The 72089-nt window shown below is 36.9% G+C and overlaps 1 long non-coding RNA gene across 1 annotated transcript; it reads right to left on the reverse strand.

Moving 5' to 3' along the window:
* Window positions 1-22012: 22012 nt before the first annotated feature.
* On the reverse strand, window positions 22013-27876 carry LOC117197886 (uncharacterized). Its single transcript, XR_004478784.1, has 3 exons — window positions 27689-27876; window positions 22894-22984; window positions 22013-22068 (listed from the first exon to the last, which is right to left on the reverse strand). It is a non-coding gene; the product is annotated as an uncharacterized LOC117197886 (long non-coding RNA).
* Between the last annotated feature and the right edge of the window lie 44213 nt (window positions 27877-72089).

The following is a 72089-nucleotide window of genomic DNA, read 5'->3' on the forward strand; positions in this document are numbered from 1 at the left end:
TAACATCTTTTCAAATTTAGTAAATGTGCCCATTAAATGTAAAATGGGAAGGATAGATGCATATAATCAGAGGAATATTTTCATTTTTAACATAGTCTTTGACTATATTTTCTACTTAGTAACTAATGGAAATTTCAACTACCAACCAGTGTCATAAACATAGGATTTCTAGCATGTATTTTCTCACAAACATTTTTATACCTTATTACTAATCCCATGAACCTACCATAATCATAATTCTTGCAGAGTGTGGAAGAGAGTAGGGAGGGTTGAAATTGCAGCAGCTATAGTCTACCTGGACTATGCTGAAATCAAAAGCAATTGAATCTTTTCTTCCATACTGGCTGACTTCTGAACAATAGGTTGGATCCCAGCTGTGGATTCTAAATCTTTTTGATGTCTATTGTGAAAATACGTTCTACCATCATAGGATCTAATAGCTGCTCTCTCTCCTCAAAGGCATCACATTCTGGTAGCACTCAGAGCTTTTAGCTTGTTAGTGCAAATCAACTTTTATTGCCTGCATTTGAGAGAAAAGGACAGTGAAATCACACATCCATACATAATTTTGGCTATTTGTAAAAGGTTAAAAAAGAAGAATGGAGGCAAACGCTGCAGCATTTTCTGAACGCTTAAGAAATTACACTGAAGCACACATGCACATACCGGCACACACATAGCAGCAGCTACTGGTTCCTGATAGTACACCAAAGACAAACTAAATGTTAGCTAAATGATTTACTGTCAACATGGGATGACATCTTGACATGCACTGTTTTTGTGTTTTCCCATTTCCAGTATGAAATTTGTGGAACTTTTAAAGCTGTTTGACTCCAGAAGCCTGCTTAGCTGCTCTCACCACTCAAACCCTGCAGACAGTAAGTGGCAAGGGGTGGTAAACAATTACCAATAAATTGGAAGTTGAGAAGCAAGAGTGATGAGTGAGGCAAGTGTTGATATTAGAAACTTTGATTTGGGGGTTTATAAAGGTAACTGAACGAGACATTCAGTCATCTGGATTCTGAAATGGGTAAGTGCAAGGATTACAGATGATAGCTCTTAGTGAAGGGCAGAATCTTTTAAATCTTTTATGGCTGAAGTTTCAAGGCAAAGTCAAAACTAGATTAGAAGATAATCAATACTCAGGCTTACCAGGAGGTTTTGAGCATTTTTACTCAGAGTGTTGAACTTAGGGAATGGTTTTGGAAAACAGTCTCAAGTAGAACCAGTAAAAAGGACTTTTTTAAGGTGATCACAGAAAAAGATATTTTAAAAATACAGAGTAGGTGGTAGAAGCATCTTATTTATCCATATAAAACATGGTCCAAAATGGTTATTTGCATATAATTATGGCATTTCTGATATGCAAATATCCAAAACTTCTATTGAGCAAAACCTTTGATTTACTAGCTTTTTTCACACAAATCAGAGGACTGGGGCAATTAGAAGATATATAATGCTGACTGCTTTTCTTCTAACCTGGGGTCTTGATGACATCTTCTCTAGGCCATGGCTGGAGCAAATCAGCAAGTGTGGCTCTTCTATTTGAGGCTTTGAGAGATTTTTACAAAAAGTGTTTTTGGACTAAATTTGGTAATATGCAAAAATTTGTCTTGGGTTTCCGTCTGAAAATTAATTGTGAATATGCTTTTAAAACTAAAATGCCATACTTTACTTGTCAACATGTATCAATCCTCTACCAAATGTTAGGAATGCCCATATGTGTAAATGCTTTCTAACGGTTCCTACACCTTGCTAGACATTTCTCCTCTCTCAAAATCCCTGCCCCACACCTTCTCTACCTCTCAGGTTATGATTCTGCATCATTTTTAAATGACAAAATCGACATGTCCTCATTTTCCACTTTCCTGCATCTTTATCCATCTTTACCTCATTCCCTATTATTGAAGAAATCCCTCTGTCTGTTGAAGATCACACTCCCCACCTGCCCTCATAGGCTTTGCATCTCTTTATTAATCGCACTGTCAAAGTCTTTCTCTGCCTTACCTTTCCCATTGGCAATGAACCTGTTTAGTCTTTACCCTTCAAGAAGAATCCTCTTTGAGTCTTGTATTCCTGTCCAGATATCCCCTTTTATCTATTCCCTTTTTCAGAATGACTTCTCAAGAATTGTTTATACCTTCTGTCTCCACTGCCCCACATCACATTTACTCATTCCACTCCAGTTTGGGCTATATCTTCCCATCCTCGCTCCACTGAAAAACTGTTTATCCCAAGGTTACCAATGATGTCTCCACTGCTAAGAAGAAGGCTTCTTTTCTGTTCTGACTTCATCTGCCTCATCAGTATCTAGGGGTGGGGTAGAACACCCCCTTCTTAAAATACTGCCTTCCTTCGACTTTCAGGATACTACTCTCTCCTGGTTTGTCTCCGACTTTTTTGACCTCATCTTCTCAGTTTTTTATTTGTTTTTCTGATGACTCCAGAGCTTGGTCCCAGATTCTCTACACTTCTCTCAGCCTTTTTTTTTTTTTTTTTAAATCAGTGACCTCCTCCATTCCTGTGGCTTTAAGTATCAGGCTTTATCTTTATCCCAAGGCTTTTTTCTGGGCTCCACGTTCACATATCCAACTACACCTAGAAATCTCCAATTGGAAGACTCACCGTAATCTCCGCTACACAGATTGAAATGGATTTCTTGATTATCACCTACTCTCCCGCTGATTTCTTTCCCAGACCTCATCTTTTCACTATAGGGCACCACCTACCCTACTGTTCAAGCCAGAAGGCTACAGGTGCTCCTAACGCCTCCCTCTGCATCATTCTGTATATCCAACTATCAGCAAATACTGACGTTTCTTCCTCCAAAAGGTATTTGAAATCCATTTGCCTGCCTCGATCTCCACTCTCATTATTCCTAGTCCAGTCTCTCATCACGTCTTGCCCAGACCAGTGCAGTTTCCCCCACTGTATCTCCCTGCCTACACTCTTACCCTTCTATAATTCATTCTTCCAACAACAGCCAGATCAATTGTTCTAAACATAAATCACCTCCTCTTACTTCCCTGCCTATAAACTTGTCAATGGCTTTCCATTGCACTTGAATAAAATCCAGACCCTTTACATGGCTGAAGCTGTTTTCTCTGCTTGCAACACTCTTTGTCCCCAATTTTCATTCTTTAGACCTGGACAATTGACTTCCTCAGAGAAGACATCCTTCACTACCCATGCAGATTTCTAGGTATCAGGCCTTTATTTCTTTCATGGAACCCACTACAACAATTTGGTCATTTTTTCTTTGTTAGTTGATACCAAACTCCCGAGAGCAGGGTTGTTTTATTAATACATTATCCAGTACCTACTTTTTCTCTTAAATATTTAGTAGTTCAATCATTATATTTCAATCAATGAAAGAAAGAAGAAAATAATATGATTTCCAGCAAATTTACCAGGACTTGACCCACATAATTCAGTTTCAAAATTCAGAATATCTGGCAGCAGCAAGTTTTTGCTCTGAGGCACATTTCACTGAAGGAAGAGCTGTGTGTAGTTCATGTCCCCTGTCTTTCAGTCACTGTTCCTTCAGTAATAACACAGGGTCATCCCATATACCTATTACATTTTAAATCTATTTAATCAGTTTATCAAAATGGTCGTTCAATTTCCTCTCCTATAAGAAACCTGAATTTTACTTGCAATTTTAGTTTCAAGCAAAGTATAAGAACTGTATTATACTTATTTTTAATTTTTTTTATTTTTTTGCAGTACACGGGCCTCTCACTGTTGTGGCCTTTCCTGTTGCGAAGCACAGGCTCCGGACTCGCAGGATCAGTGGCCATGGCTCACGGACCCAGCCGCTCTGCAGCATGTGGGATCTTCCCGGACCGGGGCACAAACCCGTGTCCCCTGCATCAGCAGGTGGACTCTCAACCACAGCACCACCAGGGAAACCCTGTACTTATTTTTTAAAATAGCCTTCATTAAGCAATGAATCTTCTGTGCTTTGTATTCAGTTTTAAGAGCTCATCAAATGTTAAACATGATAATGAAAGTTTTGCAAATTCCACCATTTTCACAGATTCTATCTTTTCTTAACTGTTGAATTATTTATACGATATACTTACTGACAATATAAATTCTAAGGATGACTAAGCTGAATCACAAGTTTTCAGAGAAGTTAACAATCAGCCCCTTTGGGCAACTGAATATTATCAAATATTATTAGACGTTAGAGGCATTTCATATTAAATGAAACTAGATGAAAATTCTCAGATGAGGTTTAGACTTGAGTGTGTGATATGTATCCATCTGGAATTGGATGAACTGGTACAAAGGCCTGAGCCAAAAGCAAACCAACACTGGCCTAATAAAGGTCAGGGAGGGACCTCATGAAAATTTTAATATGCTTCCACTTCTTTGTCCTTTTCATTTGGTTTTTAAGGAGATCTATAGCTATTGGATGACCAAGAGGCTGTATTGATATGTGACTGTTGAATCAGTCATTTTTTTCCATTAAATTAGAGCTTTTTCCTCCTGTGATCCAGATGGTCAATATCTGCACAATCAATTGAATTGGACATTCAGTCAATGTGGCCTGGTAATGGAGAAGTCACTATTCATCTGATCCACATTTCTAAACCCTATATTTGTATCATGAAGTCTGGCTTAAACTGGTTTTCTTTTGGCAAATTTATGCCTTCACTCAGTATGAGAAAAACAGAAACATTTACCAACAGAGCACATATTTGCAATGTTTACTAGGGAACAAGGTGAAGAACCTTAACAGATGCTAATACAGAACTCTGCTTGTTGCATGCCCTGTAGCACTTCTGTGTCATAACTTTCAGCTTTCCATCTAGACTATAAGTTCCCTTAGGCAGTGTTGTAAATCATATTATTGTCAAAAATATCCCCTGCCCCTCATTTCCAGGACCTCTTGACAGAAGGATTATTCTTTCCACCTCATTGACAATTGGCTTGTAGATGTGACCTAACTTGGCCAATGAAATGTGAGTTAATGTAACATGCGTCACTTCCAAGCAGAAATTTTAAAAGCCACCGCATGATTCTGCCATTGCTACTTCCCCACTACAATGAGATGGGCATGAGTGGAGAGGGGTTGCTCCTTCAGCCTAAATTGCAAAATGAAGATTGACATGGAGCAGAGTCAAAGCCAACCTTTAAAAATACATAAGCAACAAATAAGCCTTTGCAATTAAAGGCATCTAAGATTTTTGGTGATTCATTGTTATTGGAGTGAAACCTACCTTAAGCTAACTAAGGTAAGCTATATAACCTCAAATCCTGGCAGAATGTATGGTGCAAAGATGATGATAACTTGTTGAATAAGCAAATGAACCAGAAAAAGAGACATTTTTTAGAATGCATTTCTGTTCATCACAATATTTTATTCCTTCACAAACCACCTCTGGTACAGAGATATAATGTATTCTAGTCATTAAGAATCCAGTTCCAAGGTGGAGATCTATTTAAGAGTAAGGTGTAACTACCACTTGTACTCTAAGAAAACTAGCAGCAATTTTTATACTTGGAGATTTCAAGATTTTAAGCATAGTAAAATATTCAAGTACATAAACTGTAAGTACTGCTGAATAGAGATCTCAGTTCTTGCAGATTAAATGGTAATCCCTATCTCTTAATTTTTCCTGCCTGGGGAGCTTTGATAAGAATAAGTGATGTTGTGTTGCCTATGCTTATCAGACATGACCACATGTTTCCTAAGGAGAACATCCATCAGGCACCCCTACTGCCTGCGGGGGTTATATTCACGTAAGAGGAAATTATATCAATAACAGTCAAGCTAGCCTTAATTAGTCCTGCACTTAATTTTGGTAAGCTCTTTGAGTAATTATTTCTTCTCCCCAATTTAAAAATGTCAAACTATTAGTATTTCACAACACATCACAAGCAGTATCCTGAGGAATATTTGTGCTCCATGAGCTTTGCAGCCTCCTCAGTTATCTCCATATGAATAATTATTGGTCTCAGAGTCTTGCCTATTTCACCTAGGAGTCCTATGTGGAACAATCATGTACTTTAATCAAATATGATACAAAAGTTTAAGTCTAGACTTAAATAACAAGGATAAGTAAGAAATCTGGTAATCATGTATGAATTTCATCTATATGTACAAATATTATTTGGATCTAAGTTGAGATGCCTACATGATTGGTCACTGCAGTTTTCACTCATGGTCATAGACTGGCCATCTTAAAGACTCCTGCATGATCACAGACAGCCATCAATAGAGGGTGATTTCTGCTGCCCTCAAAGAGGCATCTGGATCTATGACCAAGCATGGTACTAGGGAGCATAAATCTATCTTTTGATTCTCTCTGACAGGTCGGAGCAGAGTCAACCACAAGGAACATTTTCCCCACCTTTTATCTTCAACAACAGTTGGCTGGAACAAAAGCAGGGCTGAGGCAAGACACAAATGAAGATACCTCTTAGGTCATAAAGTAATATGAGTTACTGTCCTAGATAGGAGAGTATGCCTCAGGCTCTTAGTTTTAAAAAAATATATAAGAAAAGGAAAGAAACCAGTCTGGTTTCAGATAACACCAAGGATCTAGTCACCAATTAATCATTTGAATTCAAAATGTAACATGGATGCTCAATGCTCCCGTTTTTGTGTCCTAATAAAACACAATGAAGACCTTCTTTGGTACTTTTCCTATCACTGTATTCCACTCATGATTGAAAGCAAATAATTTATAATGAATGATGCCTGCAAGGTAGAGTGAGATTGCTACCTGCTTTTATAGGTGGTAATGGGAAAACTGCAGACATGGTGGGTAATAACTTACCTTATTAATTTTCCCAGACATGTTTTAAGCAAAAAACACCTGATTTGAAATGTTGGGGTGCACAGAAACACCTTGGCCTTCAGTGGAACATATCTGCTCCCATAATACCCCAACTTTTGTCAATTTTATCCAATTTTTTTCTAGTGAATTAGGACATTCTGAGTATGGCTTTACTTTTTTATGGGCTAATATATATATGCCACTTTGCCTTTCTCGCATCATGGAATTACATTTAATGAGAAAAATGCATCTATGTGGTTTGTGAATGGAGCACAAAGGTAATTTCAGAACATTTGTCTGTAATTGGAGGGCCCCTGCCTACAAAGTTACAAAGATGGAGTGACCCTGCAGACTCTTGTTTTGAGAAAGTAACTAAAGTGCTTATATTCAGGCACTATCAATATGTGAAAGTTTGCTCTGATGGGTGATTCAGAGAATAGCAATAATGATGATAATGACAATGATGATCATAATGAAAGTGGGAGTAGTTTTGGAAAACAATGTCCTGCCTCATTCAAAGTCAACAAAACAGGGACACCAGGGGAGCCTGTTGGGCATTAGAAACTGCCTACAATGAGTTACAGTCCCTGCTCCCCTTTTCAGCCGACCTCACTACTGTGGCTGAGCTCCTTCAACCAGCTTTCCACTATCTGCAGTGCCCCAAATACTTATTTTTATCAAAAACAAAGCAAAACCAAGCAACCAAGACCTTCCTACTATTCGCACTATCTTGACTGAAGAGAAAATCCATTATGAGGGCTACCCCCACCCAGTCACCTTCTAAGTTGGTTTCTGTACTAGGAGAGCAGTAACTTCAGAAGATTCTTTTTCTGGATTCCCAAGTGTGCCACAATCTCTCTTACATCCTCAGGGCTGTAACTCTGGTGGGTCTACCTGTTGCTGAGAAGGCAATTCTATATTCACAGCAGGTAATAGGAGGTATTCACACTCAATAAGGGAGCTCAAGTTGACTAGAGAAGCAAAGAAATCATTTGAACATTCTCAATTTAGGTAGGAAAGTGGTTTTATGCCTTACACAAAGAACCCCAAATTGTCAAGTTAGTTTTTTTGAGCCTTCTACATCCCTTCTTTCTCCTTACTTTTTGCAAAGTAATACTCTTCACATGGTCCTCTTAGGAGGACCATGCTCTCATTCAGCTTTCAGTATAAGAAAATAAAATCAAGAACAGTGGTATGATTAATATAGCTATGTTGACAGGTGTTTCAGCTAGGAGCCTGGATAGTACCTCCAGCAAAGCCCTAGAACATGTTCATGATGTCAGAGGCAGTAGTCCTCTCCTTTTGCTTTCTTTTTCCTTATTCTAAAAACAACAACAACAAAACAGAACAAAACCAAAAACTACACCCCAAAAAAAAAAGTCTAAGACCTCTGATTATCCCCCAGATGACCTGGCAAGTTTATTTCTGCTCTATCAGTCATTTACTCCTACAACAGTCACTCCGCACGAGCTATCAAATTGTCACTAGGTACTATGAAAGTGGGATGCCCATGTTTCTGTGCTCCTGAGATTTATAATATAGTCGAGGAGGCAGGAGGTAACAGCATGTACAGTTGCATGATAGAGCAAGCCACCAGCAAAAGACATGCACGTGATTCTGATTAAGTGTAAGATGGGTTGGATATCGTGGTTTCAGGAGATCAAAGAAGGATTATATGAGACTAGAGAATCACATGCTCTAGTCAGAATTATTTCTGACCACAATGGCATGAAACTAGAAATCAACCACAGAAAGAGAAATAAGATGATTTCAATGATGAAATCAAAGTGGAAATTAAAAAATACATTGAGACAAATGACAATGAACAGACATGATTAAGATAGAGCAGGTAGTTCTGGAAAGAGTAAACAGAGGGTTAGGTACTGTTATGGAAAAAACAATATAAGCAAGGTGGAGAAACAGGAAGATTGTCCTGTAGTGATGAGATAGTGCACTCAAAGGCTTGCGTAGAAAAGTAGTAGCATTTAAAAAGAAGAAAAAATAGAAGTGAGGAGGGGAAAGTTATACAGTTATTAGTTATACTTAAAAAGAGATCAATATGAAAATGTTTATTCCCCCTGGCAGACAATAAGAGAGTATGCAAAAAAAAAAAAAAAAGAAAAAAAGAAAAGTAGTAGCATTAAGTTGGAAAGATATATTTGGACTAGATTGTTTAAGGACAAATTGCAAGTCATGAATCATCTTAAATTTTCACTTTCAGTGCAACTGACAAAAAGGAAGGAAGGAAGGAAGGAAGGAAGGAAAAGTAGAATATACATTATCTACCCACAGTTAGATAGATACAGATGTATACACATACACACATATGTATGCTCCTCTGCCCTTTGTTTTAATAAAAGCTTAGTTATTACATTATGATACAAGCACAAAAGTGGTACAATACAATCTAAACAAAATTATCTATCTTCCAATTTATGACTTAAGATTTCTCTGACCTTATGTTATTTATATGTTTATGTAAATTTAACTTAATATCGTATATAAAAACTGCATACATTTTCGAACTTTATTTATTTGAATGCTTAAAAGGTTTAAGAAGCATAAACATGGATGAAACCTTTGTAAGATTGCTGAGAAAACATGTAATTGAATGGATCTAGTTAATGCAAATAATCATCAAGCTACAATATATATGGAAGAATAAACTGGAAATATGTGTTTTAGTTGAGGCACTGCCATATACATTCTATGGAGGGTTGCATCATTGAACTTTTTGCCTTATCCGAAAAGAAAGTGTTTGTTTTATAATGAAAAATGCATATATATAAATGAATTAATATTTTATTGATAATGATTAAGATCGGCTAGAATAGTATATGTTATATAAGCTATAACTGTTTAATTTTTTAGGAAGCTGTAGTATAGATAGTTGTCAATAAACTTTTTATGTCATGGGATTTAAATTTGGTTGGTCATCAGTTTTTAATGTGTCCAGTGATTTGGTGGAGCTCTCCTGCAACACGAGAGCCTATAAGCAATGGGGAAGCACAGGGAATTTCAAACAAAAAGCGACGTGGAGAAAACCGGACTTTAGGAAGATTAGCCTGACAACAGAATGTTGTATAAATTGGAAATAGGAGTGACTAGATCCTCCCTGGATTGAAACCACCCTCATTAGCCAACCCTTAGCATTTTCTTATCATTCCTATCAGCATTCCAGGGACATTCCAATTCTATTGTTTCATTCTCCCTAAATTTGTATTTGCCTCTGTCCTACTGGGGAGCAGCAATTTGCATAGCTTGGTTTAAAGAACTTCACAGAGAAACTGTCCTGATTTTTTTTTTCACTCCTACCCCTGACTTTTTCAGAAGATATATGAATGTGAGGTTTAAAGCTGCTCTCCAGCTCTCCCCGGTAGTAACCGCACTCCCTATTATTGACACTATCTCAGTATCAGTGGAGAATATACGAGGCTGCCAGCTCTTTTTTCTCTTCTGTCTTTGATCATTGCTCGTCTAAATAATATAAGAGATTTTCAGGATTGGGCTTTAGTGTCAATTTATCACAAAGGAAGCACTGTTGCTTGTTATTTGTTCAAGCCTCATTCCTATGGAGGCCTATTTTTGTATAAAAATTATTACCAACCTGGTAAATGATGAGGCTTCAGTGTATTCAAATGATGTCACATCATCAGGAAAAAATCCACCCGAAGAATACATTTAGGTATCAAGCCTTTGAAAGTTCTCTAGACTAAGCAATCTCCAATTTGCCACCTCCAAACTGAATGAGAGAAGATTCTTTTAATTTAAACTTTAAAGTTTCTATTCAGTTCCTTAAGCAAAAGGAGGAAAGAAAAATGGAAGCTTTCAGGGAGATCTGTATCTCTTTTGCATATGATGAACCAACCAGTAGTATTAGTTTAAACTGCAGTAGCTTTACAAGCTAGTCAATTTGAGGTATTTCAGCCTAAACTCAGATGACACTAAACTCTCTGAGTTCCCTGAAACTTTTAAATAACAGCCATTAACATGAAAATGAAACTGACTAAATAATGGAGACTTCCTTTGTTAATGACACAGGTAACAATCCTTTTCTACCTAGAATATGCAGAGGAGCAAAATACATTAGGATTTTTGTTATTCTTTTAATGATCCCCTCCCTCCCTTCATCCCCTCTCCCTTTCTCCCTTGTACTCTCATCCTTCCTATCTATTTATCTTCCTTCCTTCCTAACTTCTGTTAAAAGATAAACTGAGGCAGATTAAAAATTTTAAGAGTTTATTTGAGTAAATATCAATTCTAATTGGGCAGTGCCAAACCAGAAGTGGTTAGGAGGTCACCACCTATACAGGTTCAGGGAGAGACTTTCCATAAAGAAAAGGTAGAAGCAAAGTAAGGAAATTATTGATTGAGTGTAGCTTAAAGCCAAGTTGGCTGTTTGTGATTGGTTGTCCTTATGGGTTTCAATTTCTTAACCCTGAGCCATTTACAAGTGTCGACTGAAACAAAATGCACAACATGAGAGTTGTGAGTTAAGTTTTATTTGGGGAAAAATGAGGACTATAGCCCAGGAGACAACATTTCAGATAGCTCTGAGAAACTGCTCCAAAGAGGCTGGGGGTAAGATCAGTGTTATATATGATTTTAGTGGAGGGGGTACATGCAGTCAAGTACACATATTGGCAGAGGCTTGCTGTTAGTCACGAGAAGCAGATGTCCCTGTTAATGATTTTAGTGCTTTTCTAGATATGAGGAGATGAAAGCATTGGGCTCATAAAATCTCCTGAAAATATCTAACTATCTAAAGGCCTGTACTACCAGTTTTTCTCAGAGCACAGAGTGCCTCATTCCTGATCTCTACCCTGAACTCCTTTCAGGGTATGTTGAAGGTCAGCGGTTGCAGCAGCTCATTATTTAATCCTTGTAGAGGTAGATGGAAAATGCTAATTTTTCATTAGAACAAGTTTAGATTTTGGGCTTCTTACAAGGCTGCCAATGCATTAGAGCCACGTCAATCAAATGGTTTCCTAGTTTAATTAATTTAATCCTCCCTTCCTTCCTTCCTTCCTTGCTTCCTTGCTTCCTTCCCTTACTTTCTTTCTTTCCATTAAGCATTGAAGATTTCCTAAGAAGGATTCTCCCTCCAGGAGTGGAGGCACAAGTCAGGATATAGATTTGGTGATGTATCCTCACAAACACAAGAAACAATTGCTCATTCAAACTAACATCCATCTTGTCTAAACAACATCTCAGCTGGTGTTGCTTTCTGTCTAATGAGAAAGAATTTCAAGATATATATGGTTATGGATTTTCCCATATTTTTGCCAGCTAATTAAAAGCTGAAATTTTTCTACAATTCAATGAGAGGAAGAGCTAAAGAGGTTACTCACTACTGTTTTGTATTCTTCGTATTTTTAAAATACTTTCAAACTGCTTAAAATGCTTTAAAAATTTGTATTTATAAAATGCTTAGAAATCTTTTAAGTTCTCATAATCCAGGTACCATTAGTAATAATCACATTGTCTAGAAAACACATCTTAGACTAGGGGAGTCACCAAGTGCACATTATTTAAACCATCTAATGGTATATTGTTTGCAAATGATCAAGGTTTATTAAAGCACTATTTTTTCATTCATCATAGAGTTTGAAAGCCATGAATCCATTATTCTGAAATATTCTTCTCAGCAAAAAAGAATGAAAAAAATGGCCTTGTTTAAAAAAAGGGCTTTGGTGTTCGGTGGAGTTTAAAACATAGCTTGAATTCGATTTGTGACCTCAAGAAATAGAAAAAAAATCTAGTGTTGGCTTCTAATCGGAAAATAATTCACATTTCAGACACCTTCTTAGCTGATCTCTAGTAGACTGGACATCTTTGAACAAAGATTCCTAAGGTCTCATTAGAGCTTTATCTTCCTAAAAGTGAAATCATTTCCCAGCTATGAGAGAAGGCACAGAAGGAACATTGGAGAATATGTGGTTGCCAAGCAAGTTGCCCAATTGATCAAAGACTTTAAATGGAGTTGATTGGTATATGGAAAAATGCATTACATTAATAAATAAACCTGAAACATTAGATGTAATGGAGGACAATACCTGTGACAGAATATACTAGTATAGTATTTTTCCATATATTCTCAGGTAACACTATTAAGACACCTAGTAGGAAAAAAATAGATTTTTTTTTATTGTCTTTGACTATATGTCAATCAATGACAAGGTAACAAAGTCAATTTGAAATTTTGAAGAAGAAAGCAAATTTTACCTTATATCCTCTTAAACTTAGTGACATGAGATTTATGTCTATAATGGTACAATGGAAATATATCACATCATCTAGAGAGATTGGTTCAAGATGGCAGAGTAGAAGGACATGAACTCACTCCCTCTTGAGAGAGCACCAGAATCACAACTAACTGCTGAACAGTCATAAACAGGAAGACACTGGAACTCACCAAAAAAGATACCCCACATCCAAAAACAAAGGAGAAGCTGCAATGAGATGGTAGGAGAGGCGCAATCACAATAAAATCAAATCCCATAACCGCTGAGTGGTGACCCACAAACTGGAGAAGAATTATACCACAGAAGTCCACCCACTGGAGTGAAGGTTCTGAGCCCCATGTCAGGCTTCCCAACCTGGGGGTCCAAAAATGGGAGGAGGATTTCCCAGAGAATCAGACTTTGAAGGCTAGCAGGATTGGATTGCAGGACTTTGACAGGACTCGGGGAAACAGAGTCTCCACTCTTGGAGGGCACACACAAAGTAGTGTGTTCATTAGAATCCAGGGGGAAGGAGCAGTGACCCCATAGGAGACTGAGCCAGACCTACCTGCTGGTGTTAGAGGGTCTCCTGCAGAGGCACCGGGGGCTGTGGCTCACCATGGGGACAAGGACACTGGCAGCAGAAGTTCTGGGAAGTACTCCTTGGCATGAGCCCTCCCAGAGTCAACCATCAGCCCCATCAAAGAGCCTGTAGGCTCCACTGCTGGGTGACCTCAGCCCAAACAACTAACAGGGAGGGAACTCAGCCCCACCCATCAGCAGACAAGTGGATAAAAGTTTTACTTAACTCTGTCCACCAGAGCAACACCCAGCTCTACCTACCACCAGTCCCTCTCATCAGGAAGTTTGCACAAGCCTCTTAGATAGCCTCATCCACCAAAAGGCAGACAGCAGAAGCAAGAAGAACTACAATCCTGCAGCCTGTGGAAAGAAAACCACATTCACAGAAAGACAGACAAAAAGAAAAGGCAGAGGACTAAGTACCAGATGAAGGAACAAGATAAAACCCCAGAAAAACAAATAAATGAAGTGGAGATAGGCAATCTTCCAGAAAAAGAATTCAGAATAATGATAGTGAAGATGATCCAGGACCTCAGAAAAAGATAGGAGGCAAAGATCAAGAAGATGCAAGAAATGTTTAACAAACCCTAGAAGAATTAAAGAACAAACACCTAGAAGAATTAAAGAACAAACAAACAGAGATGAACAATACAATAACTGAAATAAAAATACATTAGAAGGAATCAATAGCAGAATAACCGAGGCAGAAGAACGGATAAGTGACCTGAAAGACAGAATGGTGAAATTAACTGCTGTGGAACAGAATTAAAAAAGAGAATGAGAAGAAATGAAGACAGACTAAGAGACCTCTGGGAAAACATTAAACACACCAACATTCACATTACAGAGGTACAAGAAGGAGAAGAGAGAGAGAGAAAGGACCCGAGAAAATATTTGAAGAGGTTATAGTCAAAAACTTCCCTAACATGGGAAAGGAAATAGCCACCCAGGTCCAAGAAGCACAGAGAGTCCCAGGCAGAATAAACCCAAGGAGAAAAACACCGAGACACATAGTAATCAAATTGACAAAAATTAAAGACAAAGAAAAATTATTAAAAGCAAAAAGAGAAAAACAACAAATAACATACAAGGGAACTTCCATAAGGTTAACAGCTGATTTCTCAGCAGAAACACTATAAGCCAGAAGGGAGTGGCACCATAAATTTGAAGTGATTAAAGGGAAGAACATACAACCAAGATTACTCTACCCAGCAAAGATCTCATTCAGATTCAACAGAGAAATCAAAAGCTTTACAGACAAGCAAAAGCTAAGAGAATTCAGCACCACCAAACCAGCTGTACAACAGATGCTAAAGGAACTTCTCTAAGTGGGAAACATAAGAAAAGAAAAGGACCTACAAAAACAAATCCAAAACAATTCATAAAATGGTAATAGGAACATACATATCGATAGTTACCTTAAATGTGAATGGATTAAATGCTCCAACCAAATGACACAGACTGGCTGAATGGATACAAAAACAAGACCAATATATATGTTGTCTACAAGAGACCCACTTCAGATCTAGGGACACATACAGACTGAAAGTGAGGGGATGTAAAAAGGTATTCCATGCAAATGGAAATCAAAAGAAAGCTGGAGTAGCAATACTAAAATCAGACAAGATAGACTTTAAAATAAAGACTGTTATAAGAGACAAAGAAGGACACTACATAATGATCAAGGGATCAACCCAAGAAGATATAACAACTGTAAATATATATGCACATTACATAGGAGCACCCCAATATATAAGGCAAATACTAGCACCCATAAAAAGAGAAATCAATAGTAACACAATAATAGTGGGGTCTTTAACACCCCCTTTCATCAAGGGACAGATCATCCAGAGAGAAGATCAATAAGGGAACACAGGTCTTAAATGAAACTTTAGACTAGAGAGAATTAATTGGTAATTATAGAGCATTCCATCCAAAAGCAGCAGAACACATATTCTTCTCAAGCACACATGGAACATTCTCCAGGATTGAAAATATGCTGGCCACAAAGTGAGCCTTGTTAAATTTAAGGAAATTGAAATCATATCAAGCATCTTTTCCAACCACAACTCTATGAGATTAGAAATCAACAAGGAAAAAATACTGTAAAAACTATGAACAGTCAAGTGGAGGCTAAACAATATGCTACTAAACAATCAATGGATCACTGAAGGAATCAAAGAGGAAGTCAAAAAATACCTAGAGACAAATTAAAATGAAAGAATGATGATCCTAAATCTATGGGATGTGGCAAAAGCAGTTCTGAGAGAGAAGTTTATAGCAATACAATCTTACCTCAGGAAACAAAATCACAAATAAACAACCTAAACTTATACCTAAAGCAACTGGTGAAAGAAGAACAATCAAAACCCAAAGTTTGTAGAAGGAAAGAAATCATAAAGATCAAAGCAGAAATAAATGAAATAGAAACAAAGAAAACAGTACCAAAGATGAAAAAAATTAAAAGCTGGTTCTTTGAAAAGATAAACAATATTGATAAACCTTTAGCCAGACTAATCAAGAAAAAAAAAAGGGAGAGGGCTCAAATCAATAAAATTAGACATGAAAAAGGAAAAGTTAGAATGGACACCACAGAAATACAAAGGATCATAAGAGACTACCACAAGGAACCATATGCCAATAAAATGGACAACCTGGAAGAAATGGACAAATTCTTAGAAAGGTATAACCTTCCAAGACTGAACCAGGAAGAAATAGAAAATATGATCAGACCAATCACAAGTAATGAAATTGAAACTGTGATTAAAGAACTGCCAACAAACAAGAGTCCAGGACCAGATGGCTTCGCGAGCAAATTCCATCAAACATTTAGAGAAGAGTTAACACCTATCCTTCTGAACCTATTTCAAAAAACTGCAGTGGAAGGAATACTCCCAAACTCATTCTACCCTCATTCTACCACCATCACCCTGATACCAAAACCTGACAGATACCACAAAAAAAGGAAATTACAGACGAATATCCCTGATGAACATAGACACAAAAATCCTCAACAAAATACAAGCAAACAGAATCCAACAACACATTAAAAGGATCATACACCATAATCAAGTGGGATTTTTCCCAGGGATGCAAGGATTTTTCAATATCTGCAAATCAATCAGTGTGATACACCACATCAACAACTTGAAGAATAAAAACATATTATCTCAATAGAAGCAGAAAGAGCTTTTGACAAAATTCAACACCGATTTATGATAAAAACTGTCCAGAAAGTGGGCATAGAGGGAAAATACCCCAACATAATAAAGGCCATATACAACAAACCCACAGCAAACATCATTCTTAATGGTGAAAAACTGAAAGCATTTCCTCTAAGATCAGGAACAAGACAAGGATGTCCACTCTCAACACTCTTATTCAACACAGTTTTGGAAGTCCTAGCCACGGCAATCAGAGAAGAAAAATAAATAAGAGGAATACAAATTGGAAAAGAAGAAGTAAAACTGTCACTGTTTGCAGATGACATGATACTATACACAGAGAATCCTAAAGATATCACCAGAAAACTACTAGAGTTAATCAATGAATTTGGTAAAGTTGCAGGATACAAAATTAATCCACAGAAATCTCTTGCATTCCTATACACTAACAACGAAAGATCAGAAAGAGAAATTAAGGAAACAATCCCATTCACCATTGCAACAAAAAATAAAATACCTAGGAATAAACCTACTTAAGAAGGTAAAACACCTGTACTCAGAAAACTATAAGACATTGATGAAAGAAATCAAAGATGACACAAACAGATGGAGAGGTATACCATGTTCTTGGATTGGAACAATCAATATTGTGAAAATGATTATACTACCCAAAGCAATCTACAGATTCAGTGAAATCCCTATCAAATTACCAATGGCATTTTTTACAGAACTACAACAAAAAAATCTTAAAATTAGTATGGAGACACAAAAGACCTCGAATAGTCAAAGCACTCTTGAGGGAAAAAAATGGAGAAATCAGACTCCCTGACTTCAGACTATACTACAAAGCTACAGTCATGAAAACAGTATGGTACTGGCACAAAAACAGAGATATAGATCAATGGAACAGGATAGAAAGCCCAGAAATAAACCCATGCACCTATGGTCAACTGATCTATGACAAAGGAGGCAGGACTATACAATGGAGGAAAGACAGTCTCTTCAATAAATGGTGTGGGGAAAACTGTACAGCTACATGTAAAAAGACGAAATTAGAACACTCTTTAACACCATACACAAAAATATACTCAAAACGGATTAAAGACTTAATGTAAGACCAGACACTATAAAATTCTTAGAGGAAAATATAGGAAGAACACTCTTTGACATAAATCACAGAAAGATCTTTTTTGACCCACCTCCTAGGGTAACAGAAATAAAAACAAAAATAAACAAATGGAACTTCATGAAACTTAAATGCTTTTGCACAGCAAAGGAAACTATAAACAAGATGGAAAGACAGCCCTCAGAATGGGAGAAAATATTTGCAAATGATGCAACATACAGGGGATTAGTCTCCGAAATTTACAAACAGCTCATGTGGCTCAACACCAAAAAAACAAAAACCCAATCGAAAAATGGGCAGAAGACCTAAATAGACATTGTTCCAAAGAAGACATACAGATGGCCAAGAAGCACATGAAAAGATACTCAACCTCACTAATAATTAGAGAATTGCAGAAGAAAGCTACAATGAGATATCACCTCACACCAGTCAGAATGGCCACCATCAAAACAATCTACAAACAATAAGTGCTGGAGAGGGTGTGGAGAAAAGGGAACCGTCTTGCACTGTTGGTGGGAATGTAAATTGATACAGTCACTATGGAGAACAGTATGGAGGTTCCTTAAAAAACTAAAAATAGAATTACCATATGACCCAGCTGTCCAACTACTGAGTATATACCCAGAGAAAACCATAATTGAAAAAGACACATGCACCCCAATGGTCATTGCAACACTATTTACAATACCAGGTCATGGAAGCAACCTAAATGCCCATCAACAGATGAGTGGATAAAGAAGCCGTGGTACATATATACAATGGAATATTACTAGGCCATAAAAAGGAATGGAATTGGGTGATTTGTAGAGACGTGGATGGACCTAGAGACTGTCATACAGAGTGAAGTAAGTCAGAAAGAGAAAAACAAATATTGTATATTAATGCATATATGTGGAATCTAGAAACATGATACAGATGAATTGGTTTACAAGGCAGAAAATAGAAACACAGATGTAGAGAACAAACGTATGGATACCAAGGGGGGAAAGAAGGGGGCAGAGGGTGGTGGCTTTGGGAAGAATTGGGAGATTGGGATTGACATATATACAGTAATATGTATAAAATAGATAACTAATAAGAACCTGTGATATAAAAAGGGTTCCCTTTTTATATTTTACTATAATTTATATTTTACTATTGATCTCTCTTTTTATGGGTGCTAGTATTTGCCTTATATATTGGGGTTCTCCTATGTTATGTGCATATATATTTACAATTGTTATATCTTCTTGGATTGATCCCTTGATCATTATGTAGTATCCTTCTTTGTCTCTTATAACAGTCTTTATTTTAAAGTTTATCTTGTCTGATTTTAGTATTGCTACTCCAGCTTTCTTTTGATTTCCATTTGCATGGAATACCTTTTTACATCCCCTGACTTTCAGTCTGTATGTGTCCCTAGATCTGCAGTGGGTCTCTTGTAGACAACATATATATTGGTCTTGTTTTTGTATCCATTCAGCCAGTCTGTGTCATTTGGTTGGAGCATTTAATCCATTTACAGTTAAGATAATTATCGATATGTATGTTCACATTTCCATTTTCTTAATTGTTTTGAATTTGGTTTTGTAGGTCTTTTTTCTTCCCTTCTTCTTTTGTTCTCTTCTCTTGTGATTTGATGACTAACTTTAGTGTTGTGTTTGGATTCCCATTTCTTTTTTTGTGTGTGTATCTATTGTATATTTTTGGTTTGTTGTTACCCTGAGGATTTGATATAGCAGTGTGTGTAAAAACAAGATTGTTTTGTGTTGCTGGTATTTTAATTTCAAATGCATTTCCAATATCCTGAATTTGTGCCCTCCTCTTCTCAGACTTCCTGCTTTTGATTCATATTTGTGTGCAGATGATTTCCTGCCTTTATGTTTGCCTTTACCAGTTAGCTTTTCCATTTGTAATTTTCTTGTTTCTAGTAGTGGCTTTTTCTTTTCTGCTTAGAGAATTTCCTGTAGCAATTGTTGCAAATCTGGTTTGGTGGTTGTGAATTCTCTTAGCTTTTGTTTGTCTGTAAAGCTTTTGATTTCTCCACTGAATCTGAATGAGATCCTTGCTGGTACAGTATTTTTGGCTGTAGCTTCTTCCCTTTCATCACTTGAAATACATCTTGCCACTCCCTTCTGACCTGCAGAGTTTTTGCTGAGAAATCAGCTGATAACCTTATGGGAGTTCCCTTGTATATTATTTGTTGTTTTTCTCTTTTTGTTTTTAATAATTTTTCTTTATGTTTAATTTTTGTCAGTTTGATTACTATGTGTCTCAGCATGTTCCTCCATGGGTTTATCCTGCCTGGACTCTCTGTGCTTCCTGGACTTCGGTGACTGCCTTTCCCATGTTAGGTAAGTTTTCAGCTCTTATCTCTTCAAATATTTTCTCAGGGGTACCAGAAGGAGAAGAGAGAGAGAAGGACCTGAGAAAGAAGCTGCAAATGTTGGTGCATTTAATGTTGTTCCAGAGGTCTCTTAGACTGTCTTCATTTCTTTTCATCCTTTTTTCTTTATTATGTTCCATGGCAGTGATTTCCAACATTCTGTCTTCCCGGTCATTTATCTGTTCTTCTGCCTCAGTTATTCTGCTATTGATTCCTTCTAGTGTATTTTTCACTTCAATTATTGTATCGTCCGTCTCTGTTTGTGTTTTAGTTCTTCTAGGTCTTTGTTAAATATCTCTTGTATCTTCTCAATCTGTGCCTCCATTCTTTTTCTGAGATCTTCAGTCATCTTCACTATCATTACTCTGAATTCTTTTTGTAGTAGATTGTCTATCTCCACTTCACTTAGTTTTTCTTCTGGGGTTTTATCTTGTTCCTTCATCTGGGACATATTCCTCTGCCATCTCATCTTGTCTAACTTTCTGTGATTAGGTTTCCCTTCCGTAGGCTGCAGGGTTATAGTTCTTCTTGCTGCTGCTGTCTACCCTCTGGTTGATGAATGTGTCTAACAGGCTTGTGGAGGCTTTGTGGTGGGAGGGCCGGGTTCCTGCCTGCTTGCAGGTGGAGCTGGGTCTTGTCCCTCTGGTGAGCAGAGCCATGCTCAGGAATACTTTAAGCAGCCTGTCTGCTGATGGATGGGGCTGTGTTTCTGCCCTGTTGGTTGTTTGGCCTGAGGCTTCCCAGCACTGCATCATACAGCCTGTTGGGTGGGGCTAGGTCCTGGGGGATAAATGGTCCAGGAGGGCTCACACCAGAGCTGCTGCTGTCAGTGTCTTTGTGCCTGCAGTGAGCCACAGTTACCCCCCACCTCTGCAGGAGGTTCTCCAATACTAGCAGGTAGGTCTGGCCCAGTCTCTCATGAGGTCACTGCTTTATTCCCTGGGTCCTGGTGCACACTAGAGTGTTTGCCCTCCAAGAGTGGAGCTTCTGTTTCCCTCAGCCCTGTGGAATTCCTGCAATCAAACCCTGCTGGCCTTCAATGCCAGATTCTCTGCAGGCTTCTTCTCCCATTGCCAGACGCCCAGGCTGGGAAGCCTGACGCGGGGCTCAGGACTTTCACTTCTGTGGGACAACTTCTGTGGTATAATTATTTTCCAATTTATGGGTCGTGCACCCAGCAGGTATGAGATTTGATTTTATCGTGATTGTGCCCCTCCTACCATTTTGTTATGGCTTCTTCTTTGTCTTTGGGTGTAGGGTATCTTTTTTGGTAGGTTCCAGCATTTCTTTTGTTGATGGTTGTTCAGCAGTTAGTTGTGATTTAGGTGTTTTTGTAAGAAAGGGTGAGCTCACATCCTTCTACTCCACCATCTTGCTCTCAAGTCCCCTGAAAAACCACCTTTAATATTCTAAATAATCCATAGCGAGAATCCTTTATTTTCCATCGCAAGTCTCAGAAATTCCAAATATATTTGGTACATAGGGTAAAAGATACCTTTCTCTCTCTCCTGTAGCCTTGTTTATTGAATGTGTGTGAGGAGGAGGAAGTGGGGGTAATGGTGGGAAGAGAACTTGACTAATTATGCTTATTTGAAAAATGAATGCTAATTCAATTAAGTGGAAAGAAAAGGAAAAAGAACCATCAGTTGAATATAATAATATCTTATGAAAAAATGAAGGAATTAGTAAAAATTAAGTACTTAGCATAGCATTTGCCATAATAGACAATCAACAAGTTTCCTACCTTCACTTTCCCTTTTCTAGATTCCAAATATAGTTTCCAAAACTTGAACAGAGGCAAGAAGTTTCAACTCTACTGGAAAAATAAACAAAAAATTGTGAAATTCATAACTTTTTCACAGTTGCAATCTCACAGAAGACAAAAGAAATAATGCAAAAAAATAAACCTTATATGGGATATTCTTTTGTTCAACAAGGAAAATAAAACAGGTTTAATTCAAACGTTCAGGAACTTGGGTAGGTGTTCATTATAATGAGCAGATAAAGCTAGATGTGGTTAGATGTATAAATGGTGTAATGAAGTGAAAGTATGTGACTCTGGAGTTAGACAGATGTGGAAAATTTATTTAATCTCTCTGAGTTTTAAGTTCTTCATCAGCAAAATAAGAATGCCAACTTTTAAGGTCATTATAAGGATTAAATGAGATACTGTTGGTAACATCTAGGTAATACCTAGTAAATGCAAACAACTCCATTTACTCTGCTTTCTTTTCAGGTTAGGAACATACACTTCGAATAGTTTAAAGAAAAGATTAATATGGCACCATGATAAGAGACTTTGGGAAAGAATGTGGCTTATACAAAAGATTCTGAAAAATGGCATCGGGATTACACAATTGCAAATGGTCCATGAGAAAAACAAAAGCATTCAAAGAAGTCCTGCAGTTGCTCAGAGGGTACATGATTAGTTTAAATTTTTTACTGATGCGAGTAATTTGGAAGAGGGATACAAAACCAAGAATACACACAAAAGATTGGCATTAACCTATGAATTATTTAAAAAGGTGAACACTCAAAATGATCTGAGACTTGGTGGGTGAAGCATTCAAAGAGAAAAGAAAACAAGAATTTTAAATTCATATTCTCAGCAGGATGATTAACAAGGAAGTGAGGGATGTACCTGATGCTTAGGGAAAAGGATCTTGGGACATCAGATGTCTTGAGAGGAAGCAAACGAATAATCACCTTCAGGAATGTGAATGGCCTTCACACTAGGTGTGGAAAAACAGGATAAAGAGGCATTATACCTTAGGATAAGAGAGGAAAAACTTCAAGAGTAACATTCCATTTTAACTCAAGTAGACATTTATCCCCTACCAGGCATGTAGAGATATGCTGGTAATAAAATGGAAACAGTTATAATTTCTGTTTTTGTGGAGCTTATAATCTAGTGGGGAGACAATAAATAAAAAATTATATAGATAAATATATACAGCTTAAGTCTGAAAACTGTCAGGACAGAAATATTTCAAAATTCAATTTGTTTTAGATTTTATAAAGGCTATATATATATATATATATATATACTATGTATTCAAAACAAAACCAACAGCAGGGCCTGGAAGGATACCCCATAATCAATGACATTAAAATTTCTCCAGTAAAATGTAGGAATAATCACCAAAAGTGAGATTAAAAACTATGAATATCATTACAGTTTATGTATATAGAAATAAACAATAAATGAAATAGAGATAGAGATGATAAGCATTTTGTTGCTTTTTAATTCTAATTTTTTTGAAGTTTCAAACATATACAGATACAAACCAATTAGATTTGTGTTATACATTCCATAAATGTTTACAATATCTGTTTGCATGAGGGTCTCAAAGAAAGGGCTACATCAGTGTGAAGGGTAGTGGAATATGCCATCCCAAAATATGTGATTTTGGCATAAGGATTATTTTGAGCTGAAGGCAATTGAGGAGAAAAAGATACAAGAAAAGCTCTCTTCTCTCTATTTGCCTAAAAGCAGAACATACATGTGTAAAGGTGTCCTCCCTCCCCTCTCTACCAGGAAAAACAAAACTACCCTTATCAGCCCAGGGACCACACCAAAGGAATTAGCCTAACAAACTTCAGTAACTAACCCTTATCTTTGATTAGTTCCCCCATATATTTACCTTCCCACAATTTGACAACTTAGAAACTCAAAGTCCTTTGTCATGGCAATTCTCTAAAAATTTATTGTGTTTTGTGTTGTTTTTGTTAAGATGCTATATAAGCCGGAGTTCTAACTACCCCTTTGAATTACTCATCTCTGAGTGTTCCCATGTGTACTGTGCTATGCACATGTTAATAAATTCCTCTTTGTTTTTCTCTAGCTAATTTGTCTTTTGCCAGTCTAACTTACAGGGCACCAGCCAATAAATCTAAGATGTGTGGAGAGAAAATACTTTTTTCCTCTCCTACAAGTGTCACAATTGTCATTTATATTAGTTTGGAGTGGGACAGAGTAAAACTCTGTAGTCACAGGGCTGAATGACTCATTGAGAGAAATTAAATGTCAAAACATTTCTTTTTACAGGAAGTTCAAGAGAGAGATTTGTGTCCAAAAATGATAAAATTTCAGATTTTTTTTCCATGGTAGCTTTCTTGCAATGGGCTTATGCTGCTAGAAAATATTTCTTGTCCACATAGTAACACACAGATTAACTGTGTACTTCTTCCAAATATCTCATGCTGGCTTTCTCAATTCTCACCATCTTCAGTTGGTGTGTGCCCACAGTGTTGCCTTCTAGGAAATTTATCACTCATATCTTATCCTGTTGATGTTCTCTCATGGGCTATGTTTAAGTTTTTTGTAGGAACAGAGCACCAGTCCATTAGCATTATAAACTTGCTCAGGAAGCAGGTTTTTCCCCCCAGATATTCTGTCAAATCCATCAATGCAATTTTCAGCTGCATCATAATTTATGTAAACCCCTTTCCAACAGATTTTCTGAAACTTTATGCCATGATACTCCTTAAATTTTGTGTAGACAACTTTCTAAATCATCCTTTCATCTTCAATTTTCTGTTTTGCTTGTTGCATTCTAGCTTGTTCATGACCAACAAACCAGTTAATACCTATATTCTCCTAATGTCAAACTCACTTGATAAGTGAATGGTTATTTTAGGTTTTGCCATTTTATTTTTATGTTTTATTGTTTTTTATTTATCATGGTCACTAAAATCCTTCAACAACTTGTCTTTCTCTATTTTTAAGTCTTACATGCTACCCTACCCTTCAAAAATATGCTTCGTAGCTGTACCACACTGAAGCATCTACAGTAACTACAACTCTATGTGACTGATATTGACAGATGCTCCCTTTCTTCTTCTCACTGTTAATCACATCACTTCTTAGTGCAATAACACTCAAAGTCACAAAATAGAAAAAAAAAATGCCACAAAATATTTGTTCTCCACAGAGGCATCTGGGATGTGGTAGTGGCATTGAGACATAACTAATGGCTTGCATCAGTTCAGGTTAAAAGAGGAAGTTAGCACAAACTTTAAGAGAAAACTTAAGTGGTTCAAAGCATTTTAGGTCTTGGGATTTGGGGATACTGTGGGATTTTTTAACCCAACTGTTTACATGTCTAGGTCCATATGGGTTATATCTCATGGGCTGAAATAATTTGCAATGCAATCTATGTCACTGTTTAGGATATTTGAAAAATTATAGTTATTTAAGATGATAATTAGGACCGGAAATATGCAAAAGTGATCAGTCTCCAAAAGGAGGAAAAGTATATTGCAGACAAAAATTACAGAAAAGAATTTTGAGTGTCTACCATTGACCACACTCTCAGTCTTCTGAGGACCAACAAGTCCACATCTCAGGGGATGCTGGAGCAGAGGTTGATTTGCTCATGAGGTTGTTTTGGACTCAGCTCCCAAACTGAACGCTCCTTTCAGTCTGTCTACTCTGTAGCTGACCAATTGATTCATTTCCCCCCGTGCCCACTATTTTGCTTCTGTCATTTTCTAGATATGGATGCTCTATTCTCCTACAATTTCAACCTCCTTCAAACCACTGCTTCATTTTGCAGTCCAGGCTATTCCTGTCTTTACCACTCATGCATTTCACGCTGAATGATCACTGCTTAGCCCCAGGACTCTTCTTATATGATTTGTTCCCCATTAGCAGACCAAGACTTGAAGCCCATTGTACCCTGAGCCTACCCCTCAATCTAGGCTGCAGCTTCCAGTTGGTCCTATGTCAGAAAGTAAACACATCGACAGTCAGCACAAGTGTGCTCAGGTACTCATACCAAATTTCCTTCCTCCCTCTGCCCTGCCTCCTTCTTTTGGATTGCTATGGCATTATAAGGTGGTAGATCAAAGAACTGTGATCAAAATCAATGGACAAATTCATCCACAATATCTTGTAGAATGAAATAGTAAAATGCTCTTCAATAATTGTTTCCTTTATGGGCTTTCACATGCTGTCCAGTATTAACAACTGGACCCCTAAATATGTTGCTGCCCATGTTTATATCAATAACTTAAACAGGAACATAAAAACAACATTTATAAAGTATGCAAATGATACGAATTACAGGACATGACAAAGTAAAGATTGGGGCAAAGTAATAAAATAACATTTAGTGAGGATAAATGTTAATGCTATTTGGTACCAAAAATATGTATAAACTCATTAACATGAAAAAATAATTTAGCCCAGGCTCCATCAGACAAGTTAATGCCCTTAACAGTATCTTCGGTCAGTAATTTTTCTAGTTTTTAAACCATTGCTGATAGGTAGCTTACTATTGCCCAAAATAGCCTATGCCACTTTTGAAAAAAATCTAATGGTAAGACAATTCTTCCTACTATGGGGTTAAATTCCACCTTGTTTTAACATATATTAGTTTAACTTCTACCTTTCGATAGCAGCTATTCAGACATTTGAAGAGAGCTCTCAAAAGAAATAGCTATCACGTCATTTTTTCCTTATGCTTCTTCCCAGTTCCTCCTAAGACATCTCCTTAAATCTCCTAACTAATCTTGTCCTTCACCCCAGAAATACTACAGTATATCAAAATGTTTCAAAGTGCAGGATACAGAAATCAACACATCAAGAGGACATGATTGCCAGTTGACCCACGAACTGGACCTGGACAATGGGAGTCTCCTTCCCCCTCCCCTGTCCTTGGAATGTGTGTTCTGACCACTGTTCGCATAGTCAGAGCTGTTTCAAGGGTGCAGCCTTGAGAGAGTAAGGTGTTGTTGAGACCATCTGGACTGTGACTGCGACTGAGCCTAGTTAAGGCCTCTCTATTAACTTCTAAAATTCTGACAGGTTGATGCAGAGATCTACTCATCTTGTGGCCGCTCAAGACAAGCCTTGTACATAGTTCCCTTTCTCATTGAAGCTGCCACCTACCAATCTGGAGTGGTCTGCCTCTTTCTTGGGTCTCTCTTGCTGTCTGTATGCGGATCAGTTTCAGATTTCACTGGAAAGCTCTTAAGGTTGCGAACCAACACACATATTTCAGGTGGGAGCTTATAAGCACATAATAGAATATTATTTTATCTCCTTTTTTCTGAATATTTTATCTATTAATAAATATAATCTTATGATACATAAAGGCAGGGTAGGAAAGACCTAGTTGGGATATATATACATATATATATACACACACACACACACACACACACACACACACACACACACATATATATACACATATATGTATATATATGTATGTGTGTGTGTGTGTGTGTGTGTGTATATATATATATATATATATACACATATATGAAAAAATGTCTGAAGTTCTTAACTGACTTCAAGCTTACTATGAGCCAGTTCTGTGATACAGCTGATCAACCATTTAAGCAAATTCAATGGCATTAGTAGAGGTATGATATCTAGACTTTAGAAATTAATATCCTTGTTACACACTGCATTGATTATACCATACCTGGAATATTGTTTCCATTCTTAGAAAATATTTACTCTTGGGATCTTGACAAACCAGCATGCATTCAGAAAACAGTAGTCAGGAAGATAAGGGCAGTCTCCTAACCAGGTGACATGAAGAACTGCTGGTGTAACATGGCATCTCAGGTCAGGAAGGAACTCACCAGGGATGGCTGCCATCAAAACTCTGAAGCGCGACACCTGGAAGAGAGTCGTTTATTGTGGTCATTCCATAAAGCAGACTAGACAAATGGGTGAAAGCTACAGAGAGGCAGGATTTAGAATAGGTGCTTTGACATGTGGTAAATTCGCAGTCACTGCAAGTATTCAGGTAGAGGTGGATTTCTATTTAGCAAGAATAATGTGTTGTGGATTCAGACATTAGATGACAGTTTGAGTAAATCTATAATTTCCCTTCAAAAGCTAAGCTTCTAGAATTTCTAATACCAAAGTTTCCCATCAGTTCAAGAAAAAAAACCAGGTATATTGGCAGTGAGGTGACATAGAGGCAGAAAACGAAAGCTATATATGCATCATGCAATGCTCCTTTGAGACAGAGAAAAAGAGCTTGTCTGTAGCATTAGCCCGTCCTTTCCCCTGGTCCACTATGATGCTAACCTCTGGCAGGTCATTTCCTACCAACCTCTTCTGAGACTTCGGACCACTCTGCCCCATACCTCCTGGTGTCAGATGCTCTTCAACAGCGAGAAGCAACAGGGAGGAGGGATTTAATTCCCTCCATTAATTAACTTACATTCTAACCTCTGGAGGCCCTTTTGATAGTGTTTTTTCTATATTAAGTTATAATTTTTGATGAAATATTAGAGGTCATTTAAATCACTAAGAAAATTATGTATGTTAATATACATCCATGCATGCATTTAATCAAGCATATACAAACATTTATTTCAAGTGTCATTCTCAAGTCATTTCTCAAAGCAGGCAAAAGGTAAGATTTTTCACTTCTCTGTTCTTATTTAGTAAGTTAGAAATTGAATTAGTAAAAATGGAAGTTAGGTATGAAATAATAAAAATGTAAGATTCTAAGCAGATGATAAATTGGGTAGGCCAGCGAAGAATAAAAGTTCTGAGAAACACTCATGTACCTAACAGTCAATATGATTTATAATAATTTAAAAATATTAAGTGTTAAAGAAGTATTACAATAAGTATTTGATGTTCCTGTCCTTTTTTAAAAAATGGCTTGCCTGGTAGTAAACAAGTATTATAGGTGTTTCTTTCTTCTTTACAGAAAAAGCAAAAAACTGTTATACCAAGTAGTTGGTAGATTTAATATTAGATAATGATTTAAGAGTTTCCATAAAGTGAGAAAGGCTGAAGTCATTACCATTTTAACCGTGTCTTGGTATGTATTAATAAGGAGACTATAAAGATATAAACCCCTTAAGCAATCCATATAGAGAGAAGTGCTTATGGGTACAGGTCTTTGGTACTTGACCATCAGTTTCCCAAAAGTAGTGTTGGTGAGAAATACTAGAGAGATAAAGTGTATGAACAGAGAACTCAGGTATGATTTTCACGCTGTGGCAGCTCTGCTTCTCTTCTTTAAGCCAACAAGAAAAATGGCATTGTTCTGCTACATGCACCTCAAGTAACAGGTGCTCTCTAGATGAACAGTAATGATGCCTCAAGAATTAAGTAAGGACAACACTGTGGGATGGCACATAAGAAATAGAATGTAATGGGATAGTCATGATTGGCTATTATAAAACCTATGTGCCAATATTTTGCTTATAAGATGATGCATCGATAGTTCACTCTCAGTTGAATTAGTAAATCTGAATAAATTGTATTGGAATGCTAACTCACCAAACTCATTTTGTGCAGTGGCATAGACTGCATGTTTTGGGTATATTTGATAAAAACAGTGGAGCTAACTGATCATGAGATTCCACTGAGCAGAAATATTTCCGGAACAAACACGGCCAAGAGAAATCAGTATGTCTGTCTGATTAAGGACCTGTAACAAATTTGAAAATTGCGATGCATCAAAGTGAAACTCATCATTTCGGTGACAGGCATGGCTGTGCGTGCACTAGTTAAACAAAGTATTGGGGTTTGTTATGCACTGGCTGCTTTTGTTAGTTCAGAATAGAGTCATCCTGGATACCTATGGCAAAAACTGAGAACTTTTTTTTCTAATACTAGTGATAGATAATTTTAAATATTTATAAGTGAACATTTATTACTATGAATAATAAGAAAATAGGAAAGATAACAGAACATCTACTAATATTCTGCTCAAAATTAGTAACATAGAAGCCTGCAGCCTTATTTGCTACACAGTGTGACCAACAAGATAAGGTTTGGAGCTAAATGATGTTGTAAGTACACTACATAACGGTATAGAATGTCCAGGACATCATTCTCCTCTACTGTCCTTTCCACTTTACCTCTGTTTTTTGTTTGGTTTTTTTTTTTCCCGGTACACGGGTCTCTCACTGCTGTGGCCTCTCCCGTTGCGGAGCACAGGCTCCGGACGCGCAGGCTCAGCGGCCATGGCTCACGGGCCCAGCTGCTCCGCGGCATGTGGGATCTTCCCGGACCAGGGCACGAACCCGCGTGCCCTGCATCAGCAGGCGGACTCTCAACCACTGCGCCACCAGGGAAGCCACCCCTGTTTTTTCTCCTTGTCTTCCCCAAGTCCTGAATGCTTCTGATGTGTGGCAGCATCCATTCGTAATGTATTTCAAAGCCAGAAGCATATATCTGCTCGCTAAAGCACGTTAGTGTCCCCAGAGTCCTATATTACCTTTCAGTTCCCTTCTGAAATCATTACCAAATATTCCTTCTATCTCTTGACTCTTCAGCTCCAATTTCGCTTCTGCTAATTTCATCCCAGGACAAAGACAGACCATGATCTAGTGGTTAGACCACGAGGTGTGGCAGGAGCTCATTTGGAGTCTGGTTCCCATGAAGGGACTGATTCGCCGCATGGCCCTGGGCAAGTTACTTAGCCTCCATTGCCCCTCATGAACCTGAGTCTTAATAACACCTACCTCACCAGGGGTTGTGAGAATTCATTAATAAGCTATCATTATCAGTCTTCATTATGCACCTCTGTGCAACCCCAAACAATCCCTCTTGTTCTAATTGAGCAGTAGAGTGTGTCTGTTTTCCTGTGGTTTTATTTTTTGTGTGTGGGGAGGGACCATTGTGTGCTCCCCTCTACTGCTCAAGACAGCTATTAGAACCAGCCCATTTTATCTGGGTAATTCAGCTTTGTGGAATTTTTTAAGTCATACAGCAACCTAGATGTTGACACTGAGAAATTAAAATGATAATTATTAGGCTGGGTTCCCATCCACTGCAAAGTGATGGGCTCATTTTTCTCTCTTCAAAACTGCCAGCTAGCTGGCCTCTTTGCTTCTCAAAGCAGCAAAGTTTTACAGAACCGAGGAACATTACCCAAGCCACAGTGCAATAACTCTAATAAACTGCACCTGTAGATGACTCGCTGGTTTATTTATATACTGTATCACAGGTCATTAACAGAAAATAACCCACTGAGATACAACATTCTTGTTTACAGTGAGGTTCTGGTGGTGACAGCAGGAATATAAAACACAAAATCAACAGGGAACACTGAACTAATAAAAAGACAAGGGTCTATAAAGCATAGAAAAAAAACAAAGCCAACTGTGCGGGCAAAAATAAAATAAAATAAACTTCCATCGTAAAACAATCAAAGGCTATGGTATATTTATAGAGACCGGGGAACCCAAAGACCTACTGAGTGGGAATATTTATGGGTGTCAGATTGAAAGTCGGGAAATCTGTGTGCTATTGGGAAGGAAAGCTTGATCGGTTAGATATATCCTTAGAAAAACAGATTTGTTTCCCCTTCTTTCAGTTGTCCTTATCAAACTTTCCAGCCAATAGGCTTTCGGCTATCTTAGTTATTAGGTTCTGGACAATTTTTAAAGACTTTATTAGATTTGTTACAATATTGCTTCTGTTTTAGTTTTTGATTTTAAGAAGAACCTAATATTAGGTTATTAGCTTATTAATAAAGAACATAATAACTTTCAAAAAGTTAATGTATGTTGAGTTTAGAAAACGCTTGCCAAGAAATTTTTATGCTAAAAAGTAAAATTTTGACCACACTTTCACTATCATGCCACTTCTCAACCTTTATTGCTAAGAATGATGGAGCCTTCTTTACAAGGGGTTGATCACTGGTAGGTAGTATAACTTTAAGTTTTATTGAGACCATTTGCTTTGATAAAACTTCCCTACTCCTGAATCAAAGTATTTGAAATTTTATACTTTAATTTTATATTTAATGTTACATCCCTCTACCACTCATCTCTTAAATGCTAATACTTTTAAGGTGAATGATGCAAAATTTAAAACAAATGTTATTATAAAAAACATTTAGGTGATTCTGGAAGAAAAGAAAAATAAGGGAAGGGAAGGAGGGAGGAAAAAAGGGGAAAAGGCAAAAAGAGGGAGAGAGAGAAGGAGGAAGGCAGGGAGGCAGGCAGCTGAGTTGGACTCTGAAAAGCACGTCTCAGTCATTCCTGAGACTAGTTTTGACCATAGCACTTTCAATGTGGATACAGTGACAGTAATGCAAACAGCACCTGATTTTAATCAAATTATCTAGAGAGTTGCTGCACAACAATTCTTAATCATCCTGTAACACAGCTGAAGTTAGTCTTATTGCTTCCAGGTTCCTATGTTTTTGCCTCTTCAACAGAAGCATCTAATTTTGTAACAAATATTATTTTCTACTGTGTGCAAAACAAATGAAAAGAATAAGATGAAATCCATCTCCTAGGAACTTGTCATTTATTCAGAAGCTAAACTCCATGAAGGCAGTGACTGTTTTGCTCACCACTGTATCCCCAGCACTTAGAATAACTCCAAGCATGTGGTAAATGGTCAAAAAATATGTGTATATGTCTTAAATGAAGGAATGAGTGAATGAATGAATGAATGAAATAGAGATGAGAAACAACATTAGGGCTATAGAAATCTAAGGACAGGAAGAATGTTTGTATATAAAGAATCCAGTTCAATGTCTGTCAAATATAATTGTTCAATTAAATAGTAGCTGTTCATTTTTTAAAATGGAAACTAATATTATTGGAAAATTATTTGTGTTGGAAGTAGCAAACTTCCTGAGTCAACAAGCGAAGTTTGCTTTAAGGACTTCCCTGGCGGTCCAGTGGTTGACTTCACCTTCCGATGCAGGGGGTGTGGGTTCGATCCCCAGTCGGGGAGATTAGATCCCACGTGCCTCGCAGCCAAAAAATCAAAAGCTAAAACAGAAGCAATATTGTAACAAATTCAATAACGTCTTTAAAAATGGTCCACATCAGAAAATCTAAAAAAAAAAGAGAGAGAAGGTTGGTTTAGGATGAATAAAGATTACCAAGGGAAAGCAATCTAAGTAGAGAAAAATCATATTATATGGGGAACCAAGAGGTCAAAAATGCATTGTACGTACTCTATGCAGGTAAGTGCTGCTATCATCTCTAAAATGATCACCGGTCAGGGCTTCCCTCGTGGCGCAGTGGTTGAGAGTCCGCCTGCCGATGCAGGGGACTATGGGTTCGTTCCCGGTCCGAGAAGGTCCCACATGCCGTGGAGCGGCTGCTCCCGTGAGCTATGGCCGCTGAGCCTGCGCGTCCGGAGCCTGTTGCTCCGCAACGGGAGAGGCCACAACAGTGAGAGGCCCGCGTACCGCAAAAAAAAAACAAAAACAAAAACGGTAAAATGATCACTGGTCAGCCCATCTGCAATACTGGAAGTTTTTATGAAATGCCATTTTTAAGATGATATGGAATCTTTAGCTAATAAAAGCCACAGATACTGAAAATAGGCCAATCCTTATAAATTCATTAATTATTTACATGTGCCTTTGGAAACTATTTAAGCAAGAGTGGCCCCAGCTTTGAAAGATTAGAAGGAGTAGTTTGTGCTGACTTGCGGCAGTCTTTTCTTCACAGTTTTGAGAGTAATCAACCAAGATGGTGCCAATTTATTAAAAAAGAGAGCCAGAAAACAAACTTTAGTGCACCAGGGTACAGGCTCTGCGAAGTGGTTCTCCGGTAGGAATCCCAGTGATTATCACAGGGAATGGAAAATTGCAAGCATGCGATATATTGTAATAAATCAAGGAGCGGCCTGCTTTCCTTTCCACAGGCAGAAATTGAAGCCTAGAGAACTTCGGCGACTAGCTTAGAGGCACAGAGCTTGTTAGTGGCACTATTAGGCCAACACTTCTGATTCTTGGCTCAGTGTTTGATCTGTTTCCCTTTGTTTATTTTAGCTTATAGTGACTCCATTAAAGGAACTGGACCCACTATCAGCTGCTCTCTAGACATTTTCCCGATTTGAGTCTTTAGCCATGAGACATACATCTCTATCCTTGTTTCTAGTGAGAGATGAACTGGCATCCGTGTGCTTGTTTCTGAGGAGGAAATCATTTTGAGTTGAAACACAGCCAGACTGAGGAAGTCCTGCTGAGTCTGAGGGAAGTTCACTCATCCTTCGCAAATGCTCTGGAAGGAAGAAAAAATAATTCTTGTCTTTGCAGTTTTAGCTAGCAAATATCGGGCAACAATCCATTGGATTATTTCCTATGCACCTGTATGTAAATAATCCGAATGGAACTGATTAACATTTAAATTCTAAGTTACTGAAGTATCCAAGGGGAAATTGATTAGATTGACTTGATTTGGTGCCAATATGGTAAATGCCTTAATGTTTTAAACAAATCAGGGCAGCAATCTGTAATGATTTTGAAACATCATACTTTTAAAAATCCTCATTTTGAAAGCTATAAGATAGTAACAGTCTCAGTTTGTTTTCCTTCTCCTTAGTAGCAAATAAATTTTATGTTTATTTTCACAGACATGGAGGTACTAGACGGGTCACTATCGTGTTCCTCTAGTGGATTATTTCTAACCCAAATGGCTTTTTTTTGTTGTTTGCAGAAACCAAATGCCTTTGGGGGCTTAATGTGCTTGGAAAATATGTAAATGATGGCTTTCCCCTGTCAATCTGGGAGTTACAATTCAGTAAGCCCTTCATCCACATCATCTGTAGCGTAATAGCATTTTAATTTAGAATGAACCTTTTTGCTTAGCTCATATGTATCTTGCACATTTTATGAGAAACTATTTACAGAGAAGTACAAAAGTCCCTAGAGACGCAACATCTCATTTTCAATTCTGTTGGCAGGAATACTAATTACATTATCACATATTCAGCAGCATTCAGCAAAATTATTTATTCATTCATCCTTAAGACCCGAGATGCCCACCAGGTCAGTTTCAATAAGCAGTACCTTGAGAATCTCTGCTGATGATACACACAGATAATTAGGTGTAGAGTTGTGAGAAAAATCTCACCCCCAAAAGCTCAGCCTTGGAGATTTGCCTGCTTCTTATTTCTTTGAGTGAAAGAGAAAATCCAGTTGTTGCTAGAAATGAGGAAACATTTATCACCCAACTCTCTCATCTCCACAGGTCTGGTTTCTTAATTGAAGTTTGATTTTAGTTCTTAGAATAGCACGTGAAGTTGCTGACAGTTAATGTTGAAGTCAGGGTGAATGGTCTTCTAAGAAGATTGTCTTCAGTATGGTAAAAATACTCAGAATTTGGAACAACGTTGCTCCTCAGATGATTTTGCAAGTAAATATTTGTTTAATTCCACAAACCTTTGAAATCTTTAATAATCATTGTTTAACAACAATGGCTTATACTGTAGACCATCTTTTAGTAATCTTGCTCCAGTGAGATGTAAAAGGAACTAGAGGAATGTAAATACGCATATTTTATTATCTATGCCAGATATTTCCTAGTAGTAACAACTCAAAGGTCTAGAAAATTTGAATACCTGACAATGACTAGAGCTTGGAAGAAGATAGGCCCGTAACATACAAACAATGTGATCCCAGAAGTTGCCCAATTTCAGAAACGAATGATAGTTTTGTTATTAAGCCAGATTTGCAGCCATGAAAACTGCTTTCTTGTCTACCTCACTCAAAAGGTGCAGAAAAAGTAAGGTTATCGTAAGACCACAGAGTAAATTCCTGGTGGGATCTTTAGAGTTTGTTTTTGAATCAGGTGTGGATTTTCTACCTTTTTGTCTCAGGGATTTGTAAATGACCTTGGACTGCAACATCTGGGCTAGATCCCATCCCATCCTGTGTCCAAGTATACCTTCCCTTTAATGTAGGAAAATTCTATTTTCCCTCCCTACCATAAAGCTTAACAGAAATTCAGATGTAGGACAGGAGTTTCATTCTCAAGGCATTGCTACATTTTCAATGTCAAAAAGCAACTGGAAGCCCAGTTCGAAATCTGAGATTTTGCATATCTTTAATGTCACTTTTCCATAGAAATAGAGGGTAAAAATGGGTAGGCTGAACAAGGCCACTGGGAAATATTTCGGAAACCTAAATGCTACAGAAAACTGTAACATTACAAATGTATTCCTTAGAGATTTAAGATTCATAATAAAGATTTCAGAATGCCAAAGATTTCTTGTAGCAGGAGACAACAATGGAAAAAAATGTTCATTTTCTGAGTTCATTTTCTTAATGACTATTTTTTAAGCAAAAGCACGTTTATTTAGAGAGATACACACTCCACAGACAGTGTGGGCCATCTCAGAAGGCAAGAGTGGCCCTAGAGCATGGGGTCACCCTGGAAAGTGAGAGCAGCCAATGATTATTTTTTTATTAGAGAATATGATGATTTGGGGGCCAAATTTTCAGCTTACTTATTAATATTATAAGTAATAAGGCCAAGGATAATTTGACTTGGGTGAAGAATATATTCTATTTATCCTTATATGCACCTTCTTTTGGTGCTTTCCTCTTTTTTGAATGTGACAACAGCTCACACACGCTGGTTATAAGGTGAGTAAGCTGTATTCTCTCAAGCTGCTGAAGACAGGGGGATATTTATGTAATTATAAAGTTCAGATTCCATCAGGAAATTTCCCTTCTGGTCAATAGGATGGAATATAACCTCTTCCCAATCCTGCAGTGAGGCTGAAAACATAGCAATGAGAACTGAAAGAACATAAAACCCGTGTTGGAGAGAGAAAAGTGCAGGGCCAAGCAAGCAGGCATGCCATTCCTGTTATAGTAGGGATTGACTAGATTTTAGAGTTCATTTACAAGAAGCAAAACTTATCTTTAGCACAACAATCAATAAATTCTCGATATATAAAGTGAACTTCCAGTGACTACAAATGGATGTTAAAAATGTGCAAATAGCAATAATGGTTCTAGTAGGCAAAATTGTTGCCCAAGCACAGAGTTGTGCAGGGTAAGGAACAGTGCGGAGATGGGCAAAAGATGAGAACTTAGATATTGCAAAAATGGGAGGCATCCAGACTGAACTCACACTGAGATCATTCTCTTGGACAAAACTTCCTAAGGGTTTTCTCTAATTCTTTACTGTGGAATGATATAAAAATAAATATACCTTTTTCTAATCTGTTGTATGTGATTATGCTTGAGTTAACAATGAAATATTTATGGTGCTCATTCTGTAGTATGGATTACGCCATTCCAATGAATCACTTCCCTGTTGTCTTGAAATCCTATAGCTATCTGGACTGACAGGGAGCCCTAACTATTGTGGTGAAGGTCCTGATGCCAGAATTTTCAAACAAGGAAACAGTTCGCCTTCCAGAGGGCCCTATATTGCATGTTTGTACTTGCTTTATGATACCAGCCAAAGAGACTCACAGGAGATTGAAAGAGACTCACATGAGACTGACATGAGAGACTCACATGAGATTCACATGAGATTGACTCTGGCTCATAACTCTCCTTACAGGAATCATGAGTTTTTCAGCAATAATTCTTTTGAGTATATGCTTATCTTTTGAATTAATTACTTTTCGACATATTTTCTAGTTCATTTGAGGCACAACTATTAAGATACGATGTGCATGTTTATGTGTGTTAGTGTGTATGTGTTCGAGAGAGAGACCCTATCAATATCAAACAAATGAGCTCTGTAGATATTAGTCCAGGAGAAGCTGAAGTAAGAAGATAGTACTCACATCTCGGATTTATTTTTTTACTATTTTGCTTTGGTTGTATGTAAATGGAGAGATGGGCTATATCTAGTGTGACCTATGAGTTATTTTTCAGTGCCATTGACTTGTGCTTGCTCTAAAAACCAATTTCTGAACATCAGAGTTAAGTATGTGAAGTAGAACATCATCAGAGCAGAGTAATAGCTTGGATGGCATTTGGGTTCCAAAATCAAAATTACCTTTGAAAATCTTTTCAATCACCCACAAAGTGTTAGTATTATACCCTCTCTTAGTAAGTCCAACAGAACCGATTTTTTTTTATTATAACAATAGATCTCTATTTCCTTGGCTGGGTATCATATGAAATAACTTACATGCACTTTTAAGGACCATGTTGAATAGGAATGTGCATCTTTAATCATAAGCATGCTTATAAAAGTGAGATGCTTGCAATAGGAGAGGGCTATGGGAACTATATTCTCATGGTACGCTACATGAAGGCATTTCTGCATCAAGAAGAAAGCCGGGTGAAATATAGGTAATTATAAAATTGATTGTACTTTGTGTGTGTGTGTGTGTGTGTGTGTGTGTCGTCTTTAGCTGGATGTATAGAGTAAGTATACGGTGTAAATGCAACCCCATTATAAAGGATTCAGTTTCATCACTTCGGTGGTCAGACTCTTGCATAGATTGTTTTCCAATCCGGTATTTGTTTCTGAACCACATAGACATTGCCTAATGTTTATTCATACTTACAAGCCCAAGAATATTCTTTAACCTTCTTCTTATGGTAGCCCCCACTGTTCCACCTGCTGAGACTCAGACAAATACCAGTGTGTCTTAGGGATGCTTTTGTTGCTGCTGCAGTTAGATGCTTCCTCAGGGACCCTAGGAATAGCAACAACCCAGGAAACTCCATCAACGTTATAGCTACCTACCTGAGCTTTGGTTAATCTTCTAGAACTTGGAGCTGAGGTAGAGGGAGTGGGTGGTAATATACCTGAAAGTTTAATTTGGAAGAGATCAGAACATTCTTTATCTGTCTTACCAGTAAAGCTCCACATTGCTGCACCCTTTCAAAGATCCCCAGTCCTGGGCTTCCCTGGTGACGCAGTGGTTGAGAGTCCGCCTGCCGATTCAGGGGACACGGGTTCGTGCCCCGGTCCGGGAGGATCCCACATGCCGCGGAGCGGCTGGGCCCGTGAGCCATGGCCGCTGAGCCTGCGCGTCCGGAGCCTGTGCCCCGCAACGGGAGAGGTTACAATAGTGAGAGGCCCGCGTACCACAAAAAAAAAAAAAAAAAAAAAAAATCCCCAGTCCTGTTCAAGATAAGATCATGACACAGCACCTTCTTCTTCATGGAACACTTTCTTACTGTTTCAGAGGTTCAAACTTAAAAAAAAACAAATGTCGCCAGGCTTGAATCACTTGAGTTGTATAAAAACAATTACAGGAGCTTTTATCTAAGAAAATTTTTTAAAGTGTCCATTAAATCTTATCCTTAGTGGCCTTGATGGTAATGTAGTCTAAACTAGAGCTTCTAAATAGGAAAGGGTTCATTTTCTAAACAGGCCCTTGTGAGGAAATTGTCCTTTCATAACTGATGACTGATAGAATTCAGTGAACTCGAGCTTAATATGAGCATTCTGGCCTCTTTGTGGTGTAATCTGATAGTGTGTACCGCAGGGCTTCTGACAGTTATGGTAAAAGGTGCCACTCATTTATATTAAAAGATAAAAATGGTAATTTTTTTTATTTTTACTTTTTCTGGGTGATTGCAAAACTAACAACCACATTTACATTTGACTTGAACAAGGATTATATAAAGAATAGTCTGTAAGACTCAATAACCTTTCGAAGTTAATAGACATTAAATGATGTGCAAATAAAGAACAAAGACTGTGTATACATTCTAGAAGGAATGGTCAGGAAGTAAATTTGAAAAGGACAAGTTAATCTTTAGGAAGTATTATTCCCCTAGTACAGAAAGAAGGAAGGGGCTTCCCTGGTGGCGCAGTGGTTGAGAGTCCGCCTGCCAATGCAGGGGACACGGGCTCGTGCCCGGGTCCGGGAGGATCCCACATGCCGCGGAGCGGCTGGGCCCATGAGCCATGGCCGCTGAGCCTGCGCGTCCGGAGCCTGTGCTCCGCAACGGGAGAGGCCACAACAGTGAGAGGCCCGCGTAACGCAAAAAAGCAAAAAAAAAAAAAAAAAAAAAAGAAGAAAGTGGGGGAGGAGGAGGAAAATGACTTGATTAGACCAGTGTTGAAACTTGAGTTAAATTGCACTAAGATTTGTGTGAAAAAAAATGTAGACATATTCATATTTTTTAATTTGGAAAAGAGCAGATTAATAAGGGAAATGCATTAATCTAAAGGAAACTTTTATTAGCAAGCACTCTTGGTTTTAATGCAAGCAGTATACAACATAGTGAGCAAAGCATGGAGCTTGGAATCAGTGGAAGTGGATAGCAATTCCCACTTTGCCTGACATTAGACAATTTGCTTTGCTGCTGGGTCTTTGCTTCCTCACTTGTAAAATGTACCACCATCTTTCTCACAGTTTGACTATGCACAAAGTAGAAAGTTATATCAAAATAGTCCACAAATTCTTCTTTTTTTTAGTAAATTGTATTTGATGCAATAGAAATGAGTTTTCCTTCCTGCCATGCCACTCTATGTGATCCGAGGCAACTTCTTACTTTGTTGGCAGGTGGAGAGGAGTCGGGGTGCGGGACAAGACAGTCCATTTGGTCTCTTCCAAATCAGAGTCCTGATTGTACAATACAGAATCTACAGGCCAGTAGCTGTTTCAACTAATTCTCCCAGTAACTGGTAAATTTCTGGAAAAAATATTTTCTAAAGAGGCTTTTGGTGGCCTGAAAGAGTTAATGCAGATTCCTCGACAGGCTAGTGACAGCTTGGGAATAGTGATATTTGGTTGACTATGACAAAGAATGTGATCTCCCCTTATTTGTAGTACCAAAGTAGCATTGCCTAAGCTGTCAAGTCCCAAGCCCCAGAAGCCTATCACCAAATATTAATTTACCTGTTGTGTACATCTAATAACTGACAGTTCTGAATCCCATATCATTTTTGGTGGCCTTCTCACTGACATGTTCTTTGATTAAGAAAATAGTCAGCCAGAAAGCCAGCGTACCCCTAATGTGGCCACCTCAGTTTAGCCTCCTTATTATGCTGGAATATTTTTCTCTAAATTAGATTTCCTGTCTTCATAGTGGCAGTTTACATGAATTTAATACATTATAAAATGTGCAGTCCCCTTGAGATTCTGTGATAGATTGTGGTATTTGAAACCCATATTTCCATGGGAAATAAAAGCCTAGGCCATGGCCAAATACTTTGTCAGCTTAACATTATCTTGAGATAATGGCACTATTAATGCTTGTCACCCCTGTCTGCTTCCCAGGGCTTGTGTTGGTTCATTCCTTGCCTCTGAACAAGGTGCTGAAAGTTTTCGAGCTTTGAGCTCTATTAGCAATATCCAACCCAGATAGGTACCCTTTGTTCTATGTTGTCCGGAATATAATCATGCACGATGAGCCCCTCTATTATTTTCCCCTCACTTATACTGAATCTGATTACCAGTTATGCTACATGGAATGGGATCACTGTGTATTACCACTTAGCTGTGATGGGCTGGTGATGCACTGTCAAGGATAGCAGCATAGCTGTGACCTCTTACTGTAGGATGGCTGGAGGGAGGGAAATAGTGTAAGGAAAGGTAGAATACAAAACTCAGCAAAATGAAATCTAAAGCCCTAATATAATCAGATTACCAGCTAGGAAATATCAGAAACTCCGAGCTAAAGAGAAAAGGGGAATTGGAGGTAAGTTTTTCATTGGTTTATTCAGTTGCCTTGAACTACATGGAAAGTAGAGCAAACAGAATCAATAACCATAGACATACATATACTTAGGTTGACTATTCTGCTTTCTTCTCTATTCATTTTCACTAAATTCTAGTTATTTACCCAGGATTTGAGTTCCTACAGGTGGAAGGTTGTTTCTGACTTGCCAGCTGTGTCAGTCTTTTTTCTTGTCTTACATTTCCCTGAGATAGAGCTTGTGTCTGGGCAAAGAGTACATTGCTCCCTAAGTAATTCAGAAAGTAACATCTCAGTACACATTTCTGCTTTGCCCTTCCATTTAAATTTCTGTGCCTTAATGGGCGTCATCTAACTTCTATCAGTAGGCTTTGCTCTACATAGTAACTGAAAACCAAAAAATGACTTTTCTGGTTTTAGTAATATTCCAGCCGCAGTCCAAACACTACCTGTACATGCACAGTAGCATTCAGGTGCAATGAGAGTGTTCTACTACTCAGATACAACAAAAGCATGAAAGAGCTGAAATCAAAGAGTTGTGAGGTTCACAAGCAATGATTTAGAGATTATTTTTATAATTTGCGTGTGAAAAGCAAAAGTTAACATCTAGTCATATGGCAAAATAAAAACTTTAAAATGTTGAATCTGGTTTTAATCAAAGGTCAAAGAACCAGTGTAAGTATATCTTACAACTGCAATGAGTCAAAATAATTCCCCTCATGTGTTCTGGATAATCTCAAATGATTTAGACTAGAATCATACTTCAATCTTCTGGAAAAAAATGCTCACAAATAATATCAACCATAATAGTTGTACAATTTGAATGAGTTTAAGGGAGTTATTAATACTTTATGGGAAGAGGGCAACAAAGTCTATGCCATCCTGTTCATGGTAAGAACTTTTTTGCTTGGAATTGGAAGCAAGGAGGGAGGAAAATACAGTAGTAGTTACACCTTAGAGCAAGCTTTAGCACTCATGGTATTTATTGGAAGTATTTTTGAAAGAATTTTTATTTTGCTCCATGAGTAACGAGAAGAACATGTCAGGCTCTCCTGATAACCATCTAACTTGAGACATGACACAAGTTGCAGGTCAGTTCTTGGGAAGCAGAGATGCACATGGCAAAACTTTATTGAGAGGAACTCCTGAAATAAACATAGGAGGTAGCATAGTGAAGAAAGCAGGATTGGGTAGAAAGCAAGGTTAAACTGTAATGTAGCCCCAGCTTTAGTCAATCCTGTTGAGCACTCTGGAGTTGGGATGCCACTCAGAGTAGTCCCAACATGGACCAGTCACTGGATGTGTAACTGCCCCTGGAAAGGGTGCATCCTCTCAGGTAAAGCTGCTCTCTTCAGCTGAGGGAAAGTTCTAGAGAGGGGCACAGTTAATGCTCTCAACCACCAACAGCCCCAGCTCCTGGGAGAATAAGTGCCTCACTCCTGGAGGGGTCATCTGGCTAGTGCACCACAGCATATACTACAGGAACTGTGTGTAGTAAGGAAGTAGTATGGTAGATTTGGGAATACATGGGCTTTGAATTCAGAGAGATCTATGTTCAAAGATTGTATCAGACAGTGACAAATTATTGTAATCCTAGCCAAATTATTTAACCTCTAGAAGTCTCTGCTTCCTCACCTGAAAACGGAGAAATAAGAATATCTCCTTCACTCGGCTTTCATTAAGATCAAATTATACAATATACATAGTGTGCTAGCACTATGCCTGCAACATATTAGATGTACAATAAGTATTTGTTCTATGCTTCTCTCCACTCCTTAGAAACAAAAGGAATATTTGTCAATTAAAAAGTATTTGTTTAGAGATAGCCTCATCCACCAGAAGACAGACAGCAGAAGCAAGAAGAATTACAATCCTGCAGCCTGTGGACCAAAAACCACATTCACAGAAAGATAGACAAGATGAAAAGGCAGAGGGCTATGGACCAGATGAAGGAACAAGATAAAACCCCAGAAAAACAACAAAATGAAGGAGAGATAGGCAGCCTTCCAGAAAAAGAATTCAGAATAATGATAGGGAAGATGATCCAGGACCTCGGAAAAAGAATGGAGGCAAAGATCGAGAAGATGCAAGAAATGTTTAACGAAGACCTAGAAGAATTAAAAAACAAAAATACAGAGATGAACAATACAATAACTGAAATGAAAACTACATTAGAAGGAATCAATAGCAGAATAACTGAGGCAGAAGAACGGATAAGTGACCTGGAAGACAGAATGGTGGAATTCACTGCTGCAGAACAGAATAAAGAAAAAAGAATGAAAAGAAATGAAGACAGCGTAAGAGACTTCTGGGACAACATTAAATGCAACAACATTCACACTATAGGGGTCCCAGAAGGAGAAGAGAGAGAAAAAGGACCTGAGAAAATATTTGAAGAGATTATATTCGAAAACTTCCTTAACATGGGAAAGGAAATAGTCACCCAAGTCCAGGAAGCACAGCAAGTCCCATTTGAGATAAACCCAAGGAAAAACACACTGAGGCACATAGTAGTCAAATTGGCAAAAATTAAAGACAAAGAAAAATTATTGAAAGCAGCAAGGGAAAAACGACAACTAACATACAAGGGAACTCTCATAAGGTTAACAGCTGATTTCTCAGCAGAAACTCTAAAAGCCAGTGGGAGTGGCATGATATACTTAAAGTGATGAAAGGGAAGAACCTACAACCAAGATTACTCTACCTGGCAAGGATCTCATTCAGATTCGATGGAGAAATCAAAAGCTTTACAGACAAGCAAAAGCTAAGAGAATTCAGCACCACCAAACCAGCTCTACAACACATGCTAAAGGAACTTCTCTAAGTGGGAAACACAAGAGAAGAAAAGGACCTAGAAAAACAAACCCAAAGCAATTAAGAAAATGGTCATAGGAACATACATATTGATAATTACCTTAAAGGTGAATGGATTAAATGCTCCAACCAAATGACACAGGCTTGCTGAATGGATACAAAAACAAGACCCATCTATGTTCTGTCTATAAGAGACCCACTTCATACCTAGGGACACATACAGACTGAAAGTGAGGGGATGGAAAAAGATATTCCATGCAAATGGAAATCAAAAGAAAACTGGAGCAGCAATACTCATATCAGATAAAATAGACTTGAAAATAAAGAATGTTACAAGAGACAAGGAAGGACACTACATAATGATCAAGGGATCAGTCCAAGAAGAAGACATAACAATTATAAATACATACGCACCCAACATAGTAGCACCTCAATACATAAGGCAACTGCTAACCACAGCTATAAAAGAGGAAATAGACAGTAACACACTAAGAGTGGGGGACTTTAACACCTCACTTATACCAATGGACAGATCATCCAAAATGAAAATAAATAAGGAAACAGAAGCTTTAAATGACACAATAGACCAGATAGATTTAATTGATATTTACAGGATATTCCATCCAAAAACAGCAGATTACACCTTCTTCTCAAGTGTGCACGGAACATTCTACAGGATAGATCACATCTTGAGTCACAAATCAAGCCTCAGTAAATTTAAGAAAATTGAAATCATATCAAGCATCTTTTCTGACCACAACGCTATGAGATTAGAAACGAACTACAGGGGAAAAAACGTAAAAAACACAAACACATGGAGGCTAAGCACTACGTTACTAAATAACCAAGAGATCACTGAAGAAATCAAAGAGGAAATCAAAAAATACCTAGAGACAAATGACAATGAATACACGACAATCCAAAACCTATGGGATGCAGCAAAAGCAGTTTTAAGAGAGAAGTTTATACCTATACAAGCCTACATCAAGAAACAAGAAACATCTCAAATAAATAATCTAACCTTACACCTAAAGGAACTAGAGAAAGAAGAACAAACAAAACCCAAAGTTAGAAAAAGGAAAGAAATCTTAAGATCAGAGCATAAATAAATGAAATAGAAACAAAGAAAACACTAGCAAAGATCAATAAAACTAAAAGCTAGTTCTTTGAGAAGATAAACATAATTGCCAGACTCATCAAGAAAAAGAGGGAGAGGACTCAAATCAATAAAGTTAGAAATGAAAAAGTAGAAGTGACAACAGACACCACAGAAATACAAAGCATCCTAAGAGACTACTACCAGCAACTCTATGCCAATAAAGTGGACAACCTGCAAGAAATGGACAAATTCTTAGAAAGGTATAACCTTCCAAGACCGAACCAGGAAGAAATAGAAAATATGAACAGACCAATCACAAGTAATGAAACTGAAACTGTAATTAAAAATCTTCCAACAAACAAAAGTCGAGGCTTCACAGGTGAATTCTATCAAACATTTAGAGAAGAGCTAACACCCATCCTTCTCAAACTCTTCCAAAAAATTGCAGAGGAAGGAACATTTCCAAACTCATTCTGTGAGGTCACCATCACCCTGATACCAAAACCAGACAAAGACCCTACAAAAAAAGAAAATTACAGACCAATATCACTGATGAATATAGATGCAAAAATCCTCAACAAAATACTAGCAAACAGAATCCAACAACACATTAAAAGGATCATACACCATGATCAAGTGGGATTTATCCCAGGGATGCAAGGATTCTTCAATATATGCAAATCAATCAATGTGATACACAATATTAACAAATTGAAGAAGAAAAACCATACCATCATCTCAATAGATGCAGAAAAAGCTTTTGACAAAATTCAACACCCATTTATGACAAAAACTCTCCAGAAAGTGGGCATAGAGGGAACCTACCTCAACATAATAAAGACCATATATGACAAACCCACAGCAAACATCATTCTCAATGGTGAAAAACTGAAAGCATTTCCTCTAAAATCAGGAACAAGACAAGGACGTCCACACTCACCGCTATTATTCAACATAGTTTTGGAAGTCCTAGCCACGGCAATCAGAGAAGAAAAAGAAATAAAAGGAATACAAATTGGAAAAGAAGAAGTTAAACTGTCACTGTTTGCAGATGACATGATACTATACATAGAGAATCCTAAAGATGCCACCAGGAAACTACTAGGGCTAATCAATGAATTTGGTAAAGTTGCAGGATACAAAAATAATGCACAGAAATCTCTTGCATTCCTATACACTAATGATTAAATAGCTGAAAGAGAAATTAAGGAAACACTCCCATTTACCACTGCAACAAAAAGAATAAAATACCTAGGAATAAACCTACCTAGGGAGACAAAAGACCTCTATGCAGAAAACTATAAGACACTGATGAAAGAAATTAAACATGATACCAACAGATGGAGAGACATACCATGTTCTTGGATTGGAAGAATCAATATTGTGAAAATGACTATACTACCCATAGCTATCTACAGACTCAATGCAATCCCTATCAAATTACCAATGGCATTTTTTATGGAACTAGAACAAAAAATCTTAAAATTTGTTTGGAGACCCATAGACCCCGAATAGCTGAAGCAGTCTTGAGGGAAAAAAATGGAGCTGGAGGAATCAAACTCCCTGACTTCAGACTATACTACATAGCTACAGTAATCAAGGCAATATGGTACTGGAACAAAAACAGAAATATAGATCAATAGAACAAGATAGAAAGCCCAGAGATAAACTCATGCACCTATGGTCAACTAATCTATGACAAAGGAGGCAAGGATATACACTGGAGAAAAGAGAGTCTCTCCAATAAGTGGTGCTGGGAAAACTGGACAGTTACATATAAAAGAATGAAATTAGAACACTCCCTAACACCATACACGAAAATAAACTCAAAGTGGATTAGAGTCCTAAGTGTAAGTCCGGACACTATAAAACTCTTAGAGGAAAACATAGGAAGAACCCTCTTTGATATAAATCACAGCAAGATCTTTTTTGATCCACCTCCTAGAGTAATGGAAATAAAAACAAACAAATGGGACCTAATAAAACTTCAAAGCTTTTGCACAGAAAAGGGGACCATAAACAAGACAAAAAGACAACCCTCAGAATGGGAGAAAATATTTGCAAATGAATCAACGGACAAAGGATTAATCTCCAAAATGTATAAACAGCTCATGTAGCTCGATATTCAAAAAACGAACAACCCAATCCACAAATGGGCAGAAGACCTAAATAGACACTTCTCCAAAGAAGACATACAGATGGCCAAGAAGCACATGAAAAGATGCTCAACATCACTAATTATTAGAGAAATGCAAATCAAAACTACAATGAGGTATCACCTCACACCAGTTAGAATGGGCTTCATCAGAAAATCTACAAACAACAAATGCTGGAGAGGGTGTGGAGAAAAGGGAACCCTCTTGCAGTGTTGGTAGGAATGTAAACTGATACAGCCACTATGGAGGACAGTATGGAGGTTCCTTAAAAACTAAAAATAGAATTACCATATGATCCAGCAATCCCACTACTGGGCATATACCCAGAGAAAACCACAATTCAAAAAGACACATGTACTGCAATGTTCATTGCAGCACTATTTACAATAGCCATGTCATGGAAGCAACCTAAATGACCGTCGACAGACGAATGGATAAAGAAGTTGTGGTACATATATACAATGGAATATTAGTCGGCCAATAAAAGGAACGAAATTGGCTCATTTGTTGAGACGTGGATGGATGTAGAGACTGTCATACAGAATGAAGTAAGTCAGAAAGGGAAAACAAATATCGTATATTAACACATATATTTGGAACCTAGAAAAATGGTACAGATGAACTGGTTTTCAGGGCAGAAATTGAGACACAGATGTAGAGAAGAAACATGTGGACACCAAGGGGGGAAAGACGCAGGGGGTTGGGGGGGTGGTTTGATGAATTGGGAGATTGGGATTGACATATAAACACTGGTGTATATAAAATTGATGACTAATAAGAGCCTGATGTATAAAAAAAAAAAAGTGCTTTGTACCAGAATGATTACTGTGTGTTGTAGGGGGAAGGGGGCTACTTGATAATTTTATGTTGTTTTCCATAATTCCTTGGAATTTTCTTTCTAAAATAGATGCATTTCCTTTAGGAATTCGAGAAAGACTTTAGAAAAATATTCTTAAAATTGTTTGCTTTATGAATGTATGTTATTATTTTATTGAGAAATAAGAGTAAAATCATCTTTCTGATTTTAAATTAAAAATATAAAAATTATGAAAATATAAAAATAAAAGAAAAAAAGAATGAATATATGTTTATGTATAACTGATTCACTTTGCTGTATACCTGAAACTCACACAACATTTATATAGTTATAAATCAACTATAAAAAAAAAAGTATTTGTTTAGCACCTACTACCCTCTAACCACTATGCTGGTAATGTCAGAGGATAAGAATAAATACAGGACATGATCCCCACACTAAAGAGTACTTATCACATAGTTAGAAAAGATTAACATGTATAAAATTATCACAGATAATAACATAAGAAAGTCATTGAATATTAAATCAAATATATGGTTATGAGAAGATCACTGATGGCCAGAGTAATCAGGAAACAACAAACAAAATGTTACATGGAAGAAATAATTCTTGAGCTGGACCATAAAGGAGAGATTAAATTTAAATGCTTGGCAGGAGAAGTAATGGATTCTAAGTGATGGAATCCTTACTGCAGACACATGAGAAAGCAAGGCATTCTCTGACTTGAGTGTCGTTTTGCTACACAATGTTGAATAGCTATTCGTAAACTCTCACCCCCGCAGTTCAACCTAACCCCTTTAGAGCTGTTGCAAATCTGACTCTCTTTAACCTATTAAAGCAACATTGGGCTAGTTAAAACTTAGATTTTGTGTAAGAAAGAGAGAAGCCAAGCTTTATATCTATGGTCACACATTGATTCTTGGCCTCTATTGACCTTAACATTATACCCTTCTCCCCCATCAGGTAAGTCACTTGGCCACTAAAATTGGTTTATACAATACTAAAATACTTGGTCATAGGCTGAATTGTGTTTTCATGAGTTGTGTTTAGGTAACTTCTCCATCTACTTCCTGTATGTCTGGTACTGATATGCTATTGTCAGTATAGGAAGGGTACGGTATATCGCCTTGTATTTTTCATTTCTATAATCCCGGCATTCAACACAAAATAATTACCTAATTTGGATTGGATAAGATGAATTTGATGACAGTGAATAGATTTGCTTAATCAGAGAATGTTGTAAAGTAAAAGGATGAAAGATCAGACAGTTGACAAATTATGAAAGGCTTTGGGAAATAAGCAGAGTTAGCTTCTACTCAAAGTGATTGTAATTTTGCATCAGAAGAGCTATATAATCAAAATTGTTTAATGTGAGATTGTTTAATGGCAGATTACAAGATAGAGGAGACAGGCAGAAGCCATGGGGGAAACTAGCAATTTTTTTAAGGAATTGGATGAAGAAGTATAATAGTACCAAGACACCTCCTAGATGAGAGGTCAAAACATAAGAAAATCCAGAAGTCGTGGACAGCAACCTGACAGTTGAAACCAGTATAATAGATATGTTCTCCAAGAATGATGATTAGAAGGGGAGAACCCCAAACTAACAACTAAGGCTTGGGGAATTCTCACAGCTAGTCAAATAGGCAGGAAGAAAGAAGATCTGTCAATGTGTAGAAATCAAAAGGAAAAGAATGGTTCCATGAGGGTGGAGGTGGCCAAGTATACCAAAAGGTATAGGGAGTTAAAAAGCCACTGGAATTACTAATAAGGAAACTCTTTATGCCCTTTGAGGAAGTTGTGTTTCAGGTTAGTGATGGGATTGGAATGTAGGTTGCCAAAGGTTGAGTGAGGGAGCGGGTGGAGAAGATATGGAGGTCACATACATTCATTGTGATGGTTAATTTTATGTCAACTTGTCCAAGCTGTGATGCCCAGTTGTTTGGTCAAACACTAGTCTAGATGCTGCTGTGAAGGTATTTTTTGATGTAACTAATGTTGAAGTCAGTAGACTTTGAGTAAAGCAGATTACCCTCCTTAATGTGGGTGAGCCTCACCCAATCAGGCAAAGGCCTTACGAGAAAAAATTGAGGTCCCTCCTAGGAAGAAGGAATTCAATCTCCAGTCTACCTTCAGACTCAAGACTGCAACATTAATTCTTCCCTGTTACTCCAGTCTGCCCTACAGATTTTGGATTTGCCAACTCTCCCTCCTACCCACCCACTCTGTCATGTGAGCCAGTTCCTTAAAATAAGAACCTATAGCTACATCCTATTGGTTCTGTTGCTCTGAAAAACCCTGACTAATATAGGCATTACCATTCATTTTAGAAATTTTAAAGTGAAAAAGAGAGAAACAATGGTAGGGAAGTAGGAAAGCAAAATATTATCATTTCTGAAGTAAAGACGACAAATTTGAGAGCAAGATGACTTCCAGTTACACTTTGCAACTTGCATTGTTGCCCAGACACCCCCCAACAATTGAGGACCAAAATTGACTTCATCCAGTGAGGTCAGATTATCCCCAAATTTTCCTAAGACAATGATTACATCTAGATCAGTCCAGGCTAAGGCTGGGGACCACTGTCACCATAGGTTTTCTGTGGCTAATTCTTTAGACAAAATGTATACTCCCTGTCATGTTTCACTCCCAGTCATTCATTGTCATTGCCAAAGTATAGTATCATCTTGTTGTGTACTAAATTTCTATATTCTCCTCTCCATTGTCCTCAGTGCTTTCTTTTGTACTGTGCCAATCTCACATTGCAAACCTGTGAATCTTATACTTTCTTTAATATCTATTATACTATGTTCTTATTGCTATTTACTTTAAACTCTGTGAGACCAGAGGCAGTGTTTAGCACCACCCTTACAAGCACTCAAAAGATGTTTATGATAGAATAAATAAATGAATGAATAAAGTCTTAATACAGGAATCAATACTCATCAGTAAAGTTCTAACAAGAGACAGAAAGTATACTAGAATCAGGAAAACTCTAGAGAGTTTAAAAAAATGAATTACAATGGTGTAGACAGAACATTGTCTACAATGGGGAACTACGAGGGGGCAATGCAGGAATCTGGGACTCTCCAGGGAAGATTTGTGGCCACCATTAGAATCAGAGAATAAGGTTACTACAGGGAGAGGTTACTAGAACCTGGAAAGAAAGCAACTCGGAGGTAGAACAGATCAACTTATGTGTAGAGCCAGTCTGAGACTACTTCCCAGAGAGGGAACCAGGGGAATAAATATCTTAATCTCTCTCTCTCTCCACTCCCTCTGGTATTTTCTTGGGGTTTCTCATTGGCTGGACTCAACTAGAAGCCAGAAGGCATAAGAACCTCTAGTTACAGTCCATATAACTAAAGCTGTGAGGTAGAGAGCAAGAGAGAAAAGAGCAGAGGATGGAGCTAGAAGAAAACCAGATACCCATCTGGCCCAACATCATTTACAACTGAGATCTGGATCTTCCCAGCTGTGTCTTCTAGCTTTCAGTGTAGTGAATAAAATCTTCCAAATATGTTTCCTCATTTTTTTTGCTAGAAATACCTTTGCCTTCCTCCACATAAAGAAATCCTTAATTCTTCAAGACCTGGATCAAAATTATCCTTTCCAGTATATTCTCCAATTCCATCCCATGTGATGTATAATTATAATATATGCAAATGATGCCATAGTATTTTTCTTATATTCACTGAGTAGTTATGGTCGTAGTAACAGTGCAAGTAGTCATAGTAGTTAACCACTTACTATTATGTACTGAGCACTGTTCTTTTGTTTGTTTTTTGGGGGGGTTTGGTGTGGTTTTTTTGCTTGGTTCGGTTTTTTTTTTTGCTTTACGTATATAGTATATACATACATTGTATTAGTCAGCTTGGGCTGCCATAACAAAATATCACAGACTGGGTGGCTAAAACAACAGACGTTTATTCTCTTACAGTTCTAGAGACTAGAAGTTCAATATGAAAGTGCCAGCAGGTTGGTTTCTGGTAAGACCTCTCTTCCTGGCTTATCAATGACTGTCTTCTCACATGCTCTCACCTGACCTTTCCTCTGTGTACATGCAGAAAGGGAGTGCTCTGGTGTCTCTTCCTCTTCATATAAGGACACCAGTTATATCAGATTAGGGCTCCATCCTTAAGGTCTCATTTAATCTTAATTACCCCCTCAAAGGCTTTATCTTCAAATAGTCACACTGGGAAGTAGAGCTTCAACATATAAATGTTGGGGGTACACAATTCAGTCCATAACATACACAATCACATTTAATTTTCACAACAACCCATGAGATATATCCAGATCTTATAGACAAAAGAACTGAAGATTAGAATTTACTTATATTAGTTCTTATAGATAAAAAATGATAGAATCAGAATTTAAATCCCAAACTGTCTTATTCCAAAACCTATGCTTTTTCACCACTCCAGGCTATTACCATGGTTATGTTGCCATCCACCAGGCTCCCACATGGAAGGGGCCATGTCCTATTCATTTTTAAACTGCAGCACCTTACAAAGTGTTTGCTCCACAATATATATTCCATAAATATTCCTAGAATTAAATATTAATGATGCAGAGAAAACAAAAAGGGCTTATAGTTTCAAAGCACATTTATCAACCATAAATAATAGAAAAATACAAAATATGAAACAAAGGAAAAGAGGCAAAAGCTAAGTACAAGAAACAGTCATTTCTTTTCCTAGACATGCAGTAGGTTTACTTTGATCCACTTCTCTCAGTTGGATTCAAGTTAATATTTCTTTTCTACTCACTATTTTGCTAAGAGCCATGAGATCAGCTTTTTTTTTTTTTTTTTTTTTTTCGTTTGAAGCAGCCAGTCTCCGTTTCCTGGGACAGTCTTCTCCTGAAGCAAAAACCTCTCTTTTGGAGCAAAGCCTTCCTCCTGGGGTTCTTTGTTCTGCCAGTGCTGAATTCCTTTGAGCTTCTCTCTGGAGCAGGTCTGGAACCAGTAGCTCTCCCTTCTTTTGAACAGCTAAGCAAGTTGCCTCTCATCTTGGTTGCCCTTGCTGTGCTGGAAGCCTGTTCAGTCACATCTCTCTGTTTCATTTCATTTCAATAAACCCCTTTCAGTAAAAGTTAGTTGAATACCTAAGCAGGTGGTTTTTTTTTTTTTAAGATAAGATTATTTTCATATGGAATAATACTTTACATAATGGAACTAATGGAACTAATACTTTACATAAAAAGTGAATCATTTTACTATAAGCAACTCAACTTCTTCAAAAGCAGTGCAGATATAAGATTGAAACTTCAATGATAAGTAGAGAATGAATCCAAAGATTATAAACTGTTAAGATTTGGAAAGGATTTTAGGCATCATCACATCAGACCAACTGCCTATCTAATGAAGAATTCCTACTATAATAAACTGGGAGTTAGTTGTCCAGAATGAAAACCTCTTGTATTTTGAGAGAAAATCTTGGTTCTGTGTTGGACAGCTCTGCTAACAGAGTTGCCTTAAATTAAATAAATATCTACTTCTCTTGAAATTTTATTACTCATTATTGACTCTGTGCTCAATTAACAGGTACTGTCATAGGTGCTAGAATTTCTACTCATTTATCTACCAAAACCAATATATAATAACTCCACCCAATTGTCTGTGTTGTCAGTTGGGAGGGCCAAAAATGAAGTTGCAACGGAAGAAGGTGGAGATCCCATTGGTGAGAAAATGGAATAATTTTCACATGATGGAAATAGAAAGCCATGGAATAGTAGATTGAAAAAGGGATAGGAGTGGAGAAGACATGTGGGTATGGGTGGCCATGGCTTGTGTTGGGTGTGAATTGGATGGTAAGAAACAGATTCAATAAGCAAAATAAAATTCCCCCAAAGTTAAAGATAATTATAAAAGCAGAATACCTACTGGAATGAAAGGCAAAATAAATCTCTACATAATTACAGATCTTGAATAGAAACATTTCATAACTTTTCTCCACCTCTCTTTTTCACAAGATAATGGTATTCCACTTGCTTTGTAGGGCTAGACCTACAGAATGTCTTCTGTCACTTCCTCATTGGGTTATCACAATCCCAACCAGCACATATTATGAATACTGGTGGAATCTCAAACAGAAACAGGAGGGTAGAGATAGTATACCATACTGCTGGCCCCACCAGGATTGCCTTTTCCCATGGCCACGCAGCTTTGTTTGAGCTATTCAATTATCCTCCTCACCCTCTTTCATTATAGAAATAGATGTAGATAAAATGTTCTGATCACCACCAAGGAGGAGTACTCTTAATAGATAGCAAGTACTTTTATCTAATTCCTATCAGAAAAAAGAAATCTGTTTCATCTCCCAACAACATGAAAACATATTGACATATTATCTATCTTTATAATTATATATATTTATTATCTATATTTATCTTATTGTCAACCTTTATCTATTACCTATCTTAGAAAAAAATCCTCCTAATCCTATTGCCCTCATCTAGAACCTCAAGCACAAACTTATTAAAAACATGTATGTTTCTATATCTATGTTTTATTCTTTCTCCAATGTCTCACCCCCTCATTATCCTCTCAACCTGCTCCATTCAAATGAACCATTTTCATTGAAGTCATGTAAAACACGGTTGAATACTTCTTATTTTTCTTAAATTTAAATTTAATTCATTCTAAAGGTAATAAGTACTAATCCTACAACATTCAAGAGTGTGCAAAAACAGTCTAAAATGAATTTCCCTCCCTACTTGTAACCCTAGCACCAGTTCTTCTCCCTAAATTGTTATGTAGTTTTAAAATATTCATCTAGAGAAATTTAATACACATATAGGCATTTTGTGGTTGTTTTGCTTTGTTTTACATTTTTTCTTCAAATGGTAGCATGCACTCTTTTGCTCATTTCTTTTTTCACTTACTATATCTTGGACATCTTTCCATATCAATACATAAAACAAAATTTTTACCCTTCTTTCCCTCTTCCATTGTATTATGTATTACTTGGTCCCCTATTGATGGATATTTTGATGTTTTTAATCTTTTGCTATTACAAATGATGCTACAATAACTGTACATATGTCATTTCATGCATGCTGGAGTTTGCAGAAGAAATGTTTTGAACAGAATTGCTAAGTCAATGGATATGGGTATTTTTTATCTTTGCTATATATTACTATACTATATTGCCCTTCATATAACTCATACTAATTTATATTGTTCCCAACATAGTTCCCAATTCAGTGCATTGTCAATCTTTTTAATATTTACCAGTCTAAAAATGGTATTCCACTGCAATTATAATACATCTTTCTCTCATCATGACTGAATTTGTACAACTATTCACAAATTTACAAGCCATTTGGATATCCTTTTCTGTGAACAGTATATGTACTCTCTTTTCCCATTTTCCTATTGAGCTGTTGGGTCATTTTGATAATAATTTGTGAGGATTCTTTTTTTTTTTTTTTTTACGGTGGGCAGGCCTCTCACTGTTGTGGCCTCTCCCATTGCGGAGCACAGGCTACGGACACTCAGGCTCAGCGGCCATGGCGCACGGGCCAAGCCGCTCCGTGGCATGTGGGATCTTCCCAGACCGGGGCACAAACCCTTGTCCCCTGCATCGGCAGGCGGACTCTCAACCACTGCGCCACCAGGGAAGCCCTGTGAGCATTCTTTATACAGTAGAAAAATTAGTTTTTTGTGATATGAGTTGCAAATTTTTTCCCAAGTTGGCCTTTGTCTGTTTACTTTAATGGAGCTATTTTCCTATGATTATATTTATTTTTACAGTGGCAAATGTATTAATCATTTCTTTCATGATTTTTCTGAGTCATGCTAAGAAATTTCTTCCTTCATAAAAGATTATTTTAAAAAATTTTCTAATGGGTTGCTTTTTACCTTTATGGTTTTATTTGTCCGTTTAAATTATTATCCTGTTAGAATTTACTTTGCTGCAAGAAAGGGAAGCATCATAGTTACAATATCATTTACTGAATAATCTATATTTTTATCTTTTCCCCATCAATTTGAAATGGTACTTTTAACATGTATAACATACACATAGGAGTCTATCTCTGGATACTTATTCTTTTCAACTAACCATCTATTCCCATAGCATCATCACACTGCTTGCTTTAATTATTGGAGGTTCATAAAATATTTTGTCTAGAATGGTTAGACTTTTCTCATTGTTTTTCATTTTCAGAGTATTCTTGGCAACTATTGCTTGCTTATTTTTCCACATAAAATTTAGAATCACATTATCTAATTCCAAAAATAATCTTGTTTATATTTAGATCATGTAAAATTTCTATGTTAGTTTTCCATCATTATGTTGTTGAGTCATCTCATGCAAGATCATGGTATGTGTTTCCATTTGCTCAAGGCTTCTTCATCAGCAACATTTTAAAGGTTTTGTTTTTATATGAAAACTGCTTATTTCCTATTAATTGTATGCCTAAATATTTTATTACATTATTACTATCATAGAGTTTTTCTTTCTTTATATTTTCTAATCTTTTTATTTGACTGCATAGCTGCTGTTAATATTTTTATATATTAATTTTATGCACAGCCATGTTAATGCATTATTAATTGTAGTTGTATTTTGGTCAGATTCCCTTTGGTATTGGAGGTATAAAAGCATATCACCTGTTTACAATAATTTTACCTCCTTCTTTCCAGTTTGTATACATCTATTTTCTTTTTCTTGCTTAATTGCTTTGCCTAATGCTTCTAGGACAATGCTAAATAACAGTAGTGATAGTAGACATTTTTGTCACATTCATAACTCTATTGCAAATATCTCTGTTTTTATATTCAGCCTGATACAGATTATTATATTGAGATTGGTATATTGTACCAGGTTGGGAAGGTACCATATATTCCTATGCTATTAAGTTTTTATCAAGAATGAGTATGAAATTTTGTCAAATGATATTTCATCATTGACTGTTATGATTGTGTGATATTTTGCACTTTTAATGTATTAATATACTGAAACATATTAATAGATTTCCTAATTTTGAACCTCCTTACATCCCTAGTATAATCCCCATTTTGTCATGATATAGCTCTGTTTAGGACTTTTACATCAACATTCAAAAATGGTGTTAGTGTGGATTCCCCCCACCTCAGTTTTCATATTACTGCCTATATCTTAATTTCCAAAAATATACAGAATTATCTTTTTAAAAGTCAACCACTGGTACAAACTATGTAAAAATTCCAGATAAATATTAAAATATTTTACAATATTGTTAAGAGCATAATTGAACGTGCAATAAAATAATGGAAATCTTCATTGGCAAAAGTTATAATAAAATATGAATCTAGACAAGAAAGTAGATAATGACACTGTGCATACATGTGTTTATGTATTTCTTCTAATAATTTACAAGGTTTTCATTCTGGTATTACAAGGAATGGTGATCTTCAAGTTGTTACTCCTGTCATCATGATTTATTAGAAGAATTATAAGACTTAGAATTGTACACTTAACTATTTACTTACATGGTTCTTTTTGACATACTTTATCAAAGTGATTTAGTTAGTATATAGAATGATTTTCTTCTTTCCCATTTCCCTCTCTCCTTAACCAATAATTTAAGCAGATTATATTATCTTTCTTAGTATTTAGCTTTTAACCATTAAATGGCTTTATACTTCTATTACTAGATTTACTAGTTCTAGTGTATATTTTGATTCATGGTTATAAAATATAAGGAAACAACCACACTTACTTGTTCTTTCTTATACACACTTCCCCTTTCTTCCCAACTTCTCTTAGATAATTCATTCCTTGTCAAGACTTATGACAATTGCATTTTATTCCATAGCTATAACTTCCACATTTGTTTGCCTAATAGTCCTGCAATTCTAATACTTAATCTTACAATTGTAGCCCTACAGTCATAGCCATACGGTTCTTGCGTGTAAGTCTTACATTCCTAATGCTCTTTACCAGACCTTTCACCATATATATATATATATATATATATATAATATTATTCATATATATATTATTCATGTCTTGATTGCCTGAATATCAACGTCCAGTAGTGTCTTCAAGAAGGCCTCACAGTAATTACACTACCTGAACTCTTGCATGTTCAGAAATGTTTATTTGTCTTTATTTTAGGAAATAGATGCTGCTCTGCTATTTTCTAGTGTTGAATATTGCCATGGAGAAGTCTGATTATGATCTCAACCACCACAGAAAATACAGAATGACTTAGGCCAGATTGCAAAAAAAAAAAAAAAAAAAGATAGCTATTGACATTCACATGTATTTGGGAATACAAACTCTCTGAAGGACTGTTTTTGTTGTTGCTTCTTCTGTTGTTAAAATACTTACTCTTATATCATACTTCCATGAAAATTGGTGTACATCAAATATATCATTCAATGCCAAATAGCAAATGTTAAGCAATGGGTACTCAAGCATTATATATTTAACATTTAAAACAACAACAAAAAATTCCATTCCCTCTGGAATTCTTGCTGTTAAATAGAGTGATGGATAACTTGGGATTCCTGTCACAGATTTCAAAAGCAGCCTGTTCTGTGCAGTGAGTCTGCCCTGAGCCAAGTTATGTCTCCACCTTGGATGAGGTAACATTTTTCTTCCACTGGAAATCAGAGATTGTTCAGCATTTCTAACATCTATCAATTTTATTTTCTTCCCTAGGTAATATCCTGCATTACTTTATTTTGTTTTAGTGAGTCAACAGAGATCTTTGCTTCAATCACTAAAGAGGTTGTTTTATATTCTAGCATCTTCAAAAAACATGTATGAACATGTGCCTTCAATGCCAATGGACTTACTGTTCTTCTGGACATAATTATTGAATCCCTAACTAGGATTCTCTAATCAGATGTCAGTCAGTTGTACAACCCTAGGTGAGACTTTGCTTAATGATGTTAGCTAATTTTACTTAGTACTAAGTGTCTGGAATGTACTAAACCCTTTAACACATTTTGTAGCTGAATGGTTTAGCACATTTAATCCCAATAACAAAACTGGGGTAGATCTTGTCAATACTCACATTTTATAGAGAAGGAAATTGGGTCCCAGAAAGGTTGAGTAACTGGCCCAGGATCACACAGCTAGAGGGGGGCAGAGCCATACTTTGTAGCCAGGCGTTCTGATTCCAGAATCCAAGAACTTTACTGAAATTGTTAACACAGCCACCCAGGAGATGTCTAGGATGACTGTGTTACCAATATACATTTCATAGGGTCTAATTTTTTTTTTTTTTTTTTTTTTGCGGTACGAGGGCCTCTCACTGCTGCGGCCTCCCACGCCGCGGAGCACAGGTTCCAGACGCGCAGGCCCAGAGGCCGTGGCTCACGGGCCCAGCCTCTCTGCGGCACGCGGGATCCTCCCGGACCAGGGCACGAACCCGCGTCCCCCGCGTCGGCAGGCGGACTCCCAACCACTGCGCCACCAGGGAAGCCCCATAGGGTCTAATTTAATACCATTGAGAGAGAGATGTTTTGGCTTATCATTAGGCCCACGGATTTTCTTATTCTGGCTCATGTTAGCAACATTAAAACAATTAAAACATTAAATCCAGTACAATTGGTTCACTGGAATCAAAACAGTTATTTAGTGTTTGTAGTTGTTTGAATTTTTCACTTTTCATTCCTTTGTTAGGCATATTAACATCTCTAGAGAGATTGTTAAGGAATGAAAGGCAGACACACACACACAGACACACCGTACTACACACACAGATTTTGAGAATGATACTATAAATCCCAGATCTGTGCAAGGCTCTTTTATGCTTCAGATTATGTAGAAGACAGGACTGGGTGTGTGACCTGACTGTTTACTTGGTTTGCCTCTCACCTGTGCTCTGTGGGAAACAGTAGTAACAGCATCATTATCACATCCTCATGCATTTCAACTTAGGGCTTGCTAAAGTTGCAGTGGGTGCATTTTCTTCTGGAAGAATAAAACTTTTGCCTCTTCTCCAGTAATTTGCAAAAATGAATAAAAGCAAAACAAATCAGAAGAAAAAAAAAAAACAACCTTGAGTGAGTTGCTCTGAAAAATATGCTCCAATAGAGAAAACTTAAAAAAAAAAAAAACAGACATTGTTATCAGGTGAAAAATAACACATTTGAATAAATATTTATGTTTGTTTTCATAGTTTTCCGGCTTATGCTCCTTCATGTACCTTGCAGGCCATTAAAGAAACAACTGTAAATCATAAATAAGGAATAAAATGAGCTCCATGAAAGCCTCTGATTACTCCATTACTGAGATCCAGCTTAGCAATCGTTTCCCTTCCAAAACAAACCTATAGGAGTTATAGAATGTATTTAATATAAATGAGAGTAAGACTATGCACAGAACTGGCAAGAAATTAATTCATATATGCCTCTAGCAAAAAAAAAAGAAAGTGTGTTGGGAAAATATATTCTTAAGTAGAAACACCATGGAAGAATTCAAAATAACTTGATATAAACGACATATGATGTTTCTGTGGGTTACAAACCAACCTGGAAGCTAATGGACTGAGCATTTTACTAATTTTTTTCTACCACTGACTCTCATGTGAACTTAGGGATGTCATTTTACTCTGGTTTCTGTAATGATAAAAGTGATTAAATGAACATGAGCCAGCCTAGCTGCAGGAATGACAAAAATTAATCTACTAGAAACCAAAATGTGTAGTTTTTGCTGAGAAATGCATTTTGAAAATAATTTGTTAGGGCTATGAAGCTTTCATATTGTAATTGGAATCCCTGAAGATAGCACACTAGAACCCAATCCTTTCCTTCATCCATATATTTCCGGTCAAAACTGATTTTATGATTCCTCTTTCTACCCGGGAATCTGCACATCCCTATTTCCTTATGTTGGAGAATCTTCTAAACATTTTTACCTCGATACATATCTCCTGCAACTAACCCTACATGCATCTCCTCCATTATGGGTATTCATTCTCCAAATTTAATACAGAAAAAATCAAGTGATTTGTAAATCATAACTCTGGATTATAACTTTATAAAAACTTGATCTTGTATTAATTAAAGATTATATATAATTTTAAGTATGTTCAAAATGCATCAGAAAGCCTGATAATGCAGGATTATTCTCATGCTCTCATTGTAGAACTATAATTTCAAATAAATTCCAGTTATTGCCCAAAATATATTTTTAAGTAACTGGATATTGGCTCTGTTTTTGAAAAAGAAGTCGAGGCTTCCCAAGTGAGTTCACAGCAAGGTGGAAACTAATATCTGTTTTTCTCAAATGTGTTAGACAAGGCCACCACAAACTATGTTAGGGGCTAAAATTAGCCATTGTAATAAAGCATAAAGCAATAGTGTTATGTGCTGTCACTGTGTTCCAATATAGAATATGTTTTGATGAATTCAGTAGTTTTCATAAGTTGGAGTCATTTAAACAACTCTTTTTTTTCTTTGTCTATATGCTAAACAGACAGTATCATAGGCTTAGCACTTTTTAATCAATTGTTTTGGTATAATGTAGGCACAGTCTTCATAAAGCTATTATGGACAGTTAAACATAAGCTATAAAGCATATACGCCATGTGCTTTTCAACTGAATGTAAGTCAGTTTTATACATAAGAGTTAATGAATATCCCTTTAATTAAAAACAACTTTAAGGCATGATCAGTTAGTCAAAACGACTATACCAACCCAGAAAACTTCAAATCAAAGAGGCAAGCTTAATTTATTGCACAATAGAGGCAAAGAAGAATGCACAGTAAGGAATAATTCCAAAATACCACATCAAAATAACTGAAATTAAGTTCATCACAGGAGCAACTCTAGGAGAATATATTACCATTAATATTCTTTCTCAAAGAGATTTTCCAAAACAGTAAATATACTCATCTGTTGAACTTATCCTTGGTCTTATCTGGAAATTAAAAAGTCGTAAGTTTCATGCTTCAATTCTCCGCTAGTTAGAATTAGTGTTATTTGATATTGAGAGACAATAGGAACCAATCTTAACGGCAAAATCCTCATACACCTTAGTTATTGCAAGAGGTTTATGAATTCCTATGTCCACCAAGTTTTGTAAACTAAATAAATCACATACATATATTTATTGCTATTTTTCAAATATAGATAGTATTGAGAGTTTAACTAAGCTAATCCATGGTATGTCTCCATTTTTTTTGACCAGGTAACCTTCAGGGACCTTAAATGGACACTAATCCCCCTATACTAGCTCATGCGTTAGAAAGCAGCCCTCAGAGTCACAAGCAAATGTAGGTTCCTGATATGACTCCCCAGCACTGTTCACTGGCCACTGATCACTGTTGTGATCAACAGTCTCCCCTGCCTCCCAGCACTTGCATACCTTATGTGCCCTTTAGGTAAGAACTCCCTGGGGCTTACCAAAACCAGCTCTTTTGGTTTGAATTGACCAATTCAGCATTAGCTGGGAAACCCCAAAGCACTCCACCCACTGACCCTAATAAAAGCATGAGCTCCAGGTCCTGCCTCTTTCTCTCTGTCGCTTGCACTGACCTCCCTGTGCGGCCCCTGGAGGTGTGCCAAGTACCTCCTCCAGGACCTGTGAGTAATAAATAAATTTCAATTCTCCATGTGGTCTCTTGTTGGTTGAACCTAGGCTCACCATCCAAAAGCCTGTGCTCCACTTAATAAATATTAATTTAATAAATTCACAACAACTAGTCACTATTGTGTTTAATAAAACACAAGTTCATTAAACACATCTCACAAAGTCAGCACACCCCAAATTCCGTGGGCCTTCCTGTATTTCCCAGCCTCCACTGCAGATGGGTTAGTGCTGTGTAAGTAGGCTTCTCTAATAAGGAGTGGCATGGGTCACTTCAGGGCCAGCCGAGGCAGTTAGAAGCCTATTTCCTACTCCATTTTTTAATTCCCTCCTGCAATGACCTTACAGTCCATGTCTTCTAAAGGGCATAACCATGAGATGTAGGAGGTCACGTAACCCATACTGATCTCTAGGTAAGTAAGAAAGTAACCACCTTATGTCAAGGAGTGAAGGTTTCAGGTTAGTTTGCTGCAACAGCTAGTGTTAATCCTGCTGACCAATGCTAAGTGAAATAGGCCAGTCCAAAACACAAATACTGTATGACTTCGCTTATGTGAGGTACATAGAGTAGTCACATTCATAGACACAGAAAGTAGAATGGTGATTGACAGGGGTTGGGGGCAGGAGGGAATGGGGAGTTGTTTAATGGGTATAGAGCTTCATTTTTGCAAGATGAAAAGAGTTCTGGAGATTGGCTACACAACAATGTGAGTATACTCAGTGTGAATACCACTGAGATGTGCATTTAAAAATAGTCGACGTTAAATTTTACCTTATGTACATTTTATCACAATTGAAAATAAAAATACAGAAAAAAAAATTAAGATGTCAAGGTAAAAACTTATTCCATTTTTGGTAATAAAAAAAAAAATTACAAAAACTAAGCCTCAGTGGCACAGAACCACAAGGTGATCCCTTCAAGAGCCTTCCAAAAGAGACCTGAACTGTGGTCATATAACTGGAATGAAAATAAAACAGCTTTACCTAAAATGACTGACTAGGTCCATTAGATTTCTGAAGAAAAACGTGCTTCCTAGCCAAATATTCCATTTTTGGATATCACAATGTCCTTTAATGAGTTAAAAACTCTGAGAAATCCTGTAGAGGAAAAAAAAAAAACTTTAAATTTGTATAAGCCAGCCCTTCTTAATCTTAGCTAATTTTTTTTGCATAATATCTATTATTATCTGAATTGTCTAACTTGTTCCACGGCATTCTTTTCAAAATGCTGGAATAGTGTCTCCAAAATGACACATTAAACTATTACGTTTGCTTACAAAGCGTCTTATTTTTTTACACATATTTATAATTATGCCTTGAAGAGCAAGCTGCTATCTGTCATGATCAGGCCTAATCCGGCATCACAGGAGTAAAGCTAAAAGTTGTTCCTGGCAGATAAACACATAAACACACATATATATACACATATACACAGCCAACATTTAATTGAGTACTTGCTATGAGTCTGCCACTATGCTAATGCATGACATATACCTTACCTTATTTAAGCATCACAATAGCCTTATGACAAAATGTTATTATTACCAGGATTCTGAGGGATGAGGGAACTGAGCCTTCAAGAGGTTAAGGAACTTGCCCAAGGTCACATGATTAGCAAAGGGTGTAATCTGAATTTAAACCAGAACTACGAGATTCCAGCACCAAGCCCTGAGCCACTATTTTATATCATAGAGCACTTTTCTATAAGTCTGGATCTGAGTTTATCAAGTTCTTAATTCTACAGAAAAAAGCCTCATCATGAGGAAAAAACTTGTCCTGCTGATGTTAGAAGGAGAGAGAGAAAAAAAGATTCATTGAGATAGCTCACAGCCCCACGCCATCACAAGTGTTTCTACTGAGGCAACAGGTTCAAAGACAGGCTTCAAAAAACAAGAAAAATAGGATCCGTAGGAGACAGTAGGTGTCACACAAAATAACAGGCATTGGATAAGAGTTTAAGCAGCCAGCTTAAGTTCCTGGCCCCAGATGATCTTTGTATATATATATTTTTAAATGTAGGAATCTAAGTAGCATTTGGATGGAAAAAATAGTTATCCTATATAAGCACCCAACAGGGGCAGATGTATGCTTCTGTAGTCCCCTTTACTCTCAAAAAGTCACTGTCAGTATGAGACCTTTTTATTGTGAGTTTTTCCCCACTCTGTTCCACCACTTTCCATAGCTCTGCATTAAAAATTCAACTGGTAACTATCCTTTCCCAAGTTTCTGCTGGCTGACATGTGGTACTTTCATACTTCTAAGTGGAAGTAAAGCCTTACATGGTGGTCTGTAGGGATTCTGTTACATGTTTCTCTCTCCCCCCCCACTCCCTCTCTCCCTCCCTATCTCAATCTATCTCTCTATCGTTCTATCTATCAGTCAATCGATCTATCTCCTTACTTCTCTCTCTCTCCCTCTCCCATCTCCACTCAGTCCCTTCAACATGAACTCTTCCAAGTCCTAGTTTTATCACTGAGTTTTGTCACTACCTCAGAATGAATCCTGAGCCTTCATGTTCTCATAATTATAAGTCTTTTCATGGCAGATGATCTTTGTTCTCCTACAGTTGCTCACCAACTGCCTTCCACTCTTCTAAATGAAGATATCTTTGCTCCCTGTTCAACTCTCCGAAGCTCCTGTAATCATCATTTTAGTCAGTTTGAGGGTAAACATTTACAAGTCAAGAAGCCAATGGAGTCAGCTAGGATTTTTTGCTTTTTAAAAAAAAAAATTTCCCCTCTACTTTCTCACATCAAACATGGGAATTCACACTAGAAAAAAAAAAGCTTTCAAACAGGTAGCAGGCATTCCTAATTAGTAGCTCCAAGTTGTCCTTCTTGGCAACCTTTATAGAGCATTCTTTCTTTTTCTGCTTAGACTTGACATGGTCTTTAAATAATTTCACACTGTTGCTTTCCCATAAACCAGCCATGGAAAACAGACTCAGGGCTCAAGTTATGCCTCAAAAGATGTATATGTTCCAGGGACCCAATGGGCATCAATAAGTCATTTCTAAAACACAAGTCTTTAGATTATAGCACACATCACAGTCTTTCTTTAAACCCAGTATTGTTTCTTTCGTGAGGCCGTTCACAAGAACTAGCTTCTCAAGTCTTAGAAATAACACCTTGAGACTGATGTATCAAACTCTCCAATAAAGAAGCAGCCAGTACTTAATACTATCTCACTTGAGATCTGGTCAGGAAGATTTGGGTAAGCCTGAATGAACATGAACAATTACTACGGCTCTTCTCTCTTGGGTGTTATGACTATGGGTCAGTTGGTGAACTGTTCTGGCCTCCATGGCTTCACCTGTTTTATGAAGTTTATAGTTCCAAAGTGTCATATCCTAGGGAGAGTTTAAAATCCCAGTGAGAGAAATAGGATCATCACCAACTTTACGGACTAGGTACACTCTCTCAAGTGTTTTCATGTGTAATTATGCTTCAGTGCATAATGTCTATGTCTTGCAGTGTGCAGAATTACTATAATTGGAATTGCACTATATGTCTATATAGGTCAACTGAAGCATAGCTTTTGACAAAGGAAAATGAATTTCCTTACCCATATGCCATTCAAAGACACCATTCTTTGGTGGCACAGTGAAGGACTCTGCAGAAGTAAAATCAAAAGCAGAAATGAGATTCATCCATTTAACACTACTTTGTATGGATACAGACAACCTCTCCCAGATAATTTTATCACAAAGAAATGCTTTGAAACAAATTAGTCAAAAAAGAGAATTAAAAAAAAAGAATAAAAGGAAAAGGAGAGAATAAAATATCAAGATAATATAGAAAATGGGGGGTGGGGAGAAGTAATAGGAAAAAAAAGAGAAGGAAGAAGGGGAGAGAAGGAGGGAGATAAGTACGGGAAAGGGGAAGAAGAAAAAGTCTCTGTAGGTTTTTACATACACTACATGCTGATTAACAATGTTGTGAATTTGAAAATGTGGCATCATACTTTATAAAGGCAAATATGTCTATCGAAACAAGAATCAGCTATACTTCTTTCAACCTGAATGGGTCCTATATGCCTTGGGGAGTCAATCCTAAGTCCTGAAGTTCTCTCTTCCTTGTTTCTTCATGCCATGGAACTAACAACTCTGATCCCATGAAAAGGTCATCAAAGCCAAGAAGCTACAATGCTAGACCTTATTTAGAAGATTATAAAATTTCTTTGGAGCATTCAAATCCATCTGCACTCACACTCGTATGCACACGCTATTTGCAGAATTACTGGTAAACCTAATTAGTGGGAAAAAAGAGACTTAGATGGACTTTAGAACTAGCATAATGAGTCTACCATAGTCAAAGTCTTCTAGAGGTAGAATGGATAAGTTTAATCTAACTTTATTTCAAGAATTTAAAAAATATGCCAACAATAAATTTACTAGCATACAACTGAGTATGAATAGAAAATTTCGGTCACGTATTGAAAAGTAGTAATATTGAAGATATTAAAATTAGAATGGACTTAGACTGGCAAAAACAACAAAACTAGGAACCCACAAAGAATTGTGTGAATATGAACCTGTGTGAGTATCTGTATATGTGAGTTTGTGTGTGTGTTTCAAATATAAAAGTGAACAATCACAAGATAGCTAACTGCCTGGATAAAATAGGTAAAAAGTTTGATGGCATAAAATTGACTTCTTCAATTGATTTGTATCTTCTCAGTAAGGCAAGTGACATTTTACCTCAGGAGATTAGAACATATAGCATAGGAATTTTTTTAATTGAAGTATAGTTGATTTACAATGTTGTGCTAATTACCGCTGTACTGCAAAGTGATTCAGTTGTGTGTGTGTATATATATATATATATATATATATATATATATATATATCCTTTTTTTTACTATTCTTTTCCATTATGGTTGATCATAGGATATAGAATATAGTTCTCTGTGCTATACAGTGGGATCTTGTTGTGTATCCCTTCTATATATAAAAGCTTACATCTACCAACCCCAACCTCCCACTCCATCCCTCTCCCAACCCCTCCCCCTTGGCAACCATCAGTCTGTTCTCTATGTCCACGACTCTCTTTCTGTTTCATAGATAGGTTCATTTGTGTCACATTTTAGATTCCACATATAAGTGATATTATATGGTATTTGTTTTTCTCTTTCTGACTTACTTCACTTAGTATGATAATCTCTAGCTGCATCCAGCATAGGAATTTTTTAAAGTTTCCATGTGGTAGGAAAATTTGAACATGGCCTCAGAGAATTGTGGGACGTCAATTAGCTAACCAATATAAACGTAATGAGAGTACCAGTTCACTGATCTGTCTCCTCAAATTTACTCTTCAGCCCCATAGTAGTTTTCAGCCATTGTTAAAAAGTATTTTTCTGATCCTTTCCCACCCTCCTCTCTTTCTGGTATTCCCATTATTACATATGTCTGTGTGCTTAATAAGTGTCCCACGTTTTTCTGAGGGTCTGTTTATTTTTCATTTTTTCTCTGTTCTTCAGACGCATAATCTCTAATACCCATCTTCAAGTTTGTTGTTTCTTTTGTTAGCTCAGATCTACTGTTGAGCCCCTTTAGAGAATTCTTCATTTTCATTATTATATTTTTCAATTCCAGAACTTCCATTTTGTTATCTTTGTAGTATCTTTATTGATGTTCTCTATTTGATGAGATGGTGGCATCATACCTTCCTTTCATTTTTAAAAATATGGTTTTCTTTAGATCTTTGATCATCATGTTTATAACAGCTGTTTTAAGTATTTTTCTGGCAAGCCCAACATCTGGGGCCCCTCTTAGGTAGTTTCTATTATTCTAGTGTCTGCTTATTTTTCTTGTGTATGGATCAATATTTTTCTTTCTTTGCATGTTTCATGTTTTTTCTAAACTGCACAATTTAGATGATTTACTGTAGCAATTCTGAATGATGATCCTCCTTCGGAGGTCTGCTGTTGTTTGCTGGTCTGTTGGTTTGTTTGTTGTTGTTTGTTGTCTGTTGACTAGCCTAGTTCAGTGAAGCTTATTTCCCACAAAGTGTGCAGATTCTTATCACTCCTCAGAGGACACAGATTTGACTACATGGTCTTCCTCAACACTGGGTATGTCTCTGGCTTTAGCCAGGCTCTCTTTCATTGTCTCTTTCCCTCATCAGTGTGCTGGGTCATGAATTGCTCCACAGTCTGATCTGATTGAATTTGGGCCCCTTTGCAAGGGCAAGGTATTGCCAGCTTCTGTGTCTTACTTTGACTATCCCCTGGGGGGTGCTAAGGAGCACAAGCTGGGGCAGATAAGGAACTTTCTCTTCAATGGCCACACCACCTAGATTCTCCCTGTGGAGTAGGAGCTATGGGAGTGTGTAACTAGGGGAAACTGGTGTCACCGCTGGCTGCTGCCACCATGGATCCTCTGCAGCCCAGACCCAGGGAGGATAGGATTGACTGGTGTTCACAGTTGCCAAAATTATCCAGAATAGGTCTTCTGCTCTAGAAAACTGGGAGAAATAGGCACTATCACTGACCTGCTGAACCCACCAGAGCAGCTTCCTTCAACACAGATCAACAGGAAAGTGAAGCTGCTTTCTTCACCAACTTCTCTGCCTGTATCTCCTAACTAGTTAGAGCTTCAGTGGAGGAACAGGCATGGCTGGCTGCCTCCAGTCACTCAATATAGACTTGCCACAGGACATCGCTGTGGAAAATGGGAACTGCCAATGTTCATTGACTGCCAAACCCACCCAGAATAGCTCTTTTACCCTAGGGAGCTGTGGGAGATGGGAACTTCTACTTGGCTGCTGAGCCAGCTGAAACAGTTCTTCTGTAAGGCAGGAGCTGTTGGAGAGGGGTGCAGTTGTAGCTTGAGTGTCGTGGCCCCTCATTGTTCTTATTGAATTTCTGTACATTTTGCTGAATATATGCTTCCAAACTTGCTGTAAGCCCTTCAGTCAACCTCCAGGAGACTTTAAATGATTACCTTTGCTAATTTTGACCGGCTTAAAAGACGTTTGTCTGGGAGAGAGCTTTCCCTGAATGCCTCATACCACTGTTCTAGAAGTCAGCCTCTAATTCTGTCCATTTATGAGTCACATCCATATTTGAGTTATGCTGATAGGTACTTACAAATTAATGATAGCTATATTTTCTTGTCAGGTTGTTCCTTTAAATATTATATACAATTTCACTCTTACATTGTTTTCCATTTAAGGTCTATTTGGTTCAAATATAAATATTGCCATGCCACTTTATTTTGGTTAATATATTTTCTATCACTTTATTTTGGCCTTTTTCATAGTTTCTGTTTTTAATTTCCTCTTCTTTAAACTCTTTTGATTTTATGGCTGTATTCATTTTTATTAAATTATCTTCCTCTTGTTTTGGAAATTATATATTCTAATTCTATTCTTTTAGATGACCTTTAAAAAAGTATACACTGTTAACCATGAATTAATTTAACATATATCTATCCTTCTTCTAAATGCAATAAGAAACACTAGCAGGGTCTAATTCTTCATTGAATAAACTCATTCCTGAACTTGTTATTGTTGCTAGATATTAGAGTTCTATTTACAAGTCTTTGTAATGTTTTGATTAGTATTCTTATCTAACAGTATATGGTTAAATTTACTATTTTTGTCAAATATTTTGGCTTCCTTTTTTTCTAATAAGTCCTTGCATTTGTTAGCAATTTTTCTGCCATACCTGATAAAATTTTAGTTTTGTATATGTTTATCTTTTTTCGACCACTTTATATTGTATTTACATATGCATAAGTCCTGGAATGAAATGTGTACATTTTCAAAGTTGAATTGACTTCGAATGATTTAAAAAGTTCTAAAAGATTGTCTGTCTCTGTTTAAATATTGAAATTATAATATATGGGATGGAAATCTGGAAAGAACCACAGAAAATTTCCTTCCTAAAAAAGTACTACTTATAGCTCATGACTCCTATGGCCTGAACTTTAGCTTGTCAATTCTTATTAAAATGCATAATTGTAGGTTTTTGGTATCTACTCACCAAAAGAGGATTCCCTAGATGTTTTAATGAAATCTAACACGTGTATGTTCAAGTTTGAATACAATATGTTTTCTGCATCAGATATCTGAAAGGAAAGGTCCTCACTTTACCTGCAAAATAGAATGGTTTATCTTAGTTTATCATACAAGTATTCTGAATATCTTTAAATCTTGAAAATTCTGAAAGTTTTTCCCTTTAAACACAGCACAGGGAACTCTGCTCAATATTATGTAACAACCTCAATGGGAAAAGAATTTGAAAAAGAATAGATACATGTATATGTATAACCTGAAACTAACACAACATTATTAATCAACTTCAATATAAAATAAAAAGTTATTATACTTTTTATTATACTCCAATATAAAATAACTCCAATATATATTTGAGTTATTATACTCCAATATAAAATAAAAAGTTAAAAAACAAAACAAAAACAACACATATAAAATTTTTCTCCATTCTCCTCTTTTGAGACTCCTGTTGTATGTATGTAAACTCCCAATATACAAGAATTTCTTAATCTACATTTCTCATTTTATAAATAGGTTGTTTTTCCTCGTTTTCACTCTGTGCTAAAATTGGTTGAAATAGTCAGTCTTCAACTCTAGTTTTGAGTTTATCCTTTATATTGATTTTTAAATTTTCAAATGCTGTGCTTTTTATTTCTAAGAGTTATAGTATGCTTTTCTTTCCAACCCCATTTCATTCCTTCCTGGTTTTGTTTTAAAATGTCTTCTTTTTAATAGTTATTATTAAATTATTTATCTACTTTCATAGCCTAAAATAATTATTTTAATTTATTAAAATAATTTAATATAGCTCGATAATTATATTAAAAGCTTTGTCAAACTATCATAAATTTATTTCATCAGAGTGAATTAATTACTCAACTTTTTATTTTCTTTCGTGTCCTTATTAAGATTACATGTGCTTGTAGGCTCTACATACATTTTAGACTTTTGTGTTGCCGTCATTTTAAGTGGAATATCTTTTTGGTTTTTCTTAGTGTATTTAGCTATCACCACAATAATGTTCAGATTCCCAAATCTCAGTGCTTTAAAACAACAACCATTTATTCTCACTCATGGATTTATAGGTCATCAGCGG

Source organism: Orcinus orca, chromosome 2, assembly GCF_937001465.1.
Source record: "Orcinus orca chromosome 2, mOrcOrc1.1, whole genome shotgun sequence".
Lineage (NCBI taxonomy): Eukaryota > Metazoa > Chordata > Mammalia > Artiodactyla > Delphinidae > Orcinus > Orcinus orca.